The 69,888-nt window shown below is 39.2% G+C and overlaps 1 protein-coding gene and 1 long non-coding RNA gene across 3 annotated transcripts; one reads left to right on the forward strand and one right to left on the reverse strand.

The window, feature by feature from the left end:
- Positions 1 to 1,678: 1,678 nt before the first annotated feature.
- RAB2A (RAB2A, member RAS oncogene family) lies at positions 1,679 to 45,151 on the reverse strand. Its single transcript, XM_038174278.2, has 8 exons — positions 44,879 to 45,151; positions 35,477 to 35,548; positions 31,878 to 31,945; positions 21,298 to 21,380; positions 19,809 to 19,901; positions 16,549 to 16,660; positions 5,535 to 5,603; positions 1,679 to 3,310 (listed from the first exon to the last, which is right to left on the reverse strand). Exons 1-8 carry the CDS (start codon positions 44,922 to 44,924, stop codon positions 3,215 to 3,217), a joined length of 639 nt encoding a protein of 212 aa, XP_038030206.1. The 5' UTR covers positions 44,925 to 45,151; the 3' UTR covers positions 1,679 to 3,214.
- Positions 45,152 to 56,938: 11,787 nt separating this feature from the next.
- LOC106014912 (uncharacterized) lies at positions 56,939 to 68,616 on the forward strand. Of its 2 annotated transcripts, XR_002399049.4 has the most exons (6): positions 56,939 to 57,282; positions 58,655 to 58,699; positions 61,352 to 61,385; positions 63,503 to 63,563; positions 64,005 to 64,043; positions 66,539 to 68,616. It is a non-coding gene; the product is annotated as an uncharacterized lncRNA (long non-coding RNA). The 2 variants fall into 2 exon arrangements; XR_011807486.1 differs by lacking the exon at positions 61,352 to 61,385 and having other exon boundaries at positions 58,655 to 58,743.
- The last annotated feature ends 1,272 nt before the right edge of the window (positions 68,617 to 69,888 follow it).

Here is a 69,888-nt window from a genome sequence, read left to right on the forward strand (position 1 = left end):
TTCTAAAAAAAAATCCCACACTATACAAATGCTGTGGCTGAAGGCTCTCCAACTAGTCAGCAAAACAATGAACCAAGTATTACAAAAAGCGTAACGTAACAGAAAGGAGACATCTCTGGAGCGGTGCTGGCTAGGGGCTGCAGGCAGCCTCTCATTATTTTAACTTATCAGCGAGCGTTTTGGCAGTCATTTACCCTAAGTCAATGCTGGATCTGATCTTGCACAAGAATAAATCAGAATGATTGAAGTCTACAGAAACACACAGGTAGGAGATCAAGAGGGAGTTTAGTCTGTTTTAAATGACTGCCAAAATACCTGGAGCTTCTCATCTTCAGCAGAAATAGGAGCGACAAGTCTTTAAGTCATGCTTAGAGGATTTGTCACTCCAAATTTACTCTTTTATGAGTTAAATGTGGTTTATACCATTTGGTAAATTGGGACTATAGGGAAACTGTCACCGGGGTATGATTTTTCACTATTGATAGTAGTCTTAAATTACAGCTTTACAAGTTGCTGGGGAATAATGAAATATTTTAATTCTTTGGTTATGAAAATGCAATCAATAAAAGCAACTGGAATGCGGCATGAAAGCTAGTTATCAGTCACTCGTGTAAAAGTAAAACTGAAACCTGTAACACAATAACCTTGTAAAGCACATGCTGTGCAAGTAAATCCTGCTGGGTTCTGTACTATATAATTTTCAAATTCTAGTAGGATGAAATAGGATCAGTGGTTTCTCAAAACCCACAAAAATATGCAGATTTCTGACAGGCAACAAAAGGACTGTGTGCGCATAAAGCTCGTGACAAAGCGCCAGCCAGAGTGTGAGGAAACTTGTTCTATTCTAGTTCCTCTTTGGAAGTACCAGATTCTTGAGATAACACACTGTGTATGACTAGCATGTAAGGCAGGACCAACCAGCAGGATCACAACCACTATCCACCTGTGACTGTAAGTCACACCACACTGCCCCTTGTCCCCTACCTCATCCTCTCCCCCCCCCAAAAAAAAAATAATAAAAAAATCACTGTAGTAGGTTCCTGGTCAGTTCTTTGCCTTCCATGCCTTCAGGAAATGAATGAATGCCAGAAGCTTTAATGAAATATCCTAGCTTTAAGTCATCATCACTTAAACCATGCATTTTTGTTCTTGTCAGAACTAGGGTACAAATTCCCCTACTTTGCTTTCTTAACAGTGGCATTTTTTTTTTTTATGTCTAAGATAAATTTATTGCCATTTATAACACAGCTGAGGCTGCTATAGAAAGGCACACTCTTCTCCCAACTCCTGTCAAGCAGTTAAGGTTCTGTAATGGTGCCAGTTCCAAAACACCTTTGAGCAGTTAACTCGAGCAAGTACTCTCATTCATTTGTTCTTTCTAGTGAGCACCTCCTCAATACAAGCCATTTTTCTCCCAGCATCCATGCAAAGCAGCCCTATGGCTTTACCATCATGCAACACAAGTTTCAGACTTCAGTTGAAGCAGTGTTGGTGTTTTATAAATGCAAATACATAATAAACAGTTAACAACACGTAAATAGAGAGCCCTCTTAAAAATGTAAGTAGTTGAACACATTGCTTATTGTGCTCCTGAACGTGCAAGAAAGATGTGAAGTCGGCAACCAACAGCTATCCTGATCAGTTGTCCCTTCCCCCAATACACAAACAAGAAGTTCCACACATTTTCAAAACTTTATTTAATCTCAGAACCACTGCTACGTTACACCTGTCAGACTGAAGTTTATTAAGTTCCGATGTTAAAGTTTTGACAATAAGAATGGATGATACAAGGATCCACATCCCCCCGTGGTGTGGTGCAGTCAGTATTGGTCCAGTAAGACAAAAAGTTCTGCAGTCTTTTTTTTTCTTTTTTCTTTTAAGATATGTGAAGCATGGCCTAGCATTAATGTCACCCTTTTATCTGCAAGTTATATAAACAGGATGAGGTGGAAACTCTGCTGTTCCCTCATTTGTAGGAAAAGTGACATGACATTCTGTACTTAATAATAAACACTTAAACACAGGATTTTGTTTTGTACTGTTGCATCCCTTTCATTTGAGGCAAAACTTCCCCCCCCACACCTCCCCACCATAAAAAGTACCAAAGCATTTCTAGTTTTGATTTTCATCAAGATTTCCAAACTGGCAGATTTTATTTTCACACCCTCTTCACAATAGACAAGATGCTTACCATATATTTAGGATTACAAGTTGTCACTAAAAGAAAGCTTTACACAACCACTGTACATTTAGGTTGAAAAACTGTCCTTGCATGAAAAATATACCTAGAAATCAAGTGGTAAACAAGAAAAAACATTAAGAAAAGATTAACGCGTTTATAATGTGCCATTTTAATGTTTTCAACTCCTCCTCTGCTTTTAATTCATACTCTGTTTTCACCTATAGTACTCGTTAAGGCAAACAGCTAATCCATTTCTGAAGAGGTGCTGTGGAAATTGTGGACAAACAGCAAACATTTGGCATTAAAATAGATAGCACGTATGTAGCCTCTAGTAATATACATTAAGCATTTCTTCTTGGACTTCAGGATAATGACAGGGGAGGATGAACATGCTAACAATGTCAAAAAGGCTTAAAATTTAGCGTCCAAGCAATTTCTATTAATGCTCCTGTAGTTTTCAAGCTCTAAGTAGTATAGAATTTATGCAAATGCATTAAAGAATTCTAGCTTGGCAAGTACACCCAAGCAGGTTATTAAACTATATATACAGAAAGTGATAAATACAGAATTAAAAGAGTCCTTCTGCTGCTCTTTATAGCCTTGAAAATTGACAAAAAACTTGAGGACAGCTCTACAATATTAAACATTAGGTAACCGCAGGAACTGGGAAACCTAACTACACAAACTGATTAAAATACTCAGATGACTTTGTAGTGTTTAATACAATTCAGTTCGTAGTCAAGGGCACAAGACAACATTTAACAAAAATAATCACATCAATTGACCTAGAAATCAAATGTAAATAGATATGAATACAATCTCCAAAATCTGTCTTTAAGTGAACATTAACCATTTATTCAAAGTTATACAAGAATTTGAAGGATAAAGTCTTCTTCTGCAACAGGAAACCAACTTACAAGTTTCATGTCTCAGTTGAATTGCAGTGGAGGCGAGCGGGGCAGGGGGAGGGAGGGAAGGGTGAACAAACAAGTTAGTAGGCCCCATCCAGGCAGCTAGAAAGTAAAAACAGGCTCAACAGCAGCCTCCACCAGCTTGTTGTCCTCCCTGATTGCCTGCAAGTGTTGCATTAGTAGCAGCATGTTGAGGGCCAATTTTTATGCCGTTTGCCTGAAATGAAGTTCAATACACAGTATGATTATTGTAGAAAACTAAATACACTCAAAAAGCTTTTTAAAAAAAAGACAATCATATGGTAAGTTCTCCTAACATATGCTTTAAAAAAAAAAACAAAACAAAAAAAAACAACAGCAAATATCCTTGGCAATTAAATATAATTTAAAGAAAGATGCTTTCTTTCTCATTTAAATGTTACGTGCATGTTAAATCCTGTACCTAAAACTCCTACCCTGAAAACACCGAGCGAGAATCGCATTTGAGGAGTACTGCTTGGCACAAGGCTTTAAGCATTTGCTAGGAATGTAAAACCTCCCCCTCTCACCAAAGCCTCCACTGGTTTAATAGTTTAGTATAAAACTTTTCCTCTCCAGACAGCGTTTCTTTCTGTGTTGAATCAGCTGTACAGGCTAAGGGCATACGAGTGTTCTGTGTCATCAATAATTTCTATGATCCCGAAAGACGTGGCTACTTGCCAAGAACCCACACACAGCGTAGCTCTTTCATTCATCAAAATCACACTTATATCTTAACCCTCACTCCCTCAAGTGGATTTTACCTAAAAATACAGCACTTTGAGAAAAGTAATACAGTAGCTTCAGAAATTAAGCTCTTAAGGAAACTTTGCGTCACAGTAAATCTCAGATTTATAGTGCTTGGCAGTTGTTCTGCAACAGTAGTAGCCTTGGGGTTTCTGGCACTAGCTCAGTATTGACAGCAGCTGATGTGGTTTCTTTTCGCTCTTTGACTCCTCTTTAATAAAAAGCATGCCCTATGGCTCATTGGTTTTGCCCCCTCTGGGCTGGTAGCAACTTCTTGAGGAATCAAGGAGCCAGACTTGGCCCAAAGCCAAATAAATAGCACGGACTGTTGGCTCTTGACAGCATATTGCAATCAAAGCTCCGTAAGGCACAGTAAAGCAGTCAGCTACTATATGAAACCCGACAGATACAATGAGCACGCTTTTCCAGACGCCGATTACCGTCCAATTTATACTGCACTGCGTGCGTTTCTTTAGAAAATATGCTAAAGAAAATTTTAACTTTTGTCACCAAACAGAGCAGAAAAGGTGTTTCACCAAAACACCACCTATGGACACCCGTTTTTCAGTCAGAATCAGTGTCTGAATGATTACTACTGCACTCTTATTTAGCTGCAAGTCTCCTAATGCAAATACTCCTCGTACTACTGAAGTTTCTCATTACTTCCGCTGCAGAGTCAGAACAGCAATATTTTTATTAGTCAACATTTTCTTATGTTGAGATGTGTTATGGGGAAAGAGGTGAGTCTGAGTCCTGCCAGTTTCCTCCCTGCTCTTCGAACAGTTCTCAAGGGCTATAGCGCTTCAGAGGAGCATCAAGCTCACAGTCCTGGCCAGAGTTATGGCAATACTCATTTCCACGTGGCTTTACTAAGGACCTCAGCAGCAATATTTAGGGATGCGGGGTACAAAGCTTGTGAACCAGAGACGACTGACTGCTTTGCACTGTCACAGCTGAACTGTTCTATGGGCTGTTGCCTCTAATGTAAGTGATAACTGAGAACTTGTATGATCCTAACATATTTCTATCTACTACCACTGAACGTGAATTTGCTTTTTCTACAGCCATGAACCTACCTCCTAGCTGCTCAGGTTTTTCAACAGCACAGTCCTTCCAAAATTTAAGAGATTACACGTCTGTCTTTCTAGACTCTTCTTTTACAGAAGTGCTCCCTGCTCCACATCCCAGACCTCACAAAAACAAGCCGAAGAGACTGGCCCTGATAATCTGTAATTTCAGTAATGTGCACAGACAAAATGGCTAATCTTTTATTCCCTGCAGAATCCAGCCACCTAACCCAGGAACATTTCAAAAGTCTTTTATGTAACTCTCAAAGCAATCCCTCCCCTACACTGGACAGCTCATGGAGTGCATCTGGCATATCAACATGGTCCTCCATTTACATAGTGGAAAATTATCTTTGAAAACAGATGACACCATATGGAGAAGTGGATGAAAGTGGATTTTCTTCTCTTTTGGGGATTTATATTATTTTGTGATGCTTCATGGATGGATAGGGTCACTTATTTTAATCCATTTTTACCACAATGGCAGACAATTCTATATCTAAACGTAACAGACAAATATTTTACTGTCCAGCTTTCTAGGGAGGGTTGATTTGGCACATAAAAAAGTGAGGCAAAAAAGAAGAAAGCGTTTTGAGTACTAAAACTTACCTCATTATTAATGTCAAAAACTCCTTCCTGGATTTTCTCGTAGATCTCCTTTGCAGTGTTAATAAATGCCTAAAACAAGGGAGGAAAACAATAGTAAACAAGTGGACATGATATCGGTTGGTGTAAGATATACATGAGGTTGGACTCCAGTTGGTGTGTATTTTCCAGCAAGACTTTCCTACCTCAGGAGGAACAGGTATGCCAACAGCATCCTACAACCTACCCTCAAGTAGCAATGGATCACATGCTATTTACAAAAAAGAGAGGCATTTTCCTAATAAATATATTCTACATTCTGCTGTCCAGTAATTACAGGGGGAAAAAAGTGGTTTTTAAGATATATAAATTACTTTTAAATTATTTATTTCTGACCCTTATGGATAGATTGTGTGGCAGATGGTTTCCCCTACCCTTAATATCTTTGTAATAGGCCACTCTAGATTAGAGTGCTTAGCAACATAAAACCACAGGGTACTTACAATGATGATGTAAGGATGCTGTCTGCTGGATGAAACCTTATGCTATCATTTAATATTCACCTAATTTTAAGAATGTATTCTCTTTAATTAATCTTGCACATGATGAGCAATAGACATCTTAATGGTAGAAAAGAAATACTCCAGATTTTATTATGATTTCTCAAATTGTGTTGTGTTAATTCTGAGAAAAGACTTTTTGATGCTAGGTCTGAAAGAGTGAATGATATAAATAAATATTTTTGGTTAAAGTTCACAATCACTGGTTCCATTTTTCATCTCTCATTTAACTTCATAGGTCAAACAATGCCTAAGACAATGTATAATTTAAGAGGTGATTAACAGCAGCTAATAATTACAAGCAATAATCAAATACGTGGCTCTTTTTATTTTAAAACACCATCAGCACACGATCATACAAGATATGCTATCTTCTGCTCAAGCCCGTTACAGCAAATACAGATCTAATTCAAATATAAAAAAGTAAACAGGGTTCATGGAGAGGAACAAATCATACCTTTCCTCATTTCTACACTGGAAGCATTTGACTGCTGAACTTGCCACCAGAGCTTTGTTTCCTAATTAACAGGACTGATATGTTTTCACCTTTAAAGGCCTTACAGCTCCCCAGAGTAATCAATCTACTGCAGCTCAATTACTGCACCAAGCACACACCACAGCCAGTGAAGGAGACTTGAACGACTGCAGCAGGAGCAGAAAGATATGAATATGCATAAACTCTAAGTGGGTGATCGAATCATCACAGAGGGTCATGAGAATTTGCAGCAAAATAATGAGAAGAATTAATCATTGCAGATTCACAAGGCACTTAGGAAGTGAGTTCGTTTTTCAAACATGCGCTGGAGTTGAGGAGAAAAATTGGCTTTCAGCCAACTATGAATTGATTCAAATTCCTCAGAAATTGAAGTTTTCAATACAAGAAAAAGCATTCGTACTTATCTTGGTTTCTGATAACACATAATTATCGTAACAGGCTCGTATGTGGGACTGTTGAAAGGTAAAAGCCAAAAAACTTTGCAGAGTCACAGCTGGGATCTGTGAGGATGCTTGCTCGTTCCCATTTAAGTAGGACACTAAGCAGAACTTGAAGTCTTAAAAACGTGTTATGATAACTTCATGTAAACAAGCACTTAACAATTGGCACTTCCAACAATTCTGGAACTAGAGCTGGCTAAGTACGCTTAGGCTCTTGGAATTAATTTCATGAGAATTAAATTACATCTATAAAAATTACTTTAGACCAACCACCTAAAATTTTGCCAGACTACCAACTCCAAACTAACAAATTATCTTCTGGGTGCTACGTTCAGGAAGAGATCACTGTGAGAATGTATCTATACTCACAATAATGATAAAATGCACCCCCCTATTCAACAGGGTTATTACATATGTACTGTACAACGCATAAAAGCATGCTGACTTCAGTACAAATGGTGTATTTTAACACTAAATACATTTCCTGAGAAATTCTTGATCTGAAAAATCAAAATATTCCAACTCATCTCAGTTCTATCATTTCACTTGTCTGAAGACAATCTGATTACCAAATTTCTGCTGTGATTCTGGTACACCAAATATCAGTGTTAGGACAGCACATACAGGTATTCTGCATGGCAAAGTGCCAGGCTATACTGGGTCACATATAAATAATTCCTGTTTGAAAACACCGGTTTCACAAGAATACATCATCTAAAAAAAACTATGCCTTGCTTTCTTCAGTTAGCACAGATTCTGAAAAATTACTACTGTTCAGCCATGGAAAGAAACTTGCATCCCTAAAGACCTCCATTTGTTTAAAGACCTCCATCCATGTATTTTAAGTTAGCTTATGCCTCAAAGTGTAAGTGGACCTAAAATACCCACCTGAGAACCTTACTAAAAACAGCACTTTAGTCACTTTAAGAATATCATATCAGATTTTGGCATTGTATGCTAGTGCCCCAATTATAGCAAGGACAAGAAGGTGAACTCTGTGTAATTGGCTTCTTCTAAAAATTTCTTTTTATACTGCATGTTCTAACTCTTATCTGGAACATGCAGTATACTATAAACTCTCAATTATTTATGGGCAGTTTATCCTGTTTGCAGATTAACCGAGCCATGGATGCAAAGAGACAGAGCTGTTTCCCCTCAAATCCAGTTTGCATTTATTAGCCCACGTGCAGGGGACTGCAAGAACACAGCTGTAGCACTTCACATGCCAACTTGGATCCAGGTGCAGCTCAGCCACTTCCACACAACACAAGACTTCAACCAGTAAGCCCACGCGGACCCAGGCTGGCTGCCTACCAAGCCTGCTGCAGTTGCCCTGTGGATCCTGGTAACGCAGCTGTTATTAAACCACAATACAAAGACACTGATGCCTCTCCACCCCCGACCGACTCAAGTCCAGCCCAGTTTACTCTCACCAACTCCAGACAGGCAGCACTGGGTTCTGCCTGGCTCTACACACAGTCACCTGAAAGATGGCAAGTCCCTGCTACACAGCTCCTATGTTAACATAAGTCTGCAAAAAAACTCTCTTCCCTTTATGAGTAGACTTCCAAATATACAAATTCTAGGGTACATTTGAGGAAAATTAAAGAAATCACTGCATCTTTAGGAATGTCTACACTTCGTGTTTAACTCCTGGTTTTAATCTTCCTAAATCACAAGTTACTGATGCTTTTACGCCTAAGAGACTACTGAATGCATCTATCACCACAGCGCTTTACAAAAAAATTCTACAGAAGTTGTGCACTGATTTAGTGATTTCTTTCAATATAACATTTTTCTATTGTGTTCTCCTTATAACTAGGTTTGCCAACACTGATAACGGTAACACCCTGCTGAGGAAAATGACATTACTGTACAAACAGGGAAACTGAGTCTTGTAAGATGCGATCTGCCTGCTGTGTCACACCTGCACCTAGTGGAAAGCAAATGAAGGAGGGTTCTGAGTCATGATATCTGAGTAAAATATCACTTCAGATATTTACATAAGGGGTTTCCTAGGTCACATCGCTTTATAGAAATCACAAAGACTCAAAATGTCCACCTCAGAAAACAAACAAGCAAACCCAAAAGAACAACAACCGAAAAGCACAGATGCTGCACTCAAGATAAATTAATCCTAAAACCACTGACTATAAAACAAAAGCAATTTGACATCTATTTTATCAAAGTAAACAAATAACAGGTTTACTGCCCTAGAGACAAAACCAGGAAGAATGAATTCTGTTACTAGTAAAAAAAAAAAAAAAATAAAAAAATGCAGGAAGTAAAGGAGTAAGCTCCTGTTACCTCTGTCATATGCAAGTTGTATGTAAGAGTAATAATAAGCTGAAGGCACCAGAACACAAGCTATAGAACAATTATATTTAGATTTGGCAGATGTGACAAAATGTGCAAATCACGTCTTGCAGACACTAAAGCTATTGCCGTGATGAGTATTTGATGACTTAGCTCCAAGCTGAGCATAACGAACTTGTAAATGGATCACTGTTACTTTTCAAAACTCAGATTTTACAAGTCCATCTTTGCTCAAAATCAAAATATATCATGTTCTGCATTTCCAGTTCGTGTAACATGCTGCCCTCTGGTGGCTATATTAAATTTAGTGCTTTGAAACACAAATTGGTTCGAGTTCATTATTTCTGAATGCTTTCCTACTCTTAACTCAAGAACACTTAACTGTAACATATCTCAAATTTTGAAGCATGGCCTTCACCTCTGTGGTCAGCCAACACCTAGAAGTTTGTCTTCCTCCCAATTTGCGATGCTCCAGCAGTAAGATTAGTTCATTACTCTAGTACTCAAGGACACATTTGGAAACAGTAACGATACAGACCACAAATGGATTTATTCAGTAGGGCGTTCAACATCCCGGAGCATAAGTAGTGCTGCATAGTCACTTACAAAGGGGGATCCCAAAGCTCTGAGCAGCTGTTTTATGCACAGAAATACAATGTTTTTTTCCAATTAAATGATCCTTCAGAAAGAAGCCCGGGTCACCAAAGGGCTTACAGAGGGTTTAGTTATCAAACAGCAGGGAAGTTGCTGTATAACGAACCCACACCCCAAGAAGTGCCCTTACACATTTGTGGCTTTAAATATGAAAGCAAGGTGCACAGGCCCAAAACAGAACTTGAAAGTAATTGGCTTGTGCTGTCTTTGACAAACTTATTGGGAAGAAGCACATTACTAGCTTGAAGCTTCTCAAGAAGTGCTGCAGCTGCTGCTGAACAGTTACAAGAGATGGTGCACCTGAGGAAAAGATAAACACATAACTCACGAACTACTTATAGAGCAAAATCTATGGCTCAGGCAGACAACCATATGATACTTTTCATTCTGTCATTTAAAGCCTGGAACCCTTAACTGAGAATTTTATTATGATTACACCTCAGGATGCTCAGAAGCCCCAAGAACCATGGCAGTCACTATTCCTTGCAGCAGAGTTGGGGCGCTGTCCAAGGATTTCCCACAAGGAGATAAAAGCTGGGAATCTTCACTGAAGTCAGGTATCTTGCCCCTTCTCTCCCCTACAGATTTCCTACACCTATTTCCTCATGGGAGAAAATGGTTCAGCTTCACACAGCTGAAGGGTCACAGAAATTTCAATGAACTTGAAGGAATCCTGGTTTTGATACAACTTGAGGCAAACCAAATAAAATTTAAAAACCACACCTTTCACATACAAGTAATCCTACTGTTCTGGAAGTTCTAGTCAGATTACATTTTATGTCACTTCACTATTAAAGCTACTAACACCTTGAAGTTTCAAGCTGTATCTTCAAGTTGTATCAACTAAATCCTTGCTAAATAGATCACCAGGTCAAGCAGCCGTTTGTGTACCAGCAGTTAGTCATGTTTAAAGAGGGTAAAAGGAAGGGAAAAAACAAATTCTAGAAAACATCAGTTCTAATTTGGAACTGGTAAGAATCTCATCTTTCTGTGGGATTTTCATTTTTGCCCTTTAGGAGATTACAAAAGCTATCATCCTTCCATTATCTGTGGCTGAGCCCTGTTGAAACTACAGGGGTTTTGAGTCTCCACTTTCTGTTTAAACAGAAGTATGAAAGAAACTGCCTGAAGAGAAAATTAAGTTACAAGTGAAACAAAACTGTCGATTGACCATCCAGCTGTATGTTCAAACACTGGGTTGAAGCGGTTAGTCCATTCAGATTTAATCCTGAACAATGACTGCATTAATGCATTCTATTTATGTGCAGACGACTTGGAACAACAAAGACAGTAGTCTAAAACGAAAGCTGGGCATAGGGCTATATAATCCCATCAGTTTGGGAAACAACTTACTGAAACCAACTGCCACACCAGGAGTCAGTGACATGCTAGTAGAGCTCGGCGAGATCAGCTTCTGAACAGCAGTGGTGTCTGGTGCTGGTCTGACCAGATCCAGAAAACTCTTTTGCTTAAGGTTGATGGTGTTAGTCATTATTGAACTAGCAGTATGGAGCACAAGAGGAAGGCACGAAGTTACTCCAGCTTTCCAAATACATCTTTACTTCTTTACAATCAGTGCCTGTAAGTGGACTCAAACAAATGATATTCCAGGGATGCAAAGATAACTACCGAGTGCTGTAGAAGACCTTACGGTTCATGCAGATAACTCTATTCTACCCGTGCACGTGTTAGACACTGCCCCAGAAGAAACCACACAGCAAGCTCTGAACTGCACATTTCAGGTAAGACTACAACAGTCATGTGCTGTTGTTGAACCACCAATGGAAAGTGTGATACAGTTGTTAATGTCTCTTGCAAATGAGAGAAAAAAGTCTTAAGTATTACACGTAGTTTTAATACAAGGTGGAAAAGCAACTGATGTTGACACAGCTCGGAAAGCACTGAAGAAAAATGCAAAAAAAGTCAGTTGGCTGTTGATAGTAGGCTGTCTATTTTGATGGCTTTAGACAGAAGCTAAAGGGAAGTTGATAACAACAAAAAACTCTTTCTACAAGTATGATATGGCTGAAGAGGCAGTATAACTGGTCTTGCGACAGCAGCCAAATGATAGCCAGTCAAATAACCCCCCGCCCAGTCCTTTTACCCTCCCAGTGATTCAGAAACTCTCCCATCCTCATCACATTCCACATTACATGTGATGATTTAATTCTGTGGCCACACTGAATTCTTACACGCCTCCATGGAAGCTCTGAAGGAAGAGCCTGCGTCTACTTCCTGCTCCCAGCTATTAATTGCCTATTGTGCAAACAGGATATAAACATCCCATTAACAGCCTTGCACTACATGAACAGCTAACAGGATATTCTCTGCTGCCAAAGGTTGCCATCCAAGATGTAGGTTAACAGATCATACTGAAGAACAGAATGAATGTTTTAAAACTGTCTTAAGATCTGAGCAGGACAATGCACAGCTACAGCTAGGAACTGACTAAGGCACTACACAGTGGCAGAATCTGGGTTTTCAGAAGGGAAACAAAAATAACACTAATAACAGGAGCTGGTTTGTTCATTTAAAGAAACAGCCAAAGACTACCATTATCTTACAAATCTCTATTGTAGTTGTTTATGAGGCATGTTAAGATGACGTTGGGTCAAAAACAATGTTGAACTGATCACGTTATCTGGTGGCTTGCCTCATCACTCTGTAAGAACAATGTATTTTCAACTAGAGTGATAAACGGAATCTGTTAGCGATAAGTTTCCTCTGGCCATTTAACTGCTTCTGGTACAGGACAGTAGACGCATCCATGTACTGCTGTGTTTCAGTAATACATCCTCATGAAACGTGGGTAGCCTGTCCACTGAATGGCACTGACTAGGACCACAGGACTTGAACAGCTGTACGCTTATGCTTCATGATGATGAACCCATGTAGCATCACCAGCCCGTACTGCCACTCTGCTCCTCCTGAATCCCCCTGTGACAAGAACTTAGCGTTCAGCACAGAAGGGCCACACTGTTATTAGCCCTGTTGTTGCAGGGCCAGGTATTAGTCTGGACCAGAGATAAAGTTAAGAAAAGTATGCCAGGTCTTACACTAGATGTGCAGAAATGCTCATGTGGCAAACAATCTAAGCTTCTGTGTCATTCTGTCTAATAGGACAGAATCGATCAACATACAATGGCATGCCCTGCTGAAGTAGAGGTTCATAAAATGTGGAATGTGGTGAGATACCAAAAGGGCAGAGAATACAAGTACCTGTAGAGCAAACAGTGTCTCAAGAATAACTAACATGGATAAAAACTACTTGTTATACTTTCTTTACACTAGTGGAATGAAAGCTGTACACTGCAAGCTGTACATATTCATAATGATACAGACAGCTTCCATACATTGAGGATAAGGCTCTAGAGAATTACAGCAATCATTACATGTTTTTAAGATGGTTTGCAAAAGGGCACGTATGAACAATCCGTGATGATTATTTCTAAACCCTTGACAGTTGTCTTTTGCCATCAGTACAACAAGCCTCAGATTCAGAAACCAGTTAGAGCATCAGCTCCATAGCTACAAAGCATATCTGGCCAGGAAGAATGGATTTCCTTCCCAATTCTACTTCAGACAGACACCTCAAAATTCGATCTGTTTTTTTCAAATGAGTGGAAGAATAGTTAAAGTCTTATTATTGGATACTGCACAGCTTCTTTGTCATCACTTTACACTTCCATTACTACTTTGTTTTATATAGCGGCCACTAAAGCAAATGTAGCACTGGGACAAATGCAGTAGGCCAAGGCTTTATTAGTCAATTATAAAGTCTCAGCAAGGCAAAATCCCTCTTCTGAGAACGGAAAGAGGAAACAAGACACTGGTTGTTATGTATGAATGCTCTGGCCTGCTCTATCTATGCATTTCCATATGTACACGAGTCTTACAGTAATAATGTCTTTTCTCCAAATCACTCTTTTTGAAGGATATTTCCTACTGAGGGGTAAAAAGAACAGGAGCCCAGCCTTTTAGATTTATTTCCAATCTATTTTTTTTTCAATCCATTTTTGATTTGTTACATGAAAAATTCAACAGTATAAACACGTACTCTTTCTAGTCAAAAACTTCAATTTCTTATTCTCCCCCCCCCCCCCCAAAAAAAAAAAACAAAAAACAAAAATGTTTTGCATTGCTACTGCATAAGGTAAGATTTGTGAACACATGGCCACGGATTTCTTCTGCTTAAAATTTCATCTAATTTTCACGGAATTACCTCAAATGCTGTTCTTTGTTTAGTTTTTACATCCTCAGCCAGTCAGAAAACTGTAATTTCTTTCCAGTCCTGAAGCCATGTGCTGAAGGCTTTCTACGTCTGCCTCAGTTCTGCATACCTCTTGATCTTTCTTCTAATGCTGCCCATTTCACACAATTTCTTCCCTTGCTCCCCTCACGATTTTTTTTGATACTGAACAATCCAGAATCAGCAGAATGACAAAAATGTAAGTGGCCTCTTTGATTGTCCATGAAATGATAAACTTTCATTTCCTGTGCGTACTACTTCTCCTCACTTATTAACTCAAAAGTTAGGATTTTGCTCTTTCAGCTGTAACTAGAGTAGATCATGCTACCTCTTTTAGTATTGATTGAGAGTACCGCTTAAGGAATGCATTTGACTGTCACTACAAAGAATTAAATCCTCAAGCTTCTCCATCGGAGTTGAAGTTAGTACAATCACTCACTCAGAGAACCAGGAAGAGAGGATTCTATTTGAACTTATTTAAGAACGAACTCTCTGCTGATGTTCCTTCTGATAGTCATAGGTGCTTTAGGCACCAGACAAGTCATCCACTAGGAATCACTTTTTGTCATAGAAATAGGTGACAATGTTAAAACTACACAGTAATAAAACAGAATGAAGTAACTGAAGGCTGTATGCTATTCTTACTGTAACTTTTCAAAATTTCAAAACTAGAGAGCATTACTACTAAACCAGTACCTAATTGGTTGCCCACCATCTTGAATTTAGGACTATTTTAGAAAAGATTAAGAACAGATTATGTAGTATGAGAAGCTGAACTATGGCATGCTACTTAAAAAAGCTAATAAGCTGGGATGCAGGAACTGAGTACAGGTCTGAAAGACAAGTCACAGAATGGTTTGGGTTGGAAGGGACCATTAAGATCACCTAGTTCCAACCATGGGCATGGGCAGAGACACCTGCTACTAGATCAGGTTGCCCAGCGCCCCATCCAACCTGGCCTTGAACACATCCAGGGATGGGGCATCCACAGCTTCTCTGGGCAACCTGTACCAGTGCCTCACTGCCCTCTGAGAGAAGAATTTCAGTGAAATTGAAATGAAGTGATCTTTCTGTTTTACACAGCATTAACATGTCATCTGGAGTTCTTTGTCCACCACTGTACTGGGTCTGGCTGGGATGGAGTTAATTTTCTTTATAACAGCATATATGGTGCCGTGTTTTGGATCTGCATTGATAACAATGTTTTAGCTGCTTCTAAAGATTGCATGCACAATGTCAAGTTTTTTTTTTTTTTTCCTGCTTCGACTCCCTCAGCAATTAGGCTTGGGGTAGGCAAGAAGTTGCAGGAGACACAACCAGATGGATGACCTGACTTGGCCAGAGGGATATTTCATATTATACAATTATAATGCTCAGCAATAAAAAACAAGAGGTAGCCTTTCTGAACAGCTGCTGCTCAGAGACTGTCTGGGAATCGATCTGTTTATGGGAAGTTGGGAGTGACCGCCTTACCAGTACTCTCCCCCTCCTTCCCTTCACTTACTAAGCTTTCTTTATGTTGATCCACAAGTCCTTCTCGCTTTGACTCTTCTGATTCTCTACCCCATGCCACTGGACAAGTGGTGTAAAGTGTGCAACTGGGTAGGTTTTGAATTGCTGACTCAGATCAACCCACCACAACCATCCTTCAAGACAGATGTGTAGCAGACCAAGGTGACATAGGTAAGAACTCATATATACCCAGGAACAGGAACTATATGCAAATTTCAAGGGAATGAAGTTCTTTACTCTAAAATAGCTAAGACTGAAAAGCATAACATTTGAATACATAACAGACTACAGTAACCAAGATAATGACCTCTTTGACAGCTCTCTGGAGGACAGAAATTGTGTGCGTGAACTGCAGCAAAGAAGATTCCTGCTAGGTGGTGGTGGAGAAAGATGAAAACTGTTTACAGTTGGGATACCAAAGTATTGCAATAGCTCGCTCTGAAGAGCACGTGAAAGATAAGAGGTCTTTAAGAACTGGTTAGATTGACATTTGTCAAAGACACTGATTGTTTTTCTTGCTTTGCACTAGCAAATCTATTCAGTTTCAAATTTCAGATTACAAAACAGGTATACTCATTTCACTGATTATGCATTTTTAAAAATAAGCTTAGTAGTTAATGGAATCTCAACAATATCTTTGGTGCTGTGCAATCAGATTAAATTTAGACAACATCTTTCTCATACTACAAATTAAAGAGTAGCTGATTCAAGTGGAGAAAGCCAAAATCTAGAGGAATAACATCTGTACAAACTACAGAATGCATTTGAAAACAACTGTTTTTACTGAAGTGACAATGTTAAGCAAAGTTACCTCCTCTACGTTGGAAGCAGTTTTGGCAGACGTCTCCATAAAGATAAGTCCATGCTCTCGTGCAAATGCTTCACCTTCCTCTTTCTTGACTTCTCGTCTAGATTCTAAATCACTAAGATGGAAAAAAAAAAGTTATTCCTGTGGTCTAACCTGTCCAGGTAAATATCATTCTTCAGAGATGTACTTATAAGCCAACAGTCCCCATTACAACTTATGTACATACAAAGATCTATTCAAACGTTTACATAAAGTAGAATTACTATAAGCTTTGCACTTGCAACATATGGAGTAGCCACAGTCATCACACCTGAGTTATCAGTTCTAGCTGACACAGATCTTAAAGAGTTCATGAAATGCCTTTCAACAGAATAGGTATATACTTAGCTAGCTACTCCTCAAATGCTAACTTTAGACATTCTCATTTTAGATAAATATCATTTTTCTAGTATCATATTATCTATGAACCAAAGTGTTATTTTCAACTATATTAGCTGCTCCTTCCTGATGACCTAGCATTTAGGTTTTGAAACTCCGTGCAGGACCTAGCCTTTTAACAGCAGCAGAACTTAAAGTGACTGTAACACATTTTCTTGCTTCCTGCTTTCCAGTCTGTAAGAAAGTTAAATATTACAAAAATAGAACATAGAAAACCTTCTTGGACTGGACAACGAAAGACAAAACCACTTCTAAGTCATATGGGCTCATAAGTATTTCACTCCTACTTTTTAGAACTTCTTTAGTTGTTAAAACTACAGTGATACACAGTTTCTGTCCTTCTTTCTAAGTGTATTACATTCTGAACAATATAATGCTGTATTTTTTTATATAATTTTATATATATAATTTGTCTTTAAATTACGCATGTAAACACACACTTTCATATATATAAATTCTAAATAAACAGCATGCAAATACAGAGGTTTAATTTATAGCCAGAGTGCTAGTAAGACATTTAATACTGGGCTGCCACTCTTGCAATTACACACATATGAAACAGAAATCATACTCACTTGGCATCTATTTTGCAGCAAAGTAGGTTTTTGTTGTTTTTACAACTATATGCTAACTCAGATAAGTAATAGAGTCAAGATAATTCAGTACATCATTTGAACATAGAGCATTTGAGATAAGGATACAAAAAATGTCTTCTCATAGAAAAAAATAAGTTGATGTTAATTATATGTAAGCATTCCCAGTATCTCAGTCTCAGGCTTAAGATAACATAAACAAGGTGCTCTTTCTCATGTCCCCGAGGTAGCTGTTTGACATTGTATTTTTGAACTTGAACTTCATTGCTACTACCACGCTACACTCCAAAATATCTTATCTAAAGCTTGATTCACTACAGTGTTATCTCCATGATAAAATAGAAATAAACATCTTTTTTATTTGAAATAGTGCAGCTGCATTGGAAACTGCAATGATAACCCACTCAGTACTCACTACTGATATCTAAACTTATCCATATAAGAGCTTTAACTGCTTCTACTAACCACAGTTGTCTTCCTCTCTCCATACATCCCATTCCAATAATTCGAAGCATTTGGTCTTACTAGATCAATATAGCTATGCTTTGTTCTGGAAAGGAGATCAAGTATAGTATTTGTCATGTTTCAATTCCAGTATACGTAATGTTTTCAAAAAGCAGCTATTATATTTCAGCTTAATTTCTCAATACCCTTCAAATCTAGTATTAAGTTAGTAGTACAATTAATTGTATTGTAAGTGCACTTTTGGGACCTATACAATTTACTGTTTAAAAAAATCTTATGCTAGTATGTGTGTTCTTCCTTCCATAAGTCTTTAGAGCAGTACGCTCTACTGTAAGAGCTCCAGTAACATTCTTTTGGTATAATGCAGTGCAAACGAAGGAGTTTCCTTCCCATTCTCCTCTTTGAGGCTTGAAAATAATGCCCTTTAAAAAGCTTCTTAAAGAACTTTTGCTTCCTGTGGCACCACAATCTGCAACTTAGAATACATAATCTAAGTAAATTTACTGTGTGAATAAACCCTAGTTTAACTGGGATAATTACTGAACTTGCTGCAAGTAGCATATTATATAACATACAACCACATGGTATATAGTCTGCAAGACATCAAAATTTACTTTGCTTTAACAGCTAAGAATAATCAGGAATAATTACGAATGTCTTAACTAAGTATACAAATTTACACAGTATTTTCTGAAAAAAAAAGTGCATGTTATTTCTGTGCCACTTTTTTACTCACATAAGCATAAAAAAATGTTGGTCATTGCTTTCATGGGCTTACCAAATCTTCATTTAATAAGTTAGATTACCTTTTGTAACAATTGTGAACACTATACTTATCACATTCTTCTACTAAAAAGAACTCTGCTAGTCATTTTCCACATTTTATATAAAAATACGGGTAAGCTTCATAATCATTTATTGCTTAATGGGATTTTTTGGAGGAAGAATGATGGCAAATACAGGGAAAAGAAGTGGAAGGAAGGGGAAAAAAAAGAATGAAACAAGAGGTGAACAGGCCAAACTAGACTGTATTTACTACAAGGCTGTTTCTCAGCAGCATCTAAAAATGATCCAGCTGTTCTTTAAAATTCAGGGGACAAGCATACTGTTACTTCAACTGGCATCTTTACCTTCAAGAATTTCATGGAGACAAGCTAATGCCATTCAGGTAAAGGCTCACAACTAATGGGTTGAACTATAAGTTCTGAGATGATGCTTTTGATATTAAAAAAAAAAAAAAAAAAAAAAAAACAAGTCTCAGCATCAACAGGGAACTATTTTAGAACTCTGGACACTCTAGCTGATGAAAAGGCCAAGTAGATAATCGTTTCCAAATTTGGTAACAAACTTCCAAACCTTTTGAACTTGTATAACTTAGTGTCTAAGAACTGCCTGAACTCACAAGGAAATAGTTAAAAACCATTCTCTGACCACACTCCTAGCTGAAACAGATAGAACATAAAGTAGGCTTGAAGTTCAGAAGCATCTCATGTAATTATTGAGGTATGCAAGTTTTATATTTCGTAAACATTTTGAAGTGAATCCAGTAGTATGGGCTTCACTTTGTTTAATGACATTTTCTCTGCTGTCATTCTTAACCAAAAATGCAAACCACTTTAGAACACCTAAATTAGGAGCCATACTCCCTTTATAAGGGACAGATCTAGGTGCTTATTATGGAATCACCATTTAGAAAGAAAAAAGGTATTGAGAAAAACAAGCTTTAAATCTCTAGTATCTACAAAATCATGACTGATTGAATTTTACCTTTTATTTCCAATAAGCATTATAACCATGTTGGAATTGGAATGTTGACGAGCATCTTCTAACCAGGTTGTCAAGTGGTTGAAAGTGTCCCTCCTGAGTATGGAAGAGAATGAAAATTAAAAGCAGTATTACAAGAAATTCTTTTCCCTTCCCTTAGCTAGATTCTCAATCTGTGCAATGAATTCATGCATTATTACACAGGTTTCAGGGATAAAAGCTAGTATTGCCTTCCTGAGAGTGAAAACAAGCAAACAAAAAATTAGTAAAACAAGGAGCTTTAATGGACTCTGCCTAAAGAGTACCTGAAAAGATTTCCTACAAAGAGTAAAAAGGATTCTTATAGCCAAAAAAATCTGCCATTCCACAAGTATATTAGTCCGCTGAATGGTGCATTAAAAGTCTGTAACATGCTCAAACCAATTCAAGTAACAACACAAGTAGTCATGAGTTCATACAGTTCATAATTTGCTCTATTGCTGGCAAAAAAAAAGACATTTTCTGTGAATTTGTAAATTCAATAAAAGACTGCAAAATTCATTAAAGACATTAAAGTCTTTTAAATTAGAGTATAAGAAGATAACGTTACAGATCATATAGAATATGTATGCTAAATTAAATTAAATCACATACTTGTGTGTTTTTCACAAGCATAAAAACATATACTTATGAATTAAATATTCTAGTTGGCTTGCAGCAAATGAAAGAACACATTGCTCTCTGATATTTAAAAAAAATAAACATGGAACAAAAGGAAAAATGCCTAGGGAGTCTCCATTTAAAGTTTTTGCGTAATTCAGCAATGAGATCCAAGATTCACAAGGGGAACCATACAACCAAATAGTTATCTTGGGAGCATGAATATGTGTACAAACCAATTGTTCTCTAGTTAAAAATCACCCCACAGTTTTGCAGATACAAGTTATATAGACACTTTATTCAAGGCAGCAGAAGTGTATTCTCCTCATATTGTAAGTAGAGGTTTCCGGGTATTTTTACGTAATCAGACTGATGGTTTATATGTATATATATATACATACATACATATATGTGTATTTATATATATATTTATTTTCTCTCTCCAGATTGGTACTTCAGTAAAAAGTTTGCTACAGTGAAAGAAAAAATACAGTTCATGGTAATAAAACCACAAGAAAAGAAAGAAAAGAATTCATGAAATACTTTAAGGTCTTTCTCAATAAAGGTAATTCAGAGGTTCATGGTCAAAGAGTTTACAAAAATATTTTGACTCATTCTTCCAAAGAGTTTACACATATTTTTTCCTCAACCATTATACTGAGAAAATTTGAAGTATTTATATACTAAACATAGGCTGTATCTTGATTTTGAGCACATAATGAACATGGTAAAACATTAGATTGCACCTATTTATAAAAATGCTAAATTAGACATTTTTACACTGTAGAACTGTACTGTGATATACAGAAAAGACGTAATTTTAAACCAGTTATAACTTCCTCCACATTCTCACCTTGTTATGTCATACACTAGTAAAGCCCCTGCTGCCCCTCTGTAGTATGACCTTGTAATGGAACGGAAGGACTCCTGTCCTGCCTGTAGAAGACAAAGTTGCATTATTTCATGTCTCACATTTATGTTTTGTTGCTAAAAATTTACTACTTTTGAGAGGGCAAGAAGGTGTACGGAGGGGAAATCAGAGCAGGGACAACTGGGGACAAAGTCTCTTACACGGGCAAAAGAAGGCACATAATGAGAAGACACCAACTACAGCACAGCGCTGTTAAAAAAAATCGGAACAAGACCTCTAAACCTTTTTTGGCAATCCCTGACAACCCAATTTACTGAATGGCTTCACAATACATGAATCATTATTAGAGCACAGAATGGACTCCTAGCAACTAAGCTCTGAAGACAAATTTGAAAGGAAGCAAATAACCCAGAGCTTCACATTTGAATTCAATAACCCGCTCCCTGGGGCAGCTGTTGACACTAGAATAAATAAAGCCCATTGTAAATAAATGATGAATGACATCTTTACGCCCACCATCTGCTGGTGTAAAGGTTGTTGGAAGGCCAAGGATGCAGATTTTATCCGTTATATCATAAACTGCAGCCAGCTTTCAACAGTCTTCAGATGGAATTCTTTCAGTAATCATTTTATTATGAAAAAACAGAAAACTGTTCTGAATTCAATTTTACACAATTCTGCTCCACAGTTAATCAATTTCCCCTGTACTTGATAAATAACGTGTGTCAAACAGCTACAGGATGCAAGAGTCATCTTCATATTCACTGGTGAAAAACTTCAGATATTAGATAAATTAGACAGTTCTTATAGAAAAATATTCCATAAAAATCTCAGCACTTAAAAGAACATGCTCATCAACTTACACTTTAATCACCTTCAAACAACCCACAGCTGTTTTGAGCCTTCTTTAACTCAGAAGAGAGATCTCTCACTAACATGCAACAATCAACACAAAACAACTTCTGCATTTATAAAAATGCTTTTTGGGAGAGCAGTTAGAACACAGTTTATGTGGATAAAAACCACTTAAAGGACAGAGGTATAACCCTTTCTTCCCATATTAAAAAAAAAAAAGTACAGCCCTGAAAAAAATATATTAGTAGTTATAGATCTTGAGTTCCTCATGCTCATGTTTTTCAAAGTGTTACCTAGCACCTGAAAGTTGTTAGAATAAATGCTTACTTTAGTTCTAACAGAAGCTTTAGCTGAATTCAAAGATAGAACAGTACATGATTAAGAAATAATAATGCTGAAAAAAGAGCGTATGCAGTAAGATAGTTATCTGCACAGCTACAGGAAATTACTCTAATTTAAAACCATGAAAAACAAGAATGAAATATTTATCAAACACAAGCTATGTTTCAGCTAGACCTACAGAATTCGCATACAGAGAACTTTCTCTTCCCATAGTCACTGTACTTTTCTTAGTATAAGGTCCTCTTGAATTCAAGAACTTGATCTGGATTCTGCTACTGAAGAGTAACACTGGCACAACACATTTCTATGTGCTCAGTCTTCAGAAATCATCCTGTTACTCCAGTTTAAGAAAGCACTTTGTATTGAAACTGCTGAATGTATTTTCTGTCATTTGTAACTTTTCTCAGTGGAGTGACTAAGACAATCAGAACACACTTGCATATGCACTTGACCATATGTCCCAGCCCATTTTTACAGAAACTAAAGTAACAAAATACAGAGAGTCCACTAAAGCACACCAAGGAATAACCAAACAAAAACATACAAACCCCCTAGTGTTTAGCTCAATACCGGGTTTCCTAGCCAGAAGCTCCAAAAAGGTCTACCTTTTTGTCTTGACATGGTGACTAGCTCAAGTGCATGGTAGATGCCTAAGACATTTATTACCCAGTTAAGAGGAAAATAAGTTCCTATCACCAATGTGTTCTACATACTGCCAAAAATCATGTGTTACTTGGACATAGCCCACCACATTAAGATTGCCTATTTCACCTTCTTAAATTACACTGTGTCACATCAAATTGTTTGTTCTCCACAGCAAATAATTCCAAGTCAACCATAATCACCAGAGGTTCTACCAGTTCTTAGAAGAACATAAGAATCGAGCTCTTAGAAGAATCACTTCCTTACAAAAGTTTGGTACCTATAACGTGAAAATACCGTAATATTATTTAATGTTTTTTACTTGCCTATGATGAAGTTTCCTAAGTATCACTGCTTCCTGAAGGAAAGGCTGAGAAAAGGTTGGAAAACATTACTCTGTCTTCCCCAAAAAAGATACAATTTTCCATTTAGCAAGAATGAATTTGTGTTTAGTATGTAAAGACAACAGAAACTGAAGCCCCTTTCATTCTAAGCAGAAGAAAACAGTTTCAGTAGAGAAACTCTATGATGTAACTTATAAAACAATAAGAACATTTATTTTTGAAACAGACAGTAAGTTACATATCAATCTAAATGAGAGAACTATAAGGTCAGAATAGCTGGGTTAGGCTTGTAGAAGAGATTCCCCGCTTTTTTCTTTTTAACGTCATTATTACTTGAACTTTTCACCTGCTTGCTCTTTTTCCTACTACTCCCCTTATTTCAAGGCAGGCAAATACAAAACACAGACGTGTTTTGCAGGCCAGGCAGGATGGGGCCTTGGCCTTCACCAACCTGATCCAGTGGGTGGCATCCCTGCCCAAGGCAGAGGGGCTGGAACTAGATAATCTTTGAGGTCCCTTCCAACCCAAGCCATTCTGTGATTCTATGATTCTAAGTGTAGACTATTACTTCAAAGTACAGTAATTATTATTTCTTTAGTAACTGTTTTTCAGTACAAGTATGTTACAGTTGTATTTCATCGGTCTTGGAAACAGAGACCAAATAAAGTTTAGCTACTTGCTCAAGCAGCAATGGATACAACTAGCAGTGAGGAAGCTCAATATAAAACCAAAACCAGGTTTGATATTAGAGAAAAGCCCTATATGCTGTGAAGTGGTATTAACAGTATGTTCAGCATCTTCTCCATTCTCCCCTAAAATATAGCATTTTTTTCACTTCCACATTAAAAGGAAATTCCAGATTTCTCCTTCTTTTTCCCCCACACAATGTTTGAAGTGGGAAGGGACCACTGGCACTGATCTGCTCTGCCCCCCCCCGCCCAGCTCAAGCAGGGACACTTGAGTAAGTTGCCCACAACCACTTGTGGCAAGTTGCCACACAGTTGCACCACTGAGCAGAGCCTGGCTCTGTCCTCTTTGCACCTTCCTTCAGGTATCTAGAGACACTGGTGAGATCCCCTGGCACCTTCTCTTCTCTCCTGCAGGCTGAGCAGTCCCAGCTCTCAGCCTCACCTCCCAGGAGAGGTGCACCAGCCCCTCTTCACCATCTTGTGGCCCTTCACTGGAATCTCTTCCCTATGCTCAAGTCTCTCCTGCAATGGGGGCCCAGAACAGGACAGAGCACTCCAGGTGGGACCTCTTCAGTGCTGCGGGGAGGAATCACCTCCTTCAACCTGCTGGCTACTAATTACTATTAAGTAATTTAATAGCTGTGTCAGGAATAAATTCAGCAACATATGCCAGAGACTTGAACGAGGGAGTGATTGGGGGCAGGGGGACTATAGGGGAAAAGTAGTAGTGACGGTAGCCACAAAATAAATGCTAAACAAGCTATTTCTCAAGGCCATATTACATCTAATAGAGATAACACAAGCCTTTGGTCTCAGGCCATGTCAGGTTATACCCACTTTTGGAGTTACACAGAATTTCAGAGGAAGTGGGAAGATGGAGATTCTTTTTGGTAACAGCTAGAAGACAGCAACTATTTCACGTGTAAACACCTCAGCTCAGATGGTGCAGCCTACAGGGACCAATGTTCAGATACTGAAGAGGCCTGAACACGCCTCCTTTCTCTTCAGGGGCAGGTGCTAGTTCTGACATGAGTAGTTCACCAAAAACGAGAAAAGGTGGGCCTCTGATAAACAAGTGGGGCTTTAAGCATTAAAAAAAAACACTCCATTTGTCTTCTGGACCATAAGCTTTTAGAATTCACATCATATAAGCTTTTAGAATTCACATCATATTGGCTAATGAATAAAAACTTCCTGAAGGAGACTTAAATAGTCATAGTTGGAGTTAAAAGTCTTCAAAATAGTACTAAAAATCTTCATCCTTGCATGAACTGCACAACTCTGTGGATATATTCCATGCTCTTCTCAAAATACACTTCTGTGTATAGATCAAAATGCAACTCCTAAACAATGACGTAAACAGAACACTGAAGCATTATCCATCACCTTCCGTCATAAGGTACAAAGATTCAGGGCCTGTGCTAAAGCTTTCGTGAACTTTTAAGCCATGTAACCATGTTGCAGTTGACATATCTGTAGCACATCAGAGAAAAGACTCCGAGTGTTACTTTTTCTATAGGACATTTCAATAGCATTTCCAAGGGTGCAATGTAATCAGGTAGGGTTCAGTTGCAAAATGTACAGACACGCCTTTGCTACCAGAAAGCATTCCTTAAAAGATCCTGAATTGCACATCTTTGAATCTATAAACTGAGAAAACATTAAAAAGAGCTATGATGCAGTAGAAAAAGTGTGTAGATAATGCAACGGAATCCTCACCAGCATGTCTCCCTGGAAAACAGGCCATCAATTTTATTTACTGAACTTGCCATTTCCAATGGTGAAGTATTTGGAAAGTTTCTTGTCCTGGTTTCAGTTAGCACAGAATTAATTTTCTTCCTAGTAGCTGGTGGAATGCTGTGTTTTGGCTTAGGATGAGAAGAGTGCTGATAACACCCCGATGCTTTAATTGTTGCAGAGCAGTGCTTATACTAAGCCAAGGACATCTCAGCCTTTTGCTCTGTCCTGCCAACGGGCAGGCTGGGGGTGCAGTAAGAGCTGGGAGGGGACAGACCCAGGACATTTCTTTAAGAACAAAATTTTTGAGTACATCCCAGAACGTCTTCAATGTATGAGAAGACTAATAGTTTTTATTGTATACCTTATAGTACCCGCCTGCATGAAAAATGAAAAACTACCATGTACCATATAGCTAGTAGCTGCAGATACCTTTTCTTTTATGAGTGGCTCGTTTGTATGGTGTGTTCAAAAGCAGTGACAGAACATCTCTTTCACTTTGAGAATTACTGCTCATTTAAACTAGTTTATGGTTTCCTAAGCTGTACAGGAAACGGACATCTAAGAAACAAGCAGTTCACACAAGCGTCAGACTACTTATGACAACTGCCAGTTGGGAACAGCTACAAGAAGTTGATCCCTGGAACAAAATGTTCCAGAAAGAGAGAAGTGCAATATACACTCTTGAGTATAGTTTTGAAAGTTATAAATAAGTTAATAGCCTTATAGTCACATGGCAACTTGTTGATATAAATGCAATAATGTCTTGAAGTCATGTGTCTCACTCTGGAACAAGAATTTTCAAGTCACTTACTAGCATTAGTACAAGGAATAGGCACAAAGGTAGTATAAAAACAAGAAAACCACCCTGCTGCCTTCCAGCAAGTGTTTCATAGGAAGATCCTCCTGTAGAAGAGACAGAACTAAAAGACACTTATGAAGCTGAATTCAGAACAACTTTTAAAAGTGTCAGAGTTTACGTGGAGAATTCAGCCAAGTTACATGTTGCTTCAGAACAACCCTGTCAGCAACCTATTAAGAACTGAAATTTCAAGGGGAATAAAGATGCCCAAGGGTGCAAGTGTACATACACACAAATGCAGATCGTCTGTACATACGCCTTTCCTTTCTGATGCTGTTGAATGCATGCAATTTAGACATCTAAAGCAATTCCCAACACACCAACAGAAACAGAAAGCTTCAGCCCTCCATTATTAGAAGTACCCTCATGAATTATTTCAGTTTATAAATATATTTGAAACCTTTAAGTAACTATCCTCACTAGAACTCAAGTTTCATTGCAGACAAAAGGAAGGATTAGCTCTTCTCCCATCTCAGGCATTATTCTAAGCAAGATCTTTCTCTTATTTTGGAAAGCTGCAGAGGAGTCAGAAAGAAAAAGTGAGAAAATAAAATACCAATATAGTATTTCAATAACCATATACATTTAAGTGCATTACAGACAAAGGTTTAGGATCACTAAGCTAGAAGGTAGATCAGGTTACCCTGGTTTCCTGAATTGCTATCATGGATTTGAACAATAACTTAGCAACTGGCACTGAGGTTCAGATGATGGCCCTAATTACACAAACTGCAATGACATCCAAATGGACAAATTCCCCCCATGCTCTAACTACCAAAGTGAGTAGAAAATGTCATAAGGTAGACCATTAACAAGACAGGTTGGGTGGGAGCAGGGGAGAAAGGCGCTCAACCCTGACGATTTTCAGTCTCGCTAAGATGAAATGAATATTCATTTAGTGCATTAAGAGAACTTTACTTGGTTCTACTAGACCCAAGGTATTCACAAACACATTAAGGATAACTGACTTTCCAAAAAGGATTGGTACGGTCTGAATATCTGAAAGCAGATAGAGGTGTCATACCATAGTGTCAGTAAGCCTTCAACAATTATGCTTTCCATCTTGCATAAGCACACTTGTGCAAGCTCTCACTTACTTAAAAGAAAAAAAAAAAAGTCAATTTAGTTGGAGATATCACTTGTATGGAAACAAAGAAAGTATTTGAAATTAGCCTATAAAATATAAAGTTTCAGATATTTCTTTAACAAATGATAAAGGCAAGGTTGTTCTTGTTGTTTATTTAAACATTGACTTACTATCTAAAACTGCTATCCCCCACATCTGTAAAAACTCAAGAAGAAAACTGTAAGAACAAAGTTTATTTTTAATACACCATATAAATGCAAGAGTAAAGCATAAGAGTGAATAAAATAAACTTCTGATGACAGATTTCCATGAAATGAAGCAGAAATATTGAAATGTATCACAGGATACATTTCAGTACAAACACACAGGAAAAAAAAAATCTCATTGACGACAATTTAGTCTAGAAAACAAATAGTATTGCTCAGTATCATCACTGATCTCTTCCCCTGCAGCATCTCAGAGAACTTCAATTCCCTCTTTCAACTGCTGTTTATTTTTGCTTGTCAACAATGACTTTTTAGTAACAATAAATACAAGACAGAACAGCCCCCTCAACAACTAAATGAAGGATACTGACTCAGCCTGGTAACAAGCCCAGTACTCTTCAACAAAGAAGTTTCTTTTGGGGAGAAGTGATTTTTTTTTATTTTTTTTTATATTTCTCAGTGTTATACTGCCACAAGACAAACAACCTTTATCTACACAGCTTCTTTAAACCCAGAAAGCTTAATAGCTCCCAGAATGGTTATTTTGATCCTTACCAGCTTCTACAGAAGACTTCTAGTTCCCTAGGAGGGCATGATGGCAACTGACAGCAGCTCAAGTATCAGACAAAAGAGAAGCTAAGCTACTTATACTAGGAAATTATCAATTAACCACTTCTGAAAAAAAGTATTTCTCTGTCTACACAAGCAAAGAAAATCATTACTAAGATAAAAATCACAGCAAACATAATCCAGAGGCTACGACAGACAAGACAAATGAATCATTTGGTCCAATACCTGCACTACCTTTGGCCTGACCTAAAAGCATCCGGAAGCGAAGTGAAATCCAAGGAGTCGCAGACCTAAGCACAGCACACAGAGCAGCAAGCTTGCAGGACCTGGCAGTAGGGAGAGCCTGTCCAAGAGCAGCCTACAGCTTGGAGACGATGAGGGGATGCACTCTTCTGCTGGTGCAGACATATGAACAGGAGTAGTACTGAGGTACCACAACAGCTATCACTAAGTACACAATGCCCATGCTGATTATCTTTCATGGAAGTTTTTTTTTTTCATTATTTTTTATTTTACTTCAGACTAGTTTTACTAGACTATCAGCCCACAGGAACAAACACTGGACTACAATTGTTAATGGGCACGCATGCATTCCTGGAGCATATCTTACAGTTTGGCCTCATCCAAAAGGAATTCAGTTTGTGTACTCCCACGTGAAATCCAGAGCGCAGTAAGCAGAATTGCTTGCTTTCTGTAGCCCGACTCCTGAATCAAACTAAAATGCTAATGAAAGAGTCAAATATTCTGGAGTTATGGCATGAAAAGAACACAAAAACACATGTCACTGACACAGAACAGCGTTAACTTCAGCTGCCCCTCTCTAAGTTAACCTTCAGTGAGGTATGCTGCAGCTTCCATACACTCCCATGACTGAGATAAACACCTTGTCTTGCTGGATTTGCTGAGGACAACAAACCAATCACCCTGCCACCGACACCTCTGGCAAAAAACTATCAAAATTTAAATGTTTGATTTTCTAATGAAAGCAAGTCCATATTCATTGTTAACCACTGGAAACAAACTGAATCTAACTCTCAATTTCTTATGCCTCTGCTCAAGGTGCGTCCCATTCAGCAGTGGTTTAAAAGGAGGTATATAAGATTAGGACTAAATCAGAGATGTGCTGCTGTTGCTGCGTCTCAAGAAGTACCAACTAGAAACATAAATGCTTCAAGCGTTTGCCAGGCTGTATGTGTAAAATGAATTTTATCAAACAGAAATTGTTTTATCTTAATAAATATGGAGCAACAGCAACAGCTAGTAGCTTTTGCTAACAAAAAAAATCCAGTAAATGCTCAACCTGGATAAACAACACAGACACAGCAACTTTGGTCACCATGAACATATCTGTGTACCTCAGCACTTGTATATAAAATATGTTAAGAAATATAATGAGGTATATTTCATGATCTTACTATTTCATCAACTCCTTTGCACCTACACATATCTAAATTTCACTGTCTCAATTCTGCTCTTACAATCCAGGACTGGATTAGAATATATTTACCCTGTGTTTTTGAAATCAGATTGCATACAGTTAGCATATTGGCTGTAGTTAAAATTTTAAGTCACTCATTGCTTACAACTTATAAATTATTAACAACAAGTGCACAATCTACTAAGAGCATATGAAAGCTTTCAATGAGTATTTTTAATGTATGTATGATATTAGTTAAGAATCTAGCCAGATAAAATCCAGGCCCAAAATAATTTATAATTTATAATAAAGACCAACTCCATTGAAGTTTTAGCTACTGGACTCTTTGCATGCACACAAGGAGCCAAACTGTGAAGAGCTACTGAATCAGAGCACAAAGGAAAAGACAGTCTACTCATAAACATTTGAAGTTCACTCACATTCAGGGAACAGATAATAGCACATTAACAAAAACAGTCTGAAAGACACGGAAATACAGCAGCTGCATTGGCAGTCAAATTAGTAACTTTTTCTGCAGAGAATCTGTCAATTTTAGGAAACAAGGATCAATACAGATTTGCCCTCACATGGTTGTGCTACACACTAAAATTCTGCTCCTGAAACTTCTGTTTTTTTTTCTGAGATTTGCTTGTCTTTTGAACTTATAAATTATCAGCTACCTTGGTAGTTAGCAATCTGCAACTGTATTAGTAAAAATGCCTGGGCTTAGAAAAAGCCTGAAGCAAGCACAATCTGACCATGCTCATTTATACCTTGGACAACTTCCAAGGAGGCACAGACGTTAGATGCCATTTCAAATTATGAACTTGTTAAATAAATAAGGCACATTAGACTAGGAAGTTAGCTGAAATACTGCATTTGTTTACATTTTTATACATACATGTATGTACAAATGTATCTCCCTTCATTGACTTGCTACACCACAAAGAGCACAAGCATGAGGCTACAGCTGTTTCTCTATCTGTTGGTTTCTAAAAGTATCCTAAAATGCTTTAGGAAAAGGAAAGGAAACAGGACTGTGCCTTATGAAATAGTCAAGCATATTAGGAAGACAAAGCTATTGGCACGGGCACTGTAGAGGTGCTGCACCACAACAAGCACAGACACAGGCTGACTGCTCTGTGGTAAGAGCAACCTACAAGAAGAAATCACCTGACTTTGCATTCTTAAATCTGCACCCCTCAAAAAGTAAAAGTCTTTGGGCTTTTTTGGTAGGCTTTCTGAAACTTTATTCCTTTCCCAATCCTTTAATTGCCCAAGTATTGACTATACTCATGATCTGAATGAACTTGAGTTCTTCAAGTCTTTTATGAAAAGAGATCCTACACCAAAAACACAAACACCTCCTCAAGAGAGCTCTTGACTAAAACTAGTAGACATACCACAGTTCCCCAACAGGAAGTTATATTAACCAGGCCTTGCATGAACACAGAGATAGGCTACACAGAAAAAATCTAAGTTCTTAATAATGTAACAACTTTTTTTTTTCCTCCAAAGTAAAGTAGCATTAATTCCAATCATAAATCTGACAGAGAATTACTTCAGGAAGTTGAGTTACCATGTAAGCAACAGAAATTTGCACTGCTAGATGAGTATATTGCATCAAAAAAGGAAAATTTTAAGCAAGTTTTTGATCTTCAGTGAAACTAAAGAAGACAAAGAAAGACAAAGCAAGACAAAGTAAAAATACATATTCTCACATGGGTGCAGATCACGGAGAGCTTAACCAAAACATCAGAAGAGAAAGTTAGTGGAGCCATGTTGCTTAAACAATTTGTTTTATTACTTACCGTATCCCATATCTGAAGCTTTATCTGTTTTCCATCGATAGTTATCATTCGAGCCCCAAATTCTACACCTAAATAGATTTTACAAAAGGATATGTTATCAGCATGTATCAGAAAGAAGAATGTTTCCTACAAGCACAATACTGAACTAGCTTAATGTTCTTGCTTTCATGGTAGTCGACAGTCTTTTACCATTTGCTTTTAATTTTCTAGCTGCTTTAAAGAGCTAAAAAGTTTTCTAGAAAGAAGATCATAACTTTTCAACTGCTTTACAAACAAGCTAATTAGAAAAAGTGCAAAGGAGGTATTTCCTACAGAGCTTTCCAAACGATTTAGCAGTTCTAGCTTAGAGGAAAAAAAACCTTTGCTTGGGTACTAACAGGAAATTGAACGCAGGCACCATCATTTTTAACACTCTACCAGTGTTAGTTTGCTGAAGGCCGTTTAGAAGAAATTAAACCTACAATTCTTTATCAGTAGCATATTAAGTGATCATACAAATGTCACCTACAAGATAAGTTCTATGACTGTATTAATTAGAATTCATCTGCCCTTATGAAAAAAATAAGTGCTTCCAATAATCTCGCTAAAGATCAAATTTAATAACTGAAAGAACTTCCTAACAAAAAAAATGAATTTCTTCAGTGGAAAAATCAGCCTTTTTTTTTTTATCTGTTTTATAAAGCGATTTTATGAGCAATAACAGTAAATTAAGCATAATTTCCAGGCTATTACTACAGTAGTTAAAATCTGGCAAAGGCCTAGAGGTAGTGGACATATTTATAAGGCTTAACATAGATTCCATTAAGCTACGCTTCACATATCCATTATTTCAGCAAAAAAAGATCTGGTAGCTTAAGTTTTGTTTAAAACCAGTAACTGCCTAGACCGAATTCTTCAAATTAGTTAGCCCCGATTTTGAAGTATTCCATGCATCTCTTCAAAAGCTTGTTGAGGAGATTGTGAGGGCAGTGTTGCTTTCTGCAGAAGTAATGACTTCTGGAAGTGGGGAAGAGAGAGGCAGGGAGAAACCTCAAATAGCTCCCCCCCCAGGATACTGCAGTCAAGTAAAAGCTGTGGGCCAAAGAACACTGCTCCCTTTAGCATCCAAATTATGTGCAAAATAAAGGCAGGCATAGAACGGAGGGAGAAAGGGGATGGCAGTGCTCTGGTGTTGACTGCAACACCTGAGACAGCCCAAGGCCCTTCCACAGGTGCCACCATCACAGGTATTATTCAGTCCCAAAACGCAGATACAGAGCTGCTGATTTAAATCCAACAATCTTCCTAAATATTTAGTTTCTACATACAACCTCACAGAAAAATTAAAAGAACATTTGTTCTCTTCAAGAGGGAACAGAAGCTGTTGAGCTTTGCAGTTAAGGGTAGGTCCTGAGCACAACGGCCACAGAAAGCAGAAGCTTACAGGTGTTCTTGCGACCTCTATCTGTCCACAAACATCACAGTTTAGCTTTGTTTTGTTTGTCTGTTAGCTGCACCATGCAGCTTCTCTCTCCTCCAACACTTTTAACAGCTACTTCCATTCCCCAACTATACAGAGATAGCTGTTGTGTTGGAAGTTCTTAAGTTAAAGCCTCCTATTAATTACACACAATTCTGAATGGGGCTAAAAGACAGGAAACATAGAATAGATGCTTTTTATTTTTGCTTTCATTAAATGTAAGTTCTCTCCTTGAAGTTAACAAATAAAATTTTAGGCTAGCTATACTAAACTTTTAGGTTGAATTTTGCACACTTGAAGTATCTTTTCTGTGTCAAATTTAAGTTTCCATTCCTGCTGCCAGCAAGCAACTCAGAAAAAAGAGAATTGAAACTGCACTCCCACATGTTAAAATCATTCTACTATATCAATAAAAGTTAGTCTATGTAACACTTTTTTTTTTTTTTTTTAATCTACAGGTTCTCAGAAGTTTTAACATCATCAGCTGGAAGCACATTAGTTAACCTTAACCCATCCTACCTCACCCTTCATGGGCATTCCTATCACTTTGAAATAATGTTCTTTCTTTATCTCTGTCCTCCTAAAACCGTTGGGGTAAGTGAGAGAAGTATTCTAGCCAAAACACACACGTGCCCTATCAGTAAAGCGAAAGGAAGCTCCCAGGCAAGACCTTTTCTTCTCCCTTCCCAGCAACTTCCCTGCTTCGTTCCTACACCACTCGCTGCACTGCTATCTAGGTTCACCTCCTCATCCCACTACCTTCAGTATCTGCTCCCAGATTTTAGCTAGCTAGATGCCAGCCAAAGAACTCACGCTACAACCCTCCTGCTGAGGTGAAGCTGTTTCCCACAGCATATCAAGTTGCTGAGGAGCAGGAATATGTGACAGACTGCCAAAGGCATAAGTGATATATAAGGTGTCATATATTTGGCAGGCCTAAAGAAGAAGAGATGATAATAAGTCATACCTCCTTATAAGAATTCAGGCTCTTTATCCAGCCAGCCTACCCGCTGTCAAGACCTCAGAAATACTTGAAAACCAATGTTAAACTTATAATTTGAATTGTATCAGATAGCCACACACAAGGTGTGGGACAATTGCCAAGTGAGAAAAGGAAGCCATAACCAGACAACCTGATATGTTCTGTTACATGAAGAATATTTACATCTGAAGTGTCTATTTTAGTACTCCTGAACACAGGAAGCCTACCTATTCCAGCACACAAGCTAAGCAGAGATTAGGGATACATTTTGTGCAAGGCTCAGCATGATTAGAGGGACAATTTAATAGGTTCCTTGAAATAACATCAAGAAGTTCAAAGGTTCTGCAAACTTACTGGAGGCTAGAGTCTGTTATGCTTAACACTGAAACTGATCTGAAGGCTAAGCTTGCCCACAGTCCCACACCATTCCTCATATTTTATGTGGAAATATAAAAGTTCATATAATTTACTGTAGTCAGATCAGAGGCAATGCATTCGGACAGCATTTCTCCATTTCCCGTGGAATGAATATCAAATCTTACCTAACACAAACAGTCCTGATTCAATTGAGAAATTGTGAAAAAAAAACAAAAAACAAAAAAACAATACTTTTCCCTTCCAAACAGCAGAAGGAATGCACATCAATCCTTCTCTATCCAGAAGTTATTCTTTCCAAATAGCAGATGTGTTTATTCATCTTTAAGATTAACTTTCCTTTGGCTTTATCTACTACTTGTGTTCAAGGTTCTGTGGCTAGGCTAACAGTCTGGTCCCTAGTGAAAAGCCTGCTGTTCGCATCACCTTCACTGCATTTCAGGCTTGACCAATTCTGTTTCCATACACAGTTTTTCTGGGCTTTTCTGAAGAGACGATTGAGATAGTTATGAATTTTTAAAAACTGTTTCAGATTCTCTATTATTTTCCTAGTAAGAAGCAGGCCTCTGTTTGGCTTTCTTTGCAAACAAATACTAATCATCTAAAGATTTGCTACTGCATTAATGCAGAAAATCCAACATTAACTCAGCATAAACTCATAAAAGCATGCTGAGATACCCTAGCTGCTTAACACCATTAAAAAAAAAAAAAAGGCAAAACAAATCAACCTTAAATATGTTTTAGAACAGCACATTATCATTGTGGGGGACCAAAGAGACCTACCAATAGTGAGATCATGGACTGGCTGAAACCGCTTGTCTGTGAACTGTAACAATAAACATGATTTCCCAACACCTAAAAAAAAAGAAAGGAAAAAGTTTTAGGCAAGTGCATTAAAAAATCTGTCAAGAACTGATATAGATTAATTTCAGTCAATGTCATATATTGCTTAAAATTCATTACTAGAAGCTGAAACACCAAATTTCACCCAAGTATATGCAACTTCCACAATACAACAGCTTTAAAAGTTCCAGAAGTATTAAAGCTGAAGCAGTTTTATTTAAACATTGAACATTTTTTTTTAAAGTAGTTCTGCCTTTAAAATTATGTGGATAGTGTCCTAACAGACTTTCGAAGCACCATTCCACATCGCCTCACCACTGTAACTACACGGCTCCCTACCCTCACAACTCTATGTCCAATTCAGAGGTTTTGACTTTCTGCTAAGCTAATTAAATCCTCAATAACATCTCACTCGCTAATTTATCAGGAGAGGTAACTGCAGGCATTGCTTATCTGCTTATGACCATTACGTGCTGCTGCCCACTGGTGCCCCATAGGCCAACAAATAGCTCAGGGAGAATTGGCACCAACTTGGTTCACGTACGACCAGACAGGTAACACACACACTGCCCCTCAGACATCCTGATTTCAGACTCAGACAAGTTCTTCCAAGAACAAAGAACATCTTCCAGGCCTGCTCAGTCCAATTTCCTATTTTTAGCCTTTTACAGCACAGCAGGCATACACTTGTCTTACAAACGTTTAAACTCCAAACTATATCACAAACCATACAATACTGTAGCATCCACATTCCTGCAGTGCTTTATCTGCACAGCAAGATAAGGCTGTTGCAGCCACATATTAAAGGTCAGCAACAGTTGATCAGGAGCGATGTATCTAGTAATAAAACAGCAAAAAAAAAAAAAAGGGACAAGAAAAAGAAGACCCATACTGTAAGACACAAGGTATGCATACCAGAGGTTTGCATACAGTGACATTGATCTTGTCTCTACTAACTTCAACATTCCCAAAGTTTTTGCAGTATGGTTTCAGAAGGAAACAAAGCCTACACACTCCTGAGACCAACCTGACAGGTGGGCAGCACTTAAAAGAGAACAACAGTGGCCAGTTTCAATGCAATCAAATGCAAGTCTCTCACTGCTGTCAGATCTCACCCTGACATTAATAACCCAAGCGAGGCAGCAATTCCAGCAGCCCAAGCCAGTGGTGCTGCCCCTCCTCTAGTCCCTACAGCATCACCTGACCAGGAGAGGGACAAAGTGACAAAACAGAATGGGCATAACGCAGGGCAGACAGGCATGGGAGTTGGGTCAAATGAGGGAAGAGAAACGCAGCAGGCAGCAGATCAACAGCTTAGAGTGGCACGGAACTACAGCCCAAGGCAAAGTTTACAGCGTTGGCCTTATCAGACTTTTCTGGAGCTCTCTGGCTTATGAGAGCAAGCTGTCACAACAAAAGCGGCTGGAAAACCTGTATAGGTTATGCTGCATCCAGCCTCCCTCCAAAATCAGTGGACATGAAAGTGGAAGAATAGGAAAGAGCATTGGAGGTAAGAAAATAACAGGGAGAAAGCCAAGCAGAATAGCAGGGCTGGAAGGGCAGAGAACACAAATCTCCAAGGAACCTTCCAATAACAGCAGTTATTGTGCTCACACAGCACTGTTTACATACCGAGATAACTTCTATGCCACCACCACTGAATTACAGCTGCCACAGAACTTAATCACCACCCCACTTACAAAAAAACAACCACCTATAAATCAATGCAGAAACAGAATGCAGAGCAGCTTTTGCCATTAACCTGAAAAAACAATTTCAGCATCAGTGGATAAAACCGAACCTCAACACTATTAAATACTACCTTTGAAAAAAATCTTACGAACATCAGGAAAGATTTCAAAATTCAATCAAAATGACACTTGATTAGGTGTCCCAGCCCCAGCTCTCATGTGGCAATCTGCTATTTCTGCTTCTTGTAAGGCTGGCGACCAGCTCCTTGGTTCAGATGAACCGGGGACAGCCCAGCCCGGATGACAGACAGGCACAGCTCTTTGACACACGCACAGCCTCAAGCTGGCACAACGCGGCCACGATGCCTGCACCTGTAGTTTCTCACAGCACAGCTTTTAGGAGCAGACCGATGGGTTCACACAACAGAAACCAAAGAAATGCACCAGCTTCTGTTCAGTGCCATTCCTGGTACTTCTGAACCTTCCAGCAAAAAAAATCCCTGGCAGTCAGTGAGTGTCGTGCTCTTGATGGCTGAAAAAGTTTCAAAGAGTTGCAAATAGAGCTGCAGCGCCTCTTAAATTTATGCTTTAATCCATTTTTAGATAACGTTCATAAATATTTTATTGCCTACATTTAATAGTAACATTTGTATTCATTTCAGTCTTAACACACTGTACATTTGTTACAGGGCGTTTCTGATGAGAATAGCTTGTGACCCGCACACTCCTGGAGCTCGAGCAGGCTGTGCTATCACAGCCAGCCAGCAACAGGAACAGTACAGGAGCTCCTGAGCAGTTTACTTGTCTTATATGACATTAAGATACTGCAAAGATCAATTCACAGTTGTGTGGCAGCTAATTAAACCGCGTACAAATGCTTTACACTAACTACACTGGTTGACTCTTGAGCTGCTTACCAGGTACCTCACTCACTCAGCATTGTGAGTCTTAGGCCTGGAATGAAGCAGGTACCTTCAGAAGAGAAGTTGAGCATGTCTTACGATACTTGTAGAACACAATAAATAACTGAATCTGTCCCTTTAAACTCATTCTCCATTTTATTCCAGCAGTTGGTTCAGACAAACCTTTCCCAGGAGGAAAAAAAACAAACCATAGCATCTTAAAACAAGAAACGAGCAGATCTTGGATACGCTTCACCAACACACACAACAAACAAAAGCTTTTGCTTAGGAGCAAATGAAACCAACAGAGTATGTGCTCAGAAGGGCGCAGCACGCTTCTTTGCAGGTACCTGTTCCAGGGTCACTCCAGCACTTGTTCTACACCACCATCTAGGTCCTAAGGTGTGCTGCAGTACTGCTTTACCTCTCTCCATCTCTGCATTTCAAACCATCAGCCTGGGTTGGTCTCCAAATTTCTCTGCCTCCTGGAACAGCTTCCTCTTTTGAGTGCTGCTCTGCTGTCCATTTCCCTAGGCAAAGCACTGCCAGACCCCTCCTGTTGCCCACCCAGGGATGCTTCAGCACCTCTCTTCCCAATATAGGAACCAGAGCTCGTTTCAGTGCTCAGCAAGCCAGAGCAGCCAAGTGGCAGGGCTAACCTCTCCCTCCTCACTCAGAAGGTTATGCAGTGAGCTGTATCAAGAAGCTGACCCAGCAGAAAGCCACAGCCACCCAAAATACTAGTATGTGCATGAGTCTAGGGCTAGAAAATAAACAGCAAAGAGAAGGGTTGCTTTTCAAAGAAGCATCCTGAGCTTATGGCAACTCAAAAAGCAGCCCCAGAACCACAGCACAGGTGATGATGCAGCTAAGCCAGTTAAATGACTTTTGCCAAGGAAGCAGACATGGTTCCTTCTCCCCTTCCAGCTCCTGTGATCCCCTCTGTTTTGAGTAACACATGGAAAAGAGAGGGAATAAACTTTTCTTTTTCCTTGATCATCTTTCAGCTGCAGTCAGAGGTGCGCTGCTGTCACACAAGGGACATTTCCAGGCTTTTCTTACCACTAAACTCATTTACTCATTTTACAGCCAGAAGGGACTGATTCCCAACAACTGAAACCAAGCTAACCAAGTGCTGTGATCCAGTTCTGCAGCACTGGTGTTTGGCTGTGTGCCTTGGAAAGCTAATCTGTCTCAAAACTAACAATGCCAAAAAAAAGCAGGGAAGGGAAGGGCTAAGGTCACTTCCTTAGTCATTCACGTAAGCACTGCTGTATGCCAAGAAAGGTGGCAGAGGAAAAGAAGTGCAGCAGCACTCATCCCAGCTTGGGTACTAAAACTGAACTGTGAAGGCAAACCTCTTCAGTGAAACCGCCAGCTGCCTCTGACGGGCAGGCTCACTCCTTCCCACGCAGTTCCACCTCTTTGCTCAGGATGGCTCTTACACTTCTCTGATCATACCTGCTATTTGCTTCGTTTGGGTGGTTTTGGTTCAGCTCACAAAGACGATTTGTCTCTCTGAAGGGCTGGAGAAGTACTGATGCTGACAGCTTGGAATCAGCAGCAGCCCGTAGGCAGGACAAGGAGTGGCAACCAGGTCCGCCCACTTTGGCAGCAGCTGAACACTGGATTAGCTCAGGCACCTCACACAACTATTTTTCCCTTGTTGCTTCACAAGAGAGGATGACCAATGAGCTCACCATGCACAGAGATGAAGTCCTACTCCCCCTTTGGCATCTCACCCAGCCTCCTAGAGCCATTCTTCTCCCTTGAGAGTACTCCAGACTTCAGTAGGCACTTCCTTGTGCCAACCCAGCTGATTCATCCACCCAGTGGAGTGTTAATCCTAAAAGCAGGGACTTTTCTACTGCATGAGTGAGTTGAATCAGCTCATGGTAGAGTATGAAAATTACCTACAAGATAAGGAGAGCCAGATCTCCTCCTCTCACCCATAATCGCCTCTATTGGTTCAGATGCCCACGTAACCAAGGCCCCAATAGCAGCTGAGATGAAACAAGCTTCTGGCTTCTCTTACCTCCTTTAAGAAAACAAAAACAGACCTTCAAATAGGCTAAAGACGGTCTCAAACAACAGGCAAGTCTCAAATAACAGACTTTAAAACTCAATCAGATTTAAAGCAGATAATTAAATAGTAAAACTGCCACAAGATACAGATCTCTAACCTGGCTTATGAGCTACTTCTAGCTCTTTATGGTGGCCTGCACTGTTCTAGATAGCTTCCAGATGTTTGGTGTGCCCCTGTCGTAGCACAGGCCACAGCTCCTTTCTCCTCTCCTTCCTTTCCAAACACCTCATTTCTGCGCAACTCTGCGAAGTTGAGCTGCATATTGAGTTGTGTCCGTCAGACACAACCCTGACATCAAACAAACAAAAAATTATTAAAATCAATAGGAAGGAGAGACTACAAAGCTCCAAACTGCTATTTAGAGAGCAAAGGGATTTCACATATCAATATGAGCAGGGACAAGAAAGTAAAATAACCTTTGAAAGTGTTCAAACTGGCTACTTGCCTTTGGGAACAGCAATATTTTAAAAATGGCTTTTTAACTCTTTTGAAGATGATTCAGCTTCAATGCTTAAATAAACAAACACTGCTGTAAATGATTTACAACAATGCATCTTAAGGCAATATAATGCAACTTCTCATTTCTATGAGAAACTCAGATTTGCTAACTGGAAGGAGCTTGCAGCTTTACCACTCTGCATTTAGTGTAACAGTACCCAACTGCTAACTCTACAGGCTTTAAAAACAAATAAAATTTCTTTCCAAACAAAATTAAACTACACAAGGCTGTAGAAAATCTATTAGTGCTCTGGATGATCACAACAAACTACAGTGAAACTAAGATACAGCACCTAATACCTGCACTTTTAGGGATCAAAGCATCATCCATGGCTTCTCAAGGCAAGAAGTAAGTAGCACAGGTCATGATCCTGTAAAAAAAAGTTCTCAAAACTATCATGAATCATTAATTCCAGCTCCAGCGGGATGAAAACTTGTTTAGTTAACAACTATTATTATACTCTTGTAGAAAAGAAGGGCAACAGGCTCTTGCCATGCACGTTGCCAGCTAATAACAGCTGTCCCAGGACAAAGTGCAGTGGCACTGGAAACATTTCACAAGGAGGACAGAAACCAAAGCCAATTCTATTACTTCATTTGAGAATATCCTAGGCAAGTTAAACAGCTGACTTTCTCGAGCAAAGTAAGCTGTCAGAAGAGTGAGATCATCCAGCAATCCTACTTTCTCTCATCTTCCCCTGGAAAGCACTTGGAGATATCCTTGGTTTATAGGCAGCAGCTATTTGCTGTAATCAGAAGGCAAGTAAAAGCTCATTACCCAAGAAACTCTGAGGATTGCTGAACTAACACATCGAAGAAGAGAGGAAGACAGACCCGTTCGTGGGAGATGCAGTAACACTGATCACACGCAGACATGTAGATGGAGTACAACTGGCAAGTTATGATGGCGACAAGAAGCCTAAGCATTGCGAAACTGGTCTTTCAGGCATGCTGAAGTTTTGTAACAGTCTCTAATGGGAAGGACTAAACATACTCCAGTAACGGAAAACCCTATTTAATGTATTTTAAATACTCTGGGGAAGAAAATCCATCCCTAGCATTAGAGAGGTCTTATGTATGAGTTTATTCCCATATGGTATTTATTCCCATCACCAGCAATAGAAATGTAAAGGAGATTTCACCACCGTATAGAAAAACTTGTAAGAAAAATAAAAACTTCCAGCCACTAACTGCAAAACCTGGCAATACTCATGTGCTCTGTTTGCCCTGGCTCAGATCAAAGTCCACCTCAACTTCAATCGGTGGCCAAGCGTAGATGGCGTGCTCATCAGATCTTTGCTGCACAACTCCTACATGCACCCAAACTGAAAACGATGTTATCAGCCACCCAGGCAAAGGTCTCATGAGAAAACCCCTCAGCAGAACGCCCCATGTGTGCTCCTGAATGCATTTGCAAACTCATATAATGTTTTGGAAATATCCAGACCAGAAGACCTATGGATTAACAGCAGTCAATGTTCCTTAGTACTTGTATATTTCTCTTAAAGATACCAACAGCTGCTGTCCCACTGATAAAATGCAAAAACCATACAGATTGATAACCGGGTTGTTTGAGGACCTGAAAGACAGTCACAGTATTTCAGGTCTCTCCCATAACCAAAAGAAACTTCTCCAACTACAGGGGAAAAATATTTACATCTCTTACACATATATATATATATAAAAATCTAACAACCACAATAGGATCAGTCCCATGTTGGTAAAGCCACAGTGCCTGAAGTACCAGCAAAAGGAAAAGCCACTGAATGTCGATGAGCAATGATGCAGGCGAGGGGACAAGATCTCCTGGGCAAGAGGCAACGTTGCACAGTCAGTTTCTGGGGCTGTCCTTTTAAGAAACTGAGACCATACTGAGTTCCCGTGTTTAAGCAGGTGGAAGCATTTGGAATCACAGTACAGAGAAGACATGTGCAGGTGCCTTGTATAACTGCAAGTTTTCTTGTTTTGTTTTTGGCTTGCATAACCCACTTTGCTTTGTAGTGCTGGGAAAGAAGAGGAGCTAAATGCTAACATCTGCCCTCGGTTGCTGCCGCCTTACTTTTCTCCTCCAGTTTGTTTACAACTAAGTGCTGAGTCACCAAGCAGTTGATCCACTTCCAAAGGCTCTCAATCAAGCTCCAGAGATAGAGATGTCTTCATTGCTACAAAAACTACATGGCATGCAAGGCCGCTGGCACATCCTTACTGGTTGCAATGGTGTGGCAAAACACCACCGGAGCAGGCGGGGACAGCCCCCATCCATTCTTGATTTCCACCACTGGTGTTGTGAGTTCAATGCTTTGAGGCTGAGGAGCAGCAGTAACACCGAAACCAGCACAGGCTTTCTGGCAGCAAACAGCGGTGCACAACGTAAGCTGGCTCTTCGGTGCTAGCTGTGTTAGAATACTTAAGGGCTTACAGGAAATTAAAATGAAAGCAAAATCAACTTTCCACTGTTGGCAGGTTTAGTTTGCTTCAAGAACGATCATCGCACTGGTTTTAATTAGCTTCTTGCAGCAACTCTGAGCAAAAACTACGGGAACTATAAATAAATAAACCAAAATAGCAAATTTGCAAACTGTTTTCCCTCTGTGTTTCCCTTCTCTACCTTACTACTCCCCTGTTTGGCTCTTAAGCAGCTGAATCAACTTCAGCAGTGACACACATCCCTTCTGCATTTCACATTTCGAGCAACTGAAATGCTGGAAGTGCACCACAGACCATTACACTGAGGATGTTTCATTGTAAAAATTTAATCAGTACACGATCAATGTACCAAAGCGATCGTTTGCTGCCCTCTCTACCTCTTTAACAATCAGAGTTTTTGGAGATGCACCAGAACCGGCCACGTGTTCCAGAGCACCGTCACTCTGAGTTCTGCACTACCATTTTGCATCACCCTGGGCAGATGTACTTCTGACTGCTCAGGTAGAATCCCCTGTCCTGCGGTTTGGTGAGCTGCCACCTGCCTAAAGACTCAGGAAAAAAAAAAAAACACAAACAAACAAACAGGATTTTCAGTTGTCATCTAAAGCCTAATGTTTCCAAGGGGGTCATTAAGACTGTGATACCTCTTAATAGTTATTTGTACTACAGCTTCTACTGCAGCAGCCTAAAAAAGCTCTCAGAGTTTAAACGTAGGTTTAAAAAAAAATTAAAAACACAACAGTAGCTGCACTCACTGTATTTAATGACCTCATGTGCAATGCAGCTGCAGCGTACAATTACACCCCAGCATGATTTGGTTCACAGGTATGAAGTGCAATTACGGAGTTACACCAGAACAGCAGCACGTGAAACGACGGCTGTCATCAACCCTCCTGAGGAAGGCATGTGTCCAGCTAGGAGGAAAACAACGCGAAGGATGCAGCACCCCTGAGCAACGCAGGTCACTGGGGCAGTCACCTGGCCCTGACAAGGCTGCGAACCACAGCTCGCTACCTGCAACCCCAGCGTGCTGGGGGGGGTGGGCACTGAATATGTTGGCAGAGGGGTTTCAAGCAGCAATTTCTACCAGCGTGCCAGGCGTTTGGTGGCTGTGACCATCGCTATGTGGTGCAAACGGGGGAGGGGGGAGTGGGGGGAAGGCATACAAGGGGTGAGCAAACGGGTGAGGGAGGGGGAGAGTCCGCAGGCTCCTCCGGCAGAAACGCCGAACGACGCTTAATTAAACCGGGGAGGACCCGAGGCTTTCAACCACCCCGTTTTAACACCTCCCCCCCCGAAGCGGGGCCGCCACCTCCTCCTCGGGCCGGCAGCGGCGGGGAGGCCGAGGCGGGGCGCTGCCGGCTGCGGGCCCCGCAGTGCCGGCGCCTCCCCCCGCCCCGCCGCCATGTCGCGCTGCCGCAGCCCGCCCTGCCCTGCTCCCCCCCCCCCCCCCCCCCCCCCCCCCCCAATCCCTCCGTTACTCCCCAAACCCCCTCCCCGTTGGGCTGCGGATCCCCAGGCGAGCGAGGGGGCGAGCAGGAGGAGGAGGAGGAGCGGCAGCAGCGCGGGGCCGAGCGGGGGCGGAGGCCGAGGAGCCGCCTCCCTGGCGCGCAGCCGCCACCACGTCGACGCCGCCAGCACTGCGGAAACGGCCGCGGGGCCCGGCCCTCAGCGCCGCTGCCTTCCCCCCCCCGTCCCCTCCCGGTCCCCTCCGCTCCCCCCCGCCGCACGCACTCACCCGTGTCCCCGATGATGATGTACTTGAAGAGGTACGCGTAGGCCATGGCCGCCCAGCTGCCGCCTCGCCCTCTTCTCGCTCGCTGCCCCCCCCGCCCGCCCCTCCCTCGCCTCGCCTCGCCTCCCTCCCTCTCTCCCTTCCTCCCTCCCTCAACCGCCGCCTGGGAGCGGTTGGAAAGGCAACGGCCGCAACGGCCCCGCGGCGCCGGGCAGCGCGAGAACAATGACAGGCGGCCCGCGGCCCGCAGCCTCCGGCAGCGTCACGCAGCGCCCCGCCCCCCCGCGCCGACCCGGAAGGGCTGCGGGAGGCGCCGCCCGGCTCCGCCCCGCCGCTGGGGCGGGGAGGGGCGGGGCGAGCCGCGGGGACACGCCCACTTTTGTGAATAACCACGCCCACTTCGCGGTAAACCACGCCCACTTTATGGTTAACCACGCCCACTTCGCATTTAACCACGCCCCCATGTGGAAACCACGCCCCCTTACGCGGAAGCCACGCCCCTTCTCTGTGTGGCCACGCCCCCTCCGCCATCGCCCCGCCCCCTGCCAATGGGAGACCCCCCCCCCTCCTCGGAGGCCGTTGGGGCTCGCCCTGAGGTGGTTCCCCGCAGCTCGCCCCTCAGGGAGGGAGAGGGGTGGGAGCGCCTCGCTGTTTGGTTATTTAAATAATAAAAATGGACTGATGTAAAATAAAAATAGCCCGGTGTAAGGGTGCTCTGAGCTGGGGAAGCTCCTAAACGCAAACACTTAATCAGCCCCACACAAACCATGTCCCCAAGCACCACGTCCAGCCTCTCCTTGAACACCCCCAGGGACGGTGACGCCACCACCTCCCTGGGCAACCTGTCCCAATGCCTGACTGTTCCTGCTGACAGAAATGTCTCCTCATTGCCACCCTGAACCTCCCCCAGCACAACTTGGGACCATTCCCTCCAGTCCTATCACTTCTTCCCTGTGAGAAGAGGCTGCCCCCCAGCTCCCTACACCTTCCTTTTAGTCCCTCTAGTCTCAGTTCTGGCTTAGAAAACATAGTTTTTCCCCTCCTTTTCTGTCTTTCTTCATCAGTCTTGAAGCTACAAGCCCTCACAGTGTCCCAAGCTCACAGCTGCAGTGTAAGGGCTAGAGTTCACGAGGGACTGATGACTTGGAATGAACTTCAAGGTATTCCCAAGTCCACGGAGGCACCTTTGCACCCAGACCTTTGACCCTTGAGCCTACACAGATCATTTGGCTTCTGGGCCAGCCTCATGGTGAGGCTGCCTCAGATGCTGTGGGAAGGAGCACTGTGTAGGGGTGCGACACCTTCAGGTGCTAAGGCTGATGACAATTCGTGTTGTTGGCTGTGGGTTGTTGAAGAGCCACTGTCATTTTCTTCATATGGCCTCACAGGTCAACTTTTCCGGCTGTACCAGTCTGGTAGCTTTTAACCTTATAAAGATTTTTGTTTGTGGTGTGGCAGGTCAGGAAGTCAGACAGCAGTGACTTAGGCCGGTTCTGAGAGGCGTGCTTCTAACTTACTCTTCAAAAAACATAAATAAAGCCGATTGCACAATATACCAAACCCTGTCTCCATATTTTATGACTTTCCTAATAAAGATTTCTCTCCAAACTAGGTATTTTATATATATATATATATAAATAAATATATATATATATATAATTTTGTTCTCTTCTTCCATGGGGATATACAAAAGAAATGATTGCTGTAAAGGGAAAAGAGCTCCTTCATATACAATAAAAGTTATATCTACCTTCTACACATGAAAAATTCAGGGGTTCTGTGCCCCTTTGTCAGTTGTTTTTCTCTTTGTTTGTTTGTTTGTTTTTCCTCTGTACTTCTCCCTGTTTCTCAACATTGCTGGTAAAGTTTGGAGCCTGAAATAGCAGTGCATCATGTCTGTAACATCACCCTCATCACCTCAAACCAAAGTCATATGAGTACTTCCTGTCTTGCTCCTCTCTCAATGTGGTTGGTTTGTTTCCATTGCAGCAGCATTTAAATTTATTTTTCAACCTAGATCCCTATTATAGCCAGTTACTACCCAAATGCAGCTATACATGTACATTTGCTATCTCCTTATTACGTACTCTTTTTCCATTTGGTAAATTTCAATAGTTTTGATCACGGCTACTCAGTTTGTCAAATATGTCTGACTTTTTTATTCTGTCCCAGCCATTTTGTTACACAGACTGTTTGTGAAAATATTGAATAGGTCTTGTCTGGACTGGATAGAGTTCTGGAGAGCCACATGTGAAACCTTAAAAACTCTTTACAACTGTTGTTTTAGCCATATGTGTATGTCATAGTAATTTCATTTGTTGTATTTTTCTTAATTTATTTTCAAGAATATTATGGAGAAGAGTATCAAAAGGCTTCCTGAAGTGAATCTGTGTCACACTGACTTCTTTCAAGCCATGTAGCTTGTCAGAGGAGGCAGTAGTGTTGCTTTGATCAGTGTTTATTCTTGGGAAATCCACCTTGTCTATTTACCACTTTGTACAACTTGTTGAACTTAATACATTAAACTTTTATTCTTTTTAATTAAGCTAATCATACCACATAACTCATCTTTCCTCAGCCAGCAAGTCACTTTTGAGCAAGTCTAAAGCATTTGCCATCTTGGATATCCAGCACTCTGCTTTCACCTGAGGACATGAAATGAACAAAACACGATGAAAAAACTCCCATTTCTTTTGAAGGACTCCCCAGAAAGCCACTTCCCCATTATTTTATGTATAGGAAGCGAAGTTCTGATAAAACTTTTCATTTACAATTCCTATCCAGAATGAATTTTCTCAGAAAAACAGTTTTGCCTCATTCTGTGTGAAAATTAGGCTTCTGTTTTCACATATCCATGCGTGTAGGAGGTCTGCATCTATATTCTCTTTCCTAATAATTGCTGTGAAAACTGGCATCTGGATGGAGGCGAGTGCCTTGGCTGAAAGAAAAGTTGCAGCTGGGGCCAGCTGTTGCATCCGATACAGAATTCACACTGAAACAAATCCTTACCGGTGCTCCCTCTCCCTCTAAGTGAGAACATCAGCTGCTCTTCATGCTCTTCTTGCTGGTTTGTGACCACAGGAAACAAAGCTGCAGGAAACCAGCAGATAAGACTTCATCCGGTGTAAATAAAGGTTGTTGCTGACAAAGATGGTGCAGCTGTGCCATCGACTAACCCGCTAACCCACTAACCTGTGCCACCCACTGTCCCACCCTTGGATGGGTCCTGATCTGGCACTACTCAAGCCATCTGCTCAATCATGGAACTGGAGTGGATAAACTTTAATTTTTCCGTGTTAGCTTTTGGGCAGTTCCATTCTTGGTCCCGCAGGCGCACAAAGAGTAAGGTGTTGGCAGAATTGTCTGGTGGAGCCCACCTCCACCCAGCAGTCCTCACACCTGCCTCGTGGAGTGTCCTCTGGGTGGAAGGCTAAAGCTCCTTCTGGACATCAGCCATGCAGGCAGGTTTTGACTCTTAGCATGAGTCCTCTTGTACAGGAGCCTCTCCATTAGCTGTCAGGATTAAGGGGACCTGCGCGGGTTTGTGTGACATTCACACTCTCCTCCAGAGCCACACATGATATGCTCCAAGTCTCCTTTGGTAGCATGACAGACTCCTACATGGCTGAACCACAAAGAGTGTTACGTAGAGGGCTGGTCAAGCCTGAGCAATCTCTCCTCAGCATCCCAGTGTAGTAATTTTCAGGTGTACCTCACTTGATGGGATGGCTCAATTCCCTGTTTCTGCAATCTTCTAGACTTTGGCGCAAGCAAAACTGGCCTGAAGTGGTTGAATTAGATCTAGTCATGAAATTAAATTGCTGTTGGGGTATTGATGGAACCACAGTTTGGAGAGGCTTGTAAGGATAACAAACAAGACTTTGTTACTTATGCTATCCCATGGTAAATACAGGCTGCTTTGCTGCTGGACGAGAAGACTATATGCCTAAATTACTGGGTTTTATCAGCTGTACTACAAATCTCAGATGCCTCCATCTAGAGATTAATGCAAAATTGATTTTCCTCTAAGTTATGTTTACCATATATTTGTTTGAATACTATTAAGAGGCATGTAAGTAAATAAGTATTGTTTTTTATTAGTTTTTACCTCTCTCCTGTCTAAATTTCTGTTTACAATATAAACGGATATTTTATTAAGCATGAATATTTTAATAGAGGGCCACCATGGACTCATTCTCACTAACTACAAAAATATTAGCCAAGAGATACAATAGAAGCAGTACTTATTCCATATTGAAACATAGGGCTTGCAGAGAGTTACTTTGCTTTTGTTATTTTTTCAATGCTCTCTTGAATAATACATGTTATCTGTTATTGATTTTATACAACGTGCTCTTTAGAAATCTGATGAAATATTTTACTAATATGACAGCATCAGAATTGTGTTCTGGCAATTTTAATACACCTGAGAAATCTAGAGTTTGCTCCTTTTTTTTTTTTTTTTTTTTTTTTCTCTGTCAATTTTCTACTAAACTTTTGACATTTATCACTGCGCAAACTCACTTGGGGTTTGTACCAAAGCCTTAGGGTTTGAAGGATCTTTACTGCTAGTGGTACCATTTAGGAAGAGCCATGGAGGCATCCAAAGCTCTAGACAATCTGCAGAGCAAAGCATCAGAAAATATTTTTTTTTTGGAAACTAAAACACAAAAGCAGAACACTAGCATAACATTTCAATAGAACCACACTTTAATTATAATTTGCATTGTACTGTCATGTAATTTTTAGAAGTCATTTTCTACCTGCTATTCAATTTAGCTTTGTTGTTGTTGTTGTTAATCATTCCTTTGTGCTATGCAGATGCTGAGTAGAAAATGTTATTTTCTAGTGTCCAGCATTTGTCTGTGTATACCTTTTTTGAACTTTAATCTCATACTACTTTTCACCTTATTTGTGATTTTTATTTATCAATTTTTAGAAGATTAAGTTTGTATTTTAAATATGTAACATGGCAATATATAGCATATTTTGTTATAAATGTTGAGAATAGGACAACACCTCCTGCAGAAATAGATAGAGCAGATCCTGCTGGAAGACAGTTAAATGTGTACAAATTTCAATAAAGATCTGCCTTTGAAATATAACATTTTCAACCTGTTAAGCATTAAAAGTGAACAGCAGCTTGTAAGACATCATATTTTTCCCTTTATTTGTAGGTGATCTAGGATATTTTCAGGTCCTTTAAGTTGTATCATAGAATCCCTTTCAGATATTATTAAGATTAGAGATTATAGAGGTGATTTGGCCTTACAATAAATACTTTGGAACTCCTGTAAAATTATCATTGCATTAATGGCATGGAGAAAGATCTGTCAGATGATCAGTGTAGTATTTATTCCTTCCAATCTAGGATTTCAAGAGTCTAGTACTGTATTTTAGGTTCATAACACTTTGCTCTGTCCCCGGTTTGTAAACTGAAGGCACGGTAGAAGCCAATGCAATGGCTCTGATGTGCAGCATCAAGCAGTGGTATTTGCTGACTTTTTTTCTTGTCTGTTGTGAAATCATAGACATCTTAGTTTCATAGTGGATTATCACAACAACCACTGAGGCTAGATTTTAAAATTATTTTGTCCTTAATATGAATTAGATGAAACACTATTCCATATTTATTTCCATATTTATTTATTTTGAAGCTCTCATGCAAAATTTGCTATGTCTGGTGATACAAGCATCTTCTATGCTCCAGTGTGTCCTTGAGATGTGGGCACAGTTCTCATTTGTAGCCAGAGAGCTGCTGTATTTACTTGTTGTATTTTATTTTATTTTATTTTATTTTATTTTATTTTATTTTATTTTATTTTATTTTATTTTATTTTATTTTATTTTATTTTATTTTATTTTATTTTATTTATCTTTAAGATCAAAAGTTTTTGGTGAAAGGCGTTACCTTTCTGAAATGACCTTGGTTTCTGGTCCACTCATTGCTGATTCTTCACGTGGATCACTCCATAGAAGTCACAAGTCACATAGAAATCAAGTCACATCCTTGACTTTGTAGCTGAGTCCAGAACTCCATTTTTCCTTCAAGACACAAGGCTTGGGATACCGGATTTTGGTAGTGAGAGTTTCTCATTTGTTGTTTCCATTTGGTCTCATTTTATGACAGGCTCTTGCAGAAGCTTCAGCAAGGGCTGAGATGTGTCTCTTCAGCTCCTTCAGACAGAAATCTGTGATCCTCTAGTTAAGTCAATCTGACAGGTTGTTGTAAATCTTGAATATGCAACCTCGTGCAAACTCCTTGTTTGCTGAGAAAGAATGAAACAAATTAGTCTCTTAATTCCCAGTCCTCCATACTTTGAGTTTCACAATAGGATCCTCACTTGTGCAGCTGGAATATGGACTTATCTTCCACCGCTTCTCTGATTTTTGCTTCTGAGGAAGTGAGCATGGCTTAACATTTGTATGATGCAGATATTTACACTGACTGTTTTGCTAGGTATGTAACTCAGGACATAGCAAACTTTGGAGTGGAGAAGTGGGGAAGTACAGACTGGCTTTTTGAGTAAAGCACATGGAAAAATGTGCCTTTGAGGGATACAGGCACAGGTTGGGCTCTGAGAGTCCAGACTGCACTTGCTAGGATTACAGTTAACGGCTGGAACATCTGCACAGAGGCTTCCCCATCCTCACCTGTAGCCACTGTTTTGCTTTCAGAGATAACAGCAATCCTAGTGGAGGCCAATTTGTATCGTTTAAAACAAACAAACAAAAACAAACAACAAAACCAAAACCAAGCCAAACAAACAAAAACCCCACAAGCTAAGTTGTTGCTTTTGATCTGGTGAAAAAATGTTTGGAAATTGGTTTAATTTTTCAAACCTTTATTTAGAATAGTTTGGTATTTAAATAATATCTTTAGATAATGCTGTTAGCTAAACACATTAAACAAAGGTAGTTCATTCTGAAAGACACCATACATCCCCAATGCTATTGAATGTTTTATTCTGTATCAACTACATGGATAAAGAAGTATTTCAGAATGAAAAAAAATAATTTTAATAGCATTTTCTATCTAGCATTTAATAGCATTTCTATCTAGCATTTAATAGCATTTTCTGTCTTCAAAATATAATATTGAGACTGCGTTTTCTAGCTAGGGCAATAAGACGTATAGGTCTTAAATTTCCCAGCTGTATTCAAAATTTAGGTTTTTGCACCCATGGAAATATTTACATGAACTCTGCTTAATCCCTGTTTATTTACCAATGGTCTTTGCCACTGTTATCATTGCACCCTGTTTTTCCTTGCAAATAACCTTGTGTTTTATTGCCTTGATATAAACAGTTTGATAAAACAACTCTTTTCCCATAAAAACTTGGAAAACAAAAGGATCCTTGAAATAACCTTGGAATGGCTAACAAACAAACTGAAAAGATATGCTGATTTTTTTTTTTCTATTCTATTCTCAGAAGCTTTAGAAAATGTGTGCACATAACAAAAATCACAAGGGCATGGAGTATTAGTGCTACACAGGCAATATCAGATTGATGCAGAAGTCTACTTGAACTGACATCAAGGCAAATTTTCAAGATCGTATGACTTTAGAGGCATTTTTTATTTTTTTTTTGATCTCTTTTTAAAATTGTTTTGGCAATGGTTAAATAAAGAGAAAGTGGAAGGTGATAAAGAGAGCACAGGCTCAAAGGAAGTGAAAAACAAAAAAACTTCCTGTTTACTCATATCAAAAAGTAAGACAACTCTAAGAGAATTAGTTTCGTTAAAAAGGAAAAGGAGTGAGCAAGTCTGGTCACATTTTTGATTTTCAAAGCATTTTGATTTTGTAAGCATTTTGGTCTGAAAGCCATATAAAGAAGTTTTTTTTTTTTCCTTTTTCTCTCAAAATAGTACTGATTTTCTTTTTCAGATACCTCTACTGACATCCTTTGTTGTCCGTGGAAAATAAAGAACTGTCTAAGATTCTGGAAGTCAGCACACTTGCTGAAGAATTTGAGGTGAGGAAATGCTGGGGTCAGAGTCACAGAAATGATTGTTTTCTACCAAGATATTAGCAGATAACCCACCCTACTCTGATGTATGTAATTAAAATGTCTGGTAATTTTATCTAAAACACTTGTAGCCAAACCATAGTTATGATGATGTTAAAATTCTTTTAAGTCCTGCTGAAATAATTTAAAACTTAATGAGCCAAAATAGTGTGAATAGCAGATAGGTTTGTTTGTGCTTTAAGGACATATTTGCTGCGCTGAATGCAGAATTCATCTTCAGTACTTTAAGCTAGATGTTTTCCTTTAACAAATACGTATGTAGGCTCCTTTTGTATTCAGCCATTGTTGATGTAGAGGACAGCACGTGCTTCTGCATGTATTTTCCTTCATTTGATTGAGTCTATCTTTCAGAATTCAAACTGTTTTAAGGTCATTTCAGCATAGCATCCCTCACTTGTCTTAGACTGTGAAGGTCGCACAGAAGCTTTTATTGCTCACGTGAGCCCTGCAGTAGCCTCACAATGTAAGCTAGGGAGTCTAATTCCATAGATGAGAAGGTGGGCAAGAGTCAAATTTTTTCTCTTCATTAAGGTTCTTGTATGACTGTCAACCATTCATACACTGGCTGAGAAAGGTAAACAGTATAGCCTAGAAAGAAAAAAAAAAAAAAAGTCAGCTTGCATTCATTTCAGGTGGCAAATTATTAGATGTTCAACATATGATATTTTTGATTCATGAGCACGACATCGCTCTATAACAAATTTCTACATGTTTATCTTGTTATCATGAGATACCAAGTAGGACAACATTTTGGATGTCTAGGGTTCTGCCTTGGAACCCTAGACATGTTTCATGGCAATAACTACAGAAGGAAATTAATTCTTCTGGCTCCAACGTCCAGTTTATTTTTCACGAGGCTTCTCTTTAATGGAGAGTCTCTTCCATTATAGTTCTATAATTTACTTTCATGCCACTTTAAAAAGGGATTTTTCAATTCTTTTTTTCTTGTCCAAAGATGTGAAGAAGGGTTATATCACATCTTGACTTAATGAAACTCATCTGATAAAACAGCTCAGAGGATTTCACTAGCCACTGTAATCATATCTTTAACTGTGAACCTTTTTAGCTGTTGCAACCTTCACCTCATCATAATTATTTTGCATAGACAATACTTGCAATTCGTGGCAGTGCAGAACTCTCATCACCATAAGGCTTTCTCTGTGGTATGTTAACAGTCCTTCTAAGTGTTCTAGTAGCATTTGTTTTCCTACTAGATTTCTCACTCTTGTTTGTATTTTCTTCAGAATGGCCTTCTTTTCTTCTATGAGGGAAAAAAAAAAAAAAAAAAAAAAAAGACCATTGAAAAATGGCTTTTCAGGTAACAAACAACTTCAGTCATGATATTTTGTTCCAATGTTTTTAAATGGTAAGGCAACCAGTCTCTTTGCAGGAATCCTTGGTACTGTAGGGAAAAAAAGACAACACATTGCACTCCCCAGTATGAGCCTAGAATGGTCCACAAACCATGAAAAATAACTCTGTGTTTCACAAATAAAACCTGAACTTTCTCCTTTTAGGAAATCATCAAGCATATAACAGCTTGCTCCTTCTAGGAGATCATTGGCCATATAAAAACTGGCCAAGGCCGACAAGAGACAAGTGGGTTAACTGATGCCCTGTAGAAGCTAGGACCCTACTTCTAGTAGTTTTCTTTGACAGCAGCAATGCAGGAGCGTATGGGGAGGAGACTGAATGCATTTTTTTCCGGGAGCAATAGAAATGTGGAAATTATCTGTAGATCTTCTTGCCATGCACATGAACCAGCCACGTGATGGGGAACATCAGAGCTGTCCCAGACAAAAACAGTGTGTAAATTCTTTCTGTATTAGCAGTCCTGCCACAGCCATCCTCTCAGTTGTTTATACTCTGTGTATCATAGAGCTAATCAGGCTATAGTTACTCAGTAAATAGGGTGCTCGCATGCTGCATCCAACTTACTATGCTGAAGGTACATGATACAATTCTGTAATGTATTGGGAATGCGACTTGTCCTGGTACAGAAAGAAACTAAACAGCCAACCTTCCCAGAAAGCTGTGGCAGCACTAAATGAATTTATGTTAGAATAAGTAGAGAACAAATATTTGTATCCTAATGACTCAAAGAACGATATTAAAGCTGTTCCCTCAAGTGAAAATAATTTCTAGTTCATCTGGTTTTAGTGTCAGTTGAGACAAAGACAGAGGATTGAGGATACCTTATGACAATTATAATGTTTATGTCCAATCAAAATGAAGGCAATAGTGCAATATCTAGTTTAAGTAGTACACCTTGTATAAAAGCAACCAATTTTGGAAAAGTATATTGGTCACAGGAAACACTGAAAGAAAAACAAAACAAAACACAACAAAATAAAACAAAACAGGATAGATAGAGACAAATTGCAAGTGGACTGATGTCTAAAACAAGGGTGCTATAGAGAGATTTATTAATATTTCCAAGTTAATTCATCCCTTATCTGTTTGAATTAAGCCTGCTTTTTTATTTTTCTTTCTTTCTTCTTCTTCTTCTTCTTCTTCTTCTTCTTCTTCTTCTTCTTCTTCTTCTTCTTCTTCTTCTTTCTTCTTCTTTCTTCTTCTTTCTTCTTCTTTCTTCTTCTTTCTTCTTCTTTCTTCTTCTTCTTTCTTCTTCTTCTTTTACAGAAATGAAAAAACATGTAATTGGGACCTTGTGGGGCCTGAATGGGACTGTGGCACATTCCATCCATCCGGTGGCTGATTCATTTAGATTTCATCATAACAAGTTGATTTTTTTGCCAGTTACCAGCATTTGAATTATGAAAAAAATAGTGATGATTTCATTGTACTTTTTTTTTTTTTCTTTTTACAAAATAATTTTGTTGTAATGACAACAGGCCTATTTGTTTGACTTTACATAAACGACTTTGGAACACAGAATTATCCCATGGATTGTAGTAGTTCAGTGGTTCATCTTCATGAGTCCTAAACTTAACGATTGTCTCTTAAAAGACAAAAACATACTTATCCCATGCAAACATTTTATCCTACACCTCAGATAAAGATCAAGTAGATTCAAATACCGTGCTTAAAGTAAGCAGATGTTTGACCTTATGTCCTGAGGTGAGTAAATTCCATGCATTTTTGTATATATAGCTTAGTCCCTGGCTTTTTCACACAGGAGAATTAGAGGTCTAACTGATGCTCAGTAATGCATGTGATCTCAGCTGAGCTTGAGAAATGCAGGCTTGAACTGAAACTGACCAGGAAGGAATATTGCTTTGCTCAGTCTTGTTTTAAAGTAATTATCTTGATCAGAGTTGGGCACTGGGACAGGCTCCCCAGGGCAGTGGTTACAACACTGAGCCTGTTGGAGTTCAAGAAGTGTTTGAACAATGCTCACAGACACATGGCTTGTTTTTTGGGTGGTCCTGTGCAGATCTGGGGTTGGACTTGATTATCCTTGTGGGTCCCTTTCAACTCATGATATTATGTGAGTATATGATTATAAAAAATATTGAAAGAGATAGAAAAGGTATCTGGCACTAAAACACTTTGGAAATGCACATTATGTATTGGGAATAAATGGAAATAGGCAACATCATTTCACAAGTTTGGTACGCTTAAAATTGATACAAAGAGAAATACATTAATCATTCCCCAAACCTACTTCAAATTATGTGTGTGAAGCACAAGGAAATATTGTTAAAAACACTTTCATAGTTTTCAGGAAATAAAAACCGCTGTCTGCAGTAAAGGATCCTTAACATAATTTTGTCATTTTGTCATGTTCATTATATCCTTTATTTCTGAAAAAAAATGTTTGTATTTTTTTCTTAAAACAAAACAAAACACATTCTTTATTGTGCTCTTTGGAAGTTACTCAGTTAACTGTATCTGATATTTCTTTTTATCCTGTTTTTAACTTTCAATACTATTCAAGAACAAACATTTTCAGTATTACCCTAACACATCTCACAAACTGTTGCCTCTTCATGGAATAGATAGTGAACAGTCTTACAGAAAACAAGCACATTCTGAATGAAGAGCCTTATAAAGTAGCCAAGGAGCACCAGCCCAAGGACTTAAATTGCAGTTACAGCTGATGAACTTGGCTCACAGTGTAGTAAGCAAGCCTTCAATTTGGAACACTAACTAAGAATCTGAATCAATTAAAGTAAATTAGGTAATCCTTGGCTCATTTCCCCAGGTGTGAAAACAAGACAAGCTCTTTGACTTTATTTGAAATGAACAGGTTAAAACAATATGGTCTTTGCATCTGACCATGACTAGGGAGCCACTGCTGAGAGGCAGGCAGCAGAAGGGCAAACAGAGACCCTCAGCAGAGGAGGCTGCCTTCGAGAAGTGATGGAGGGAGGAGGAAAAGGACAGTACAGGGCACTCTTCCAATGGTGGAACAAGGTCAGCAGGAGTTTCTTCTCAGTCCTCTTTTGAACAAGAAAGGAAAGAGATGTTAGAAATCATATATGTTCATAAGAAATTGCAAACTTAAGCAGTTTTTTTTTTTTTTTTTTTTTTTTTTTTTTTTTTTAGCAAATTGCTAGTAACCGTAGGAAGGAGAAGCTACTGGAATCAGAGTGTGATAGTCCAGTAGCAGGCTTTGCCAAGATTTGAAGGATGGAAAAGATTCTTCACTGAATAATTTAGCTCCTTCAACTGCATGGATTATGCATACAAATATTTCCTAGAGCTGCAGTTACTACAGAAAGGTTAAGAATATGCTGAGGAGTAGTTTATATGATAGCAGCCTCTACCGTGAAACAAAGGAAAGAAACCATTTACAATTTTTGAATAATGTCTTTCTTAACTGGACTGAATTTACCCTCAAAACCTCACAGATCCAGAAGGTTTAAATGTCAGCTAGAATCAAATGATATAACTGTAGAATCTCCATGTAGGAACAGCCAACCGTGCAGAGCAGTGTAAAAACTCCCCAAAGGCGCATTTTGGCTCATGTACTTTTCCTGGCGTGTTAAGAGATACAGGAGCTTTAAATGAAGAATTGCTGAGCTTTCAAATAACAAGAAGCCTATCTGTGAATATCAAGGGAAAAAAAAACCAAAACAGTCTTGACTTGGCATGTGCTAAGCAGTGACGACTGTCTCACAACTAACAGCCCCGGTCCAGGTGGTTTTTTTTTTTTTTTTTTTTCAATTTGCAATGGCTTCTATTTTCAGTTAAATAAATTAAAAAAAATTGCACACATATACTCTCACAGTTACCCTGCCAGGAATTTAAATTCAAAGAGATGAGAAGTAGACAGTTTAGATTTAAATAACTAACTGAGGGCTAAGCAGTGCAACGCCAGCTCCCTTAAGGAAACCTACATGTTTGAGATGATCGTATGTATGACTAATAGCTACATAAAATCTTTCCAAGCTTTGCTTCTGTAAATAGCAGCTATAGTAACCCTTGTAGTTTAGTCTTTGGTGGAGCTTATTCCTTGCTTTACTGTAATTATTTTCTTACCAGTGAAAGTGATATGAATAGCATAATTGGCTTTTAAAATCTAAATGCACTGCAGTTGTTTCATACAAGCTGTCTTTGGATACTCTCACTGACTACAGAAACTCTGACATAACCGTTAAAAACCCCTATAACACTACTGCTGTTAAATAACTATTGTGATTTGATACGTGAGAACATACAACTTCTTCTTCCCAAAGCATGATTTATTGCATCCAACATTGTCAATACCTCAGATATGAAATATTAGAAATGAAACTGTTGGCGTTTCACGTACTACAATATTGGCTTTTCATTGTTTCCACAGGTCAACGCTGACTGCTGATCACTCAATTTAAGGAGCCAAGCGTTTGTATCCTCCTCCCCAAATCCACAGAAATTATCAAGGTTATCTTGGTACAGTTCCCTCAATGAATATAAAGATTGATACGCATTTCAGAACAATAACATTTAATCTTCAGTTCAGGTTAATTTAATTTAGTCATACATGTTGACAGTTATTCTGAAGATCAGTGTTTTGACATTGCATTTCCTCTAGATATTTGGAGAGTTTGCTTTGACTCATTTGGAAGAAACCTTGAGGAAGGTCAGCAGTCATAGCTGAAACATCACTTTCTTGAGTGACTGTCAAAATAAATAATTTAGACTAGCATAGGTTATTGAAGTCAGTGTTTCTTTTGCAATATTCTATGTTAATTGAGAAGGCTATGTTACAAAATTTACTTTTGCAAATAAGTTTCAAGGTTACTTTTACCATTCCCCCAGTCACATCTTTCTGGTTAGATAATGTAGAAATAGCCAAGAGTGTTATTACTGTCAGCTTTTTGCTCACCAAAACCTCAGTTCAAAGAGGACACAGGATATTTTTAGGATGCAAAGTTTATATTTACTTTGGCAATATTATGTAAAGTTGGCTTAAGAACTGGGACATCACCTTGTGACCTGAATTTACTGGTCTACCACTGATTTGCCGTTGCCTTGGTAAGAATTGTGGTTAATGTTTTCTTACACTGCACAAGTCCTATGAAGATCAAGAATAACAGAAGAGCTCATATATGACAATAATGGAAGTAATGCAAGCATGCTAGATATGTAGCCGACTGAAAATATATAATGCATTAGAAAGCATTTACTTCCATAACTGTGTATACCAACTGTGTATACAGAAGGATAAAGCAAAGCCATCCTTATCTACTATGATTCCCTAGCTGAATTGACGAAGTGTCTGTTTATATTTGGGCCAGGTTAGAGACGGTGTTTTGATCATGGTTAGATGACTTAAGATCATTTAAGTCTTCAGGAAGACGTCTTACTATACTGTTGTAGAATATTATCCCAGAGACTGATGTTATGTTACTTATTTATATAAATGTTCTCAGACATTAGGATGGTCTGTATAAATACCCTCTACATATGGGATACAGCTACATTAGCAATTTTTCTGAATTTACTATGAAATGTAGCCAGAAACTCTTTAATAGAACTGAATTCTGTCTTTCACTTAAAACAGTGATTAAGCTTAACCTCTCTAAAACTTTATCACTCTTGTGATAAGTAATGAATACCTAACAACTTAGAAGTAATTACTAATTATTTTAAGTTAATGTTTAAATGTATCTTCCTCAAGTAATTTAGGACACCACACCAGCCTTTTATCCAGAAAGAACCTCTGTGCAAAATAATTCTTGAGCTGAAAAACTGCTGAGAGTAATTTAAAAAAGGAATTAGTTTTAAGGAATAATAGAGTCAAAGAATGGTTTGGGTTGGAACGGACCTTAAAGATCCAACCCTCTGATGTGGCAAGGACACCTTCCACTAGATCAGGTTGCTCAAAGCCCCGTCCAACCTGGCCTTGAACACTTCTAAGGATGGGGCAACCACAGCTTCTCTGGGCAAATTTTTCCAGTGTCTCACCCCGTCATGGTGAAGAATTTCTTTTTTGTACCTAATCTAAACATACTCTCCTTTAATATAATGCTGTTATCCCTTTTCCTGTCACTACACTCCCTGATAAAGAATGTCTTCCCATCATTTCTGTAGGCCCCCTTTAAATATTGGAAGGCCACTATTAAGTCTTCCTAGAGCCTTCTTTATTCTAGGCGAAATAATACCAACTTTCTCAGCTTTTCTTCATAGGAGAGGAGCTCCACCCCTTCATGGCCCTCCTCTGGGCCTGCTCCAACAGGTCCATGGCTTTCTTATATTGTGGACCCAAAAGCTGAATGCGGTATTCCTGGTGGGGTCTCGTGAGAGTGGAGTAGAAGGGGAGAATGACCCCTCTCAACCTGCTAGCTATGCTTCTTTTGATACAGCCCAGAATATGGTTAGCTTTCTGGGCTGCAAGTACACATCGCTGGCTCATGTCGAGGTTCTCATACACTGGTACCTACAAGTCCTTCTCAGAGCTACTCACAATCCCAGCCTGTATTCATGCTTGTGTTTGCTCCAGCCCAGGTGTAGGACCTTGCACTTGGCCTTGTTGAACCTCATGATGCTCCCACAGGCACATCTTATCCAGGTTCCTCTGGATGGCATCCCTTCCCTCCAACACATCGACTGCACCACACAGCTTGCAGTCATTGTCAAACTTGCTGAGGGTGCACTCAATCCCACTCTTCATGTCACCAACAAAGATTTTATACAGCGCTGTTCCCAGTACTGACCTCTGAGGAACACCACTTGTCACTGGTCTCCACCTGGACATTGAGCTGTTGACTGCAACACTTTGAGTGTGACCATCCAGCCAATTCCTTACCCACCGAGTGGTCCATCCATCAAATCCATGTCTCTCCAATTTAGAGACAAGTATATAATGTGGGACAGTGTCAAATGCTTTGCACAAGTCCAGGTAGATGATGTCATTTGCTCTTCCCCTGTCCACCAATCCTGTAACCCCTTTGTAGAAGGCCATCAGATTTGTCAGGCACAATCTGCCCTTAGTGAAGCCATGTTAGCTGCCATCATCCACCTCTCTGTTCTCCATGTGCCTTAGCATTGTTTCCAGGAGGATCTGCTCCATGATCTCAACCAGCACAAAGGTGAGTCCAACTGGCCTGTAGTTCCTGGAGAAGTACTTATTCTTTTTCCATAACTGGAAAAATAATTATTTCATTACTGGCTAAAATTAACAGCTTTCATCAAGAAAGAAAGAAAATCAAGAATTGTTTGCTTCCAAATCATATGTTCTCATTAATGTATTGTAATAAAATAATGTGTAAATAAAATGGTTTAGATACCTCAGAAAAACAAGCACTTAATTATGCTTGTATATAATTAAAATTTTTAAAAGCTTACTGAGCCACAAGCAATCCAACCACCATATTAATTTTTTCCCATACTACATGTATGTTTTAAACTCACAGTATTTTTGACCATATGTCTAATAATGAAAAAGTTATTGTCTTATAAGTGGTGAAATTTTTCCTCATGCATCAGATTTTAAATCAGGCAAAAGTTTTCTTCTGTCAAGAAATTAATAACATCTAACCAAAATACCTTCCCATCTCTTTGCTTGTCTACTTACTGCAAAACAGAGCCATCACTTCTTGCAATTTTTTTAGCTTCTTGTCATTTTCTCATAATCAGAGACAATCTGGAGAAAGCACTTGTCTCTTTGGTAGACAGATATATATCCCCTTTTAACCTCTAAGCTGGCTGACTGCATGCTGAATTTCAGCCTTGTAGAACTGAAGGCACATGTTAAAGAGCTGCCATCGCTGTAGCTCATGAAGGAATTTGTGTTGTGGACGGTTACAACACTTGCCAATTACAGCCTCATTCAGAGAGTCCAACTTTCATGAAAAGAAGTAATTATTGCTTTTAGCTGTAGTAAGTGGTCCATTATCATTTACTGAGCTTACTTCCTAAAATTTGGTACAAGTCATCACTTAATTCCTTTACTGACAAGTCAAAAGAGTAAAAAAAAAAAAAAAAAAAAAAAAGGATTAGCTGCAGCATGCAGTAATGTTGGCTTAAAATTCGGTGAAGTTTTTCAGCACAGGTGACTATTTTTATAGTATATAGCCTTGCTCTCCCTTCCTTCCTTTTGCATTTTTGTATGCATTAGTACTTGAAAAGGGTTTCAGCTATGCTTCCTGAAGCAGATGAGAAAATTTAGCAACTTGCATCAATAGTATCCCAATGAACATTAAATCCCTTCCAGGAGGATGAATTTCAGCACAGTTTTAATCAAGCAACAAGGTTTCTTTGAAGGCTCATCAACTTCCAGATGAATTCTATGTTCTTGTGATAGCTGCAACATTTTTCTTAAACCTCAGTAGGGATATGACAGCAATAAGGTTATTCCACATTCGGAATATATAACTCACCTTGAAGTTATACATGATATGTTTCTTCAGTGTTATAAGCTTCATGTATATTTGGTCAACCAAATAGGATTTTTGTGCCTGCAGGAGACTGTGCTTTGTTCAACTTTGTTTGACCTTAATGGTAGGCTTTTTCTTGCTCTAAAAGTGAACAGTGAGATTTACCAGCTGAATGGCTTGAGTTTCACGGATCTGTTGTATACTAGCATGTTTTTCTCCAGCTTCTCAGAGCCTGATATTCTCTAAATTTTGTCTTTCTTTTTCTATTCCTGAATCATTCTGTGTATTAGACAAGACAGGGGTGAGACTTGTCTATAGGGTACTGGTTATATTCCTTAATTTATGCATGCAGACTAGGGATCCAGTCTAAACTTTCAAAGAGGTATGAATAAAGAGGTATGAATACTCTTTGAGTATTTTGTAGGGTATTTTCCTGTACATGTCTGATAAGTGGCTTCCTGCTGATTCATAGCAGCTGTTCTCTGTGTTGGCTAGGACATAAACACATAAGACATAAACCCTTTCTTTTACCAGATAGATTCCACCTATACACGCTGAGTGTCCACTGTAGTTTTATATCTGTAAACTTACCACCCATCTTGCCTTTTTAAAACAATGCCAATATGATCTTTTATAATACTTAGGTTAGTGTCTTTTATTTTCTCTCCTTGAGTTACTGAGCAGTAGCATTTCTCCAAAATACTGCTGTTAATTTTTCAATAGCCAGGTCCACATGAGTGCAACATGATACATTAGGGCCTTTCTCTGTGGAGAAGATTAATTCTCTTTCCTTTTCAGGATTAATTCTCTTTCCTTTGCCTACATTATAGGGATATAATAATGTCCACAAGTACCAGCCTGATGAAGAAAGTACTCCACACTCTTAGCAAGGTAAGATGCCACACCAGTGAATTGCAGCCATATTTACCTACTGCGCTATAATTTGAGGAACATTGTTGCCACTGATCAGTCCAGTTGGAGACAATCAATGACTAACTCAGTAGTCTTGTTGCTTAATTAAAATAAGATTTCCCCCCATCCTTTCTAATAAATTTATGTCCACTGACAGTCAGGCACAGTCATCTTACCATTCAAACACTCTAAGGCACATCCTTAGAAAATCATCCCACAAAACCTCCTAATCTCTTTCCAATGAAATTAATAATTCTAATTTATTTGCAGTATTTTAGGTGCCAGTATTTTCTTTTTTGTGTCTCTTCCCTTGTTATTATTCTGCATGGCCCTCTGGGTGATAGTACTCTCTAATCCTGTATCTCAGTTACTGGTACCAATTACTACCATTCTCAGAATTAACACTTTTTTTTTTTTCAGTTATCCAGGATACTGTGATCAAATCTCTCTTATATTAAGGTAAACGAAAATGGTTAAAGCTGACTTATCTATCATAGCTCACAGGGAGATATGATTTTAAACTGTTTTATTTTAGTTGTGCTGGTTTTAGTCACTAACAGTTGACAGATTTTCTACTGGCACGTAATTTCCTTCATCCTTTCTTAGAACAGTTTGTCATTTTTAGTTTTTCTTTATACTGTTTCTGATTTCTTCCTTCTCCCTCTCTCTCTCTCTCTTTTTTTTTTTTTTTTTTTCTTTTTCCTTGTTGTAGTTCATTTTAATTTTTCTAGCTCTTCTTCTTTAAGTAATTTAATATTTCATTCTCTTCATGGATTTTGGCTGTTACTCTATGCCATTTCCCCCCAAATAATGCTCACAGACTTCTTGTAGGTATCCCTTCTTTAGCTGGTGTAAAAGCCCTCCTAACCCAATACAAAAGTCTTTTAACCATTCTTTAATAATACTTGTGAGTAAATAAATCTTCTGTGGCAACTTTTCCTACAGTAATCTACATCAGGTAGGTGAGACTCTTAACAGTTTAACTTCTTTTTCCAGGCCAGTTAGATGTCACATGAGGCAATTTTAACACTAAGGATCTTTTAAATTTAGGAATGTAAAAATTCCAAACCATAACTTGCATGGGTACCTGTCTTATCTGTTGAGTTTCTGGAAAACAAACAAAACATGACTGTTACAATCCGGTGATTCGTCTCTTTTCCTTTTTTTTTTTTTTTTTTTTTTTTAATTCAAGTCCTAAAATAAATAGATCTTTTATAAGTGTAATTTAACTTAACCTTAGATAGCCTGTGGATATCCCACTTACCTCTTACAATGCACAACTTCGAAAATATAATTGAATATTGGTCCTTCAAAAGATCTTGTTCTGTACCAGTTAGACCTTCATGTTCAGCCTGGTTTAGAAACGTGTTCCAAAAGCCAGAGACCTACAGGGACTTAACCCCAAAGGGCCAAATTAGTGACCAATAGCTTGCTGAAACTGTAGTTCAGACACTGAAAATATAAATTAATTAGAAATTGATATCCACATGGCATCCTCCTTTTCCTGCTTGCTATAATTCCCTGTACTATAAAGGCCAAGCATAAAAGCAAAGGACTGAATCAGGCTTTGTGCTAATTTCTGGAAAGATACCCAAGATTGCCTGAGTTATGTAGGGCAAACTGACAGCAACAGTGACATCTGCAGAGCTGGTACTGTCACTATCAGCAGCACAAATGTGTTCTTGCATCTTTTATGAGTTTAATTCAGCTGAGGATAGAATGGATCTTTTGACAAATTCTGTTCTACAATTACAAGTCTGTTGCTCAAAGAGAAGGCTGTTTCTCAACTGAGAAATCAGAGACTTTGGTCATCTGTAGGCTGAACTGCTACAGTAATTTAACACAGAAGCAAGGAACATATAATCCAATTATGGGAAGTAATATCTAAATCACCCCAATTCCTTTTTTTTTAATGGTTTGCTTTGGAATCCATTAGGACAAAAGGATCTTTATGTATGTAAAATATTAATAAAATGAAAAATTGAAGTGATCATACTTAGTTGTAAGTGAACAAAGTACATTCATTTATGTTCCTTATAAGTATCGTCATTCAGACATTCACTGTCCAGAATATGTTGTCATGGTATCCAATATGACCAAAAAAATAGTAATAACAAATGATGGTGGTTAGGGAAATGTAGCAGATTACTTTTCTGGTTTGATACCTAATGGTGCCTTGAATAGTCAAAGACAAGGACCTGTTTGAGGTGCAGTGGTAACAATGTTCAGAGGGTAAGCTCTGGAAAAGCATGACCTAATGATGCTGAAAATACAGAGAGTAGAACGAATATTAGAGTATTTTTTTCATTGTTTGTTTGCTTGTTTGAGAAATTAATGGATCTTATTAAAAATAGTTTGGATCTCAGCTTCTATATATTAACTGGGTTAACATTTTTGAATTAATATAAGTTATGTAGCCAGATCATATAAGTCAAGATTCTGAGCCTCTGCCTTTAAGGAGACCTTTGGATAAGATTTTGGTTATGTATGAGGTCAAAAAAAAACCCTTTGCAGCCTGTGGCCAGAAACAGGCTGATAGCTCTAGTTTGCTAACATGTGAAAGTATACTGATTTAATTTCAAATGTTATGTTATACTGGGTTAGTTAAGACTGTGATAAAGGAAATGTTTATCAGTCTCTCTGTCTTTTCCTGGCCTGAGACTCAGGACCAAATATGCTGGCCAATATGAAGAATGTAGAATTGCTTTCATATGAATGCCTTGAATGGAGAGATTAGTTGTCTTGAAAGAATTATTTTTTCTGTGACAGATCTTTAGAATTGTTTTCTAGGGTGCTGGGAAATCAGTGGCTAGTCCAAAAGCAAGACAAAGGAGCAGTTAAAAATATCCTTCTCCTTCCAAATCCTGTAGAAAAGATGGCAAGATTAACGTATATGTGGCTGCATAATTTTTTTCTGCTGTCAGTCACCCTTAATCTCTTCCTATCTTTGGCAGGCAGGAAAACACAAGGATTTGAAGGGCCAATTCAAAGAACAGGGTGGCAATCTACTTTGCTTAACTGTAAGACAGAAGCTGTGAATGGAAAAAGGTCTCAAAGATCTGCATATCGCAACCTTTATGTGATGACAGCAGCAACCACATCCTTGCCCAATGAAGCTTTCCATTGGTGTTTTCATAAGAAAGATGATCTCAACCTCACAATCAGAAATGTTTATCTGCTGCTGAGCCAATAACAAACTCAGAGTTTAATGTAGTTACGTCCTTGAGGTCATCCTAATTCAAAATCATCAAAATCTTCCCCCAAAACACCTAAGACTTTTCCTGTCTAGGTTTAGTCATCAGCCATTCTACGTTCCCTCTTCAGTCAATGGAGAAAGACAGACATCTCCTGAAAGCAATTCAGAGAGCTCCTTCAGACAGCAATTTGACCTGTCTTGCTGCATGAACTATATATAGAGCCATGATTTTTAGCTTGGGCAGTATGAACTCATCCTCTTTATGTTCTGGGCTTTGTTTTAGTAGGTAATAAGTGATGAATCTGTGGTGCTATATACTAAAAGCTGAAAGTTCCAGTTTTCTAAAACCTCTCTTGTAAACCCACTGTTAATTGTGGTACAGATCAGAGGAAGACAAAACAAGGCATATACACATAGAGTACATGTCTCCCATAGTATTCACAATCATAACTCTGAATATCATCCTTCCCAACAAACAATGTTTGACTGTGAATGGCATTTTAGAATTTCTGAAGCACTTAGTAAATGGTCAATTCATAAAAGAACAATGTGACAGATTTTGCCCATGTACCCTACATAAAAAAGGGACAACAGCTACTTAAAATGTTTTGCATTTATCATCTTTAGGAAAAAAAAAAAAAAAAAGAATTTGGAATCACTACCCAATCCCATGGGATACTTACTCTGTGTCCAGTGTGACCCTAATTATAATGATAATATAATGAAGAAATGTTCCCTCTCTTCCTGTAGCTGCACAGTGGCAATCTGCAGAAAATTGCCTTCAGCTGTAGATATATGAATCTACGTTTCCGAACAGTGAGCTGTGTTCTCACAACAGCACAAGTTTTTTTAAGGGATCCTTTCATGAACTGTGATTAAGAAAGGAGAATCTCTCATACTGTTAGAAAGCACCAGGCAGCCCAAAGTAACAACCAGATGCCAGCTTAATTTAATATAACTCAAAAAAAAAATCAAAAACCAAAGCAAAACACAAAACCAACAACCCTACCACAAAGCCCAAAAGGGCACTAGCACTGCCAGTAGTGTGGATTATAGATGGTTGTGACCTTATTCCAAATTAAGGTACATAGCAAGCTTGCATACTCCAGTGACACAGTTGCAACTCTGACTAGCAATGTGTGAATATCTTCTTTGTTAGTCAGTATTTCCATGTGCTCATCACTTCTAGAAACTTCCATTTACCACTGTTATATTTTCTAATTCAAACACAGTTTTTTTTTGCTTTTTCTTTTTTTTTTTTTCTTTTTCCACAAATTTCAAGGAAGAGTTCAGCTTTCTCTCTCTCTCCCTCACTCTCTGTCTCATCATGCCAAGTGAAAAATGTTTTTTCCCATAATAATTTATTTTAAAATTTGTTACAATCCTAACACCAATGAAGTAGATGGCAAATAAGGTGACATTTGGCTGGGTGGGAATTCTGAAGTATGCTTCCAAAATTCATTTTGATTTCTTCGGTTTGCGTTGCCGGAGTACTGAGAGCTTCATGCAATTCCATAAGGGAAATTAAAAAAAGAGTCAGAGCTGTGAATTTACATTAGTTCTTACTCTTGAAGCAGTGCCTTATAGCTACATCCTTATAAAAGGCTAGCTTCTCAGTATCAAGGGATTTCTCAGTAATCCTTGTGTGAACAAGTATAAAAATCAAGACATACTCCTCTATTAAGAGCATTCTATATTTTTTTCCCTTTCTGGTTATTGGCATTTTGTCAAGGAAGAGAAGGTCAGTTTTCATTCAGGTAACAAACTAATTTCAGTCAGACTACAAAAATTTAGCACCTAATTGAATATATACTGAGAGCACATGAGCTACCTCCTTTGTGGCCAGCAGGATGGAAGAATATTGCAGAGTTTTTCTAGCTCATTACCAGAAGCCTTGCTGTTGCAATCTCAGTGGATGGAACCTAGCAAGCAGGGAACATCATTACCCAGTCTATCTTCCTGCCTCTGAAGGACAGTAATATTTATTGATTCTCAGGAAGAAATAAAGGGATCTTATAAGCAGAGCAGCAGATGAAATCAGTAGACTATTGACACTGAAAAAGAAAAACATGAAAAGCAGTGTGTCAGCAAAAGGCCTGTGTAGCTCCAGCTGAAGAGTGTAAAGCACCTTTCCAAGCAGGAGAATGGTGAAGAGGGCTTATGAATTTTGCCCTCCTGTTTCTGACTGGGTGGCCAGGACCAGATTGCTTGCATGGTCTAACTTAATAATTAAGGCTGATCCTTCCTTGTCATTGTGCTTGGGGTTTTTGCACTCCGGTATTTGGCAGCCCTTGTTGAGCCATGAAATGCTTACAGGCCTGTGCCAAGGGCTGGAAGGTTGGCTGAGGCCACCTGCAGCAGCTGGCTCAGTTGTGGAGCGAGGTACACCCTGGCCATCTGAACAGCCCTCTGGCTATGAGGGTTTGCAACGCTCACCCTGTGAGTGGTGAAAACAAAGTGACAGTGACGGGTTTGCAGCAAAGGTTCTTTGAAGAAGCGAGGCCTTTACTCAGCAGGGTCATTTAGGGCCTGCTAGCTCCATACTGAGCCTTTGATATGAACTTGATTCCTTACAGGTTCCAGTTTGGGGTTGCTGGAGGAGGTCTGTAATGTAATCCTTTTCTGTTTAGAATCATGTAAAAAGTGTACTGGAGTTGCTGAGGTTGTTTTTCAGTACTTTGAAAAAAAGGAGCTGTACAACTACAGGCTGTGTGGCTCTGTATTTTAGTTTGTCCTCCAAGAAGGAGCAAGGTGAGGTGACCTCCTGAGGTCCCTTCCAACCTCAGCCGTCCTGTGATTCTGCGACCATGCTCTGGTGGGGAGCTCCATCTCCCAGGTCAGCCCACTGCTATCTGCAGGGCCTCATGCTTGGTGGCATGGCACGGGAGGTTAAACTGCAGCTTTCATCATCTGGGGGGAATCTGATCTCTGATACAGGCGAAATGAGTTCTGGTAAGTGCACCAAACGAGTCAAGGCACCTTGCTGAAGCTTGTGTTATATGAGACCACATTTATAATGTTGATCTGTATCGAGTCAGGACGTGTGACCTCCTTTGTCTGATGTGGGCACTGCTATAATCTATACCTTCATTATCTCAAGTGCAGGAG

This window comes from Anas platyrhynchos, chromosome 2 (genome assembly GCF_047663525.1).
Source record: "Anas platyrhynchos isolate ZD024472 breed Pekin duck chromosome 2, IASCAAS_PekinDuck_T2T, whole genome shotgun sequence".
Lineage (NCBI taxonomy): Eukaryota > Metazoa > Chordata > Aves > Anseriformes > Anatidae > Anas > Anas platyrhynchos.

Bases quoted from the DNA above. Each gene is read 5' to 3' on its own strand.
- RAB2A (XM_038174278.2), bottom strand. From the start codon at position 44,924: ATGGCCTACGCGTACCTCTTCAAGTACATCATCATCGGGGACACGG. The intron at 31,946-35,476 runs GTAGGTCTCTTT...AAATCTATTTAG, and splicing joins AGTCCATGATCTCACTATTG to GTGTAGAATTTGGGGCTCGA. The intron at 5,604-16,548 runs GTAACTTTGCTT...CCCTTGTTTTAG, and splicing joins CTGCTTCCAACGTAGAGGAG to GCATTTATTAACACTGCAAA.